General features: G+C 34.7%; 1 long non-coding RNA gene across 4 annotated transcripts; it reads left to right on the forward strand.

Moving 5' to 3' along the window:
• The first annotated feature begins 12,869 nt into the window (after nt 1-12,869).
• LOC142619698 (uncharacterized) lies at nt 12,870-51,905 on the forward strand. Of its 4 annotated transcripts, none has more exons than XR_012841539.1 (4): nt 12,870-13,064; nt 14,773-14,836; nt 16,330-20,070; nt 51,592-51,905. It is a non-coding gene; the product is annotated as an uncharacterized LOC142619698 (long non-coding RNA). The 4 variants fall into 4 exon arrangements; XR_012841536.1 differs by lacking the exon at nt 51,592-51,905 and adding an exon at nt 43,602-43,930; XR_012841537.1 differs by lacking the exon at nt 51,592-51,905 and adding an exon at nt 43,168-43,353.
• The last annotated feature ends 20,184 nt before the right edge of the window (nt 51,906-72,089 follow it).

Here is a 72,089-nt window from a genome sequence, read left to right on the forward strand (position 1 = left end):
TTTTCCCTTTAAAAACAAAAGGTTTTCCACGTTAATATTTATGTTCTTGTGTGTAATTGCTATTTTGAATTGCTAATATTGTTGATAATATTATTTGAGACCTAACATCCTGAAGTTTGGAAACTAAAATAAAAGTAAAGAATTTTGGCTTTTTACAATACCTGAACTCTCTAAAAATTGTATAACTACACTTAAAAAATTCCTTGTGAAAAAAAAAAAAAATAATTACAATCAAAACTCTCTTTACTCCATCTTACACTTATTCTCTCTCTTTGGGGCTTCTTTACCCCTCTAGTTTTTTGGGTTGATTTGCAAGCACCCTGAAAATAGTCACAACAAAATTTTGTTTCGGTCAAATAGGAATAACAACCTAATAAAAAATAGAATTGAAAAACATTATGGTTATTTATTTACTTCATACCTTTAAAAACAAAGTTAGGCATAACAAAAGAAAAAAAAAAAGAAAGGCAACACAAACATTACATGAGTGAAAAAAACAACAGCATTACAATCAATCATAACTTAAGACTGTTAAGTCTGGAAATGCCAATACATTCTAACCAAAATTAGTTGACTATCATCTAAATGATACTATTTCGAATTCTTACATCATGTGAAATTTCAATTTTCATAATATAACTGACTAACATATTGAAGATACAACTATGGTTGAAATTATAATGTATCATCACAAATGGTTATTGTACATAGAGGGGTTGCTTTAGATAGAACTATATATGCCCATTACTCTCATTTATCATTGTAATTGGAAGTTCATTAAACCAACTAATCGAACATAAACTCTCAATATGGTTGGTTGCTCAATAATTGGAAGAGAAGGAAACCAAAAAAAAAACACTTATTTGCTCTCTTGTTCTGTAGTTAACAGCGTTTAGACGTTTGTACACCAAAACATTAAACATAAACTGTCAGAATGGTTGCTCAGTAATTGGAAGAGAAGAAAATGAAATAGCAAAAGTACCAAAGATGACAATAACCCAATATGACTCATTTCTTTGAAATTTGGAAGACTCCTCTGTGTGGGGTTCATAAGGGACTTGAAAAGGTAGTTTCAAAGAAAAGACCTTATATGATTTTTAATTTTTTTTTCCCCTACAAAAGAATGCATAAGCAATAGATTGATACCTCAACTTTTTAGTATATACTTTCTAGAAAATTTTGTCCTTAAAACATGCATGTATTCTTTTTAAAAAAAAAAAAAAAAAGCATGTATAGATAGGCAGAGATTGAAGAAAACCAAACTCAAATAAAGCACATAAGACGCATAGATTAATATTGAAAATTTAGAATATCAATTATTCAACACTTTGTTGAATATAGTTAGTCATCATTTCTTCATAACATAATCATACAAATGTTTTATGTATGTGTATATGTATATACACACATGATTTAGAGTAAATTACAAAACCACCTGGAGGTTTTGGGGCTGATCTGAGCATCATATCACTTCGACAGTTTGACATGTATGCAATGATTGGGGACAAAACTTAAATTTTTTTTAAAATAATTTAAAAAAGGACCCATTTAAGGATGAAATAAAAGTTGCTACCCCTAGACCCATATCAAAGTCCTTGGCATCATCATTGCATGGACAACTCAAATTTCATATGGTGCTTCTGTTCACAATTGCACAAGAATATCAAGCTGATGTGAGAAAAAACTTACTTTGTTCTTCAGAAACTCGTGATTTCTAGACAAACCAAATCATTTCAATCCTGTTGGAATGTATTGACAAAAGTATGAAAAAAAAACTACAAAATCAATTACCAACATGAAAATGTACATACTATCAAAAAAAAAAATGTACATAAAAAAGGACTTCTGCATATAGAGATAACATAACGAGCACAATTAAAAAAAAAAAAAACAAAAACAAAAACAAACAAACAAACTTCAGCATTTAATGGTAACATGTGCACAAGTATATGATAAAATACCTTGACCAAAGTCTTGAACAATCAAAATTTGTAAGAATGATTTATGTGCATTCATGTTAAATGAGTCAAGTTCTTCAACACCATCAATGCAGTGATGGTACTCTGTACATATACAAACACTTCCACCATATGCAGCATCTACAAGAATCCACATCCAAAATATAGCTCTATCTTAAGAGAAGATCGATGCATTTCAAACATTGTAAGATTGTCCAAATCTTCAAATGCGTTAATTACATAACATAAAATAAAAATATCTCACGAGGCAGTCTTGACTCTTGAGGCTCTTTTAACACTGATAACAATAAAACACAAACTCCTCCATAACAAGTAAAACATTGGAAAGAGTCTATTTGGTTTTTCTCAAAAGAGAACATAAAGATTTTTTTTTTTTTTGGTATAAGAGACATACATATAACGTAAATGAATTGCCTTCTAACAAACCATTTCTGTCTCTTCTAATTTTTCTTCTTTTTTGAAAACTTGGTAAATTCTAATACATAATATCTAATCCACATTGAATTTTCAAAAAGGAGAAGCATCTTGCTAACTTTTTCAATCCCATAAAAGGTTAGGAATTGAAATACACATTCACAATGCATGTTTTCCCCTGCCCCACCAAGTGGATAGGTTGGGGACGGTGGTTGATTTTATAATCAAGCCAAGTTCAAGTCATGGACACAAAGGGTGAGTTAGGCATCAGCTTTAAGCTAAGTTTTAGCTTTTAAGTTTTATGTATAGTTTTTTAAAACATCATTTTTTTCCCCTTTTTTTTCTCATTTTTTCAAATTTTTTCAAGGTACAAGTATACTTCAGCACACTTTCATCAAGAAGCTAGATAAATTGTTTTCAAACAAATACTAAAGGCCTTTTTTGATCATTTGCATAAACCATATCTTTTCAAGGCTTTTTTTGCCAAGCCTCCTTAAATTATTGTCAAGAGCATCCAATAGAAAAACTAAAACAGCTTCACTTGTCATGCCCTGTATCATTCCACCACCTTGTCCTACACCAAGATTTGCAACATCATTTTGTATGCTTCATAAACTGAAAAACAATCCGATTCCAAAATATCAAAACTACCCTTGTATGCCTAAGTTTGAGGCTTAAATTTAATTTCCAAAAGCAGTCCATATTCAATCTAAAAAAAGAGTTCAAGACCTCAATCCAACTCATTACAATATCTGTACACCATATCATCAGCAGGTAAAAATCCTATTTTGACTTCTAACCACTCCATTAAAAAAATCATATATCCTGCCAATTTAAAGATCCTTTAATTTAGCTCATACACCTAAGGTCAGTGTATATTCCTAATTCTGATATTTGTTCAGAGATATGATATTATTTCAGCAATCTCCATAACCCAAGATTTAATAAACTACCTTCTATTTCATTCCATTCCAATACTCCCAAATATTCAGCATATAAAGCTATAAAAAAAATAAAAAATAAAAACTGTTTATTAGTTCAGTACTGGGAGACACAAAACTTTGACTTGAGAAATAAAGAAGAAGAAGCTATGCCTTTGCACTGTATTAACCCTTACCTGCTGAAAGGAAATCATCAGGTAATTATCCAGGACAATCATTTTACGCTCTGTGCTGCAGGAGAAGTTATCCAACTGAAACATACAATGTAAAGACCAGCACTAAGCATTTCTCCTAAGAATCTAGTGATGCTGCTATTAGAGGGATAATATGCAAAAAATATAGTTCATGCTCTGACGATGTGTTACTCCAGGTAATATCTTTGCCTGAACATCTAGAAGCACACAAAATTTGTACATGACACATGTTTTTACCAAAGCACTCCTGCCCTGCGCCGGGGGGGGGGGGGGGGGATGGTTGAAGAAAAAATTGAATTTTAGAATAGAAAATTTAGCAAGACTCAATTGCATTTGACGAAAAAAAAAAAGATTAAAAAGAAACTTACATAATCATGCTAGAAATTACATTTATATTAGTCATGCAGTAATAGAAAAACAACAAACTAGTCAACGTCACCGTTAAATTTATTTTCCAATGATTCTGAATCCTTAAGCACAGAACTGGTAACATTTTTCAAAGATAACCAGGCTGCATAGAAAGACCCCATTCTTAATACCAAGGGAAGAAGTTCTATGAATTAAAAAGTAAATTAGGTTGCAATATATAAAAGACAGCAGAAATCAAAGAAACCAAACATTTACATCTTTTTCTTTCTTTTTTTAAAATTTTTTTTAATCTGGTTCAAAACTGAGCAAAAAAAAAAGTGGGCCTTAACCTCCACCCCCCAGTTCTTAAGGAGAGAGGAGGTTCCATTTGAAAAACAGGTCATTGTCACCTATTTCCAATACTCACGCTGAGAAACAGAAATCCATATGCCTTTCAAAAATGTTGGTCTTTCTACATAGAAATCACTAGTATAAATTCATAGACATAAGCAAGAGAGAGAGAGAGAGAGAGAGAGAGAGAGTATTATCCCCAATCATAATACTTTCGCTTGGCAAACATAAAAATCCCCAATCATATGTTCGATATTACACAAAATTTCCCATGTTATTAATCAGTTAGCAACTAGACATCAACCGCAGCATTAATGCATTATTATCACTACTATTACACATCCTAACATTCAAGGCAATATTTCTTCCACTCAAGAAGTTTTCTTTTCAAAGGAAATCAAAAAAGATTCTAAGTATGATGAGTTCCAATGAGTAAATCCTGTATCTTCAGCAAATAACATGAATAACAATTCTGATCTTGAATATGAGTGGTGATTTCTTTCTTTCCCAGCCTCCGATCAACAGATTCAACACACATAGATGTTTTGAGTACCATGTCAAACTCATTGAAGTTGATAGCACACAATGTCACCAACTCAATCAGCAATTGTGACAAAATCATAACTTACCTTAAATATATAAACCTCTAAAACATTGTCTAAGCTTGTGCAAAATTTAAAATTGGTACCCAACAAATTATTGCAAGAAAATTTTAAGTCACATATATGGCCACAAGTAATCATGCATATCAATTGGCAGCTCAGATTTCAACAATCATAAATAAAAAATAAATAAAAAAAGAAAAAGAAAAAGAAAAAAAGGAAACAGTCAATTATTAATAGAGTTATAATTTGGATCATGTTAAAGCTGCCAAAAGGAGGAGACAGGGATCAAAAGATATTATGATGATGATAAAAACAGAAGGAAACAAGCTAACATCAAAACTCTTCTGTTTCTTAAAGTAGCAGATAAGAAATTAAACTGATGGCAACTTCATGTGCAATCTTTTCACAAAGAACATCAGGCGAAAGGACATATACTTAGTTTATAATTCCGTATTTAGCCACCTGCAATTTTTCCAGCTGGATTCCTCTTATCCGTCATTAAACAATAAGCATTTAATCATAACACAATGTATTAACAGTACTTAAAATACATAAATTTGCATATAGTCAGATTGATCATTCACATCCAAAAATTTTATTCACTTGAAAAAATATTTACTAGATATCTAACTGAAACAAAAACAAAGAGATACATAACAATCATATGCAATCTACTTCTTCAAACTATCTCTCATATTTCCCGTAGAGATACAGTAATTTATGTAAGTTACAGACCCTTGTTCCTTCTTAAACTCTTCTAGCTTTTGGCGAAGGCGGTGAAGAATTTCAGGTAACACACGTCTTGGGTTTTCCCGTAACTCATCACCTTTGACATTACAGTGTGTCTCAATGCATTCAATATGCTTTGTACCAAAGTAGTAGTCTTCTACTATGATAGGCTCCTCCAATGACTTACCCTGTATCTCATTCATTAACCACTCTGCACACTCTATTGTAGATCTTATAGGTGTTAGGAACCTATCCTCATCATATTTCAGGTCCTCAAAATCCTCCCAAACTTTCTGCTCCTTGCTTTTTTTGATTCTTTTTATAGAGTAATCCAAATTGGCACACACCAAATTGCCATTCGAAATCCAGTAACTAGGTGTAGCTTTTGTACACTTAGAGAGGTCAGGCTCATGGCCTTCATCATCCTTAGTTATAAGCTTTTGCCTCTGTTGGCCTTTACGAGTTGATTTCACTTCATCACCAATACCACAATCAGTAGACAAATGAGAGCCTTTACGCTTTTTTTGGCCCGAGCCCAATGAACTCTCACATAATACACCAGCGGCAGGAGCAGGAAACCCACCCAAATTCTCACAATATTTGATAAAATTATGCAATTCATCCACGAAACCCAGAGGACAGCTTCCAAGAACACTATCAAGCCCTATATGTCCAGAAGTGTAGCAGTGAATACGCTCCAAAAAGTAGTTGTAATGATAATCCGACCCATGTAAAGAGCTTTGAATCTTCTTGAACAGAGAATTTCCTTGCTGGGACAAGGCTTGCAAGTCAAAAGAACATGACTTATTGGTAGTGGTTTCATTAGGAACCGAATTTGAAACAAAGCTGAAGAATTCATGGAACAGATCAGAATGGTCCTTGAAAAGATCGTGGATATTTTTACAAAGCCGACTCATATCCTGTTGCCCTTTACCCTTACCCTTATGGAATGATGTGAGCAAAACCAAGAACGATTCATAAATGCTATCGTCGTCTACAAACCGATTTCGAACCTTGTTAATCAACGAAATTGCTTTCTGAAGCCAGAAATCCACTTCGTTTTTCATGTTTGATTAGTAAAAATATCACCAACAGGACAGTTATAATCGCAAAAGAGAAAAAAAAAATTGGAAGTCTTAGAGCACGAGGAAAGAGAGAGGGTTTCAGAAAGTGAAAGAAAAATTGCAAATGATAGGATATGAGAATTAGGGTTAGAGGTAAGGGTGAAATATATAGAAGAAATTTGGAAGTCTTGGAGCACAAGGAAAGAGAGTGAGAGTCGGAGTCGGAGTCGGAGTTAGAAGGAAGGAGAAAACTAGGGTTGCTTAAGATAAGACAGTATTTAACGTTAACCGCCTGAACTTAAGCACGCGCATGAATTTGACAAGTTTAAATAAGACGCAATAAACTGTGATGATGAATTTGACTAATTTAATTTAAAGTTATTTTTTATATAAACAAAATTTTAAGGATTTTAGTTACTATAATATTTATATATTAAGAAATTTTAGATATTAGTTATGATTTCAAAAAATATTAAAAATATTCTTAATTTAATTAAATAATTTTTATTTTTAAAAATATAAAAAAGTGGTTAAAATTGTAATTTAACAAAATTTAAAAACTAAAAAAACTAAAAGAGAATTGTTTTAAAAGAAATAAGTACACTCTCTATTTAAATATATTTCACACATATTTGATACATTTTTTCCTAAAAACTAATAAACACTAAATCAGTAGTTAACTCCATTTCAAATCTTAAATTTTAATTTCTTAAAAATTCATTCTTCAGTAACGTCACTAACAATAGATAAATTAAAATTAAAATTTTGCATTAAACTCAAAATAGAAAATAGAAAATTGTTGTTTGAGATAGTGTACCAAACACATTTTTCCTACAATAATTTTGAAATTCAAGGCCATGTTTGGATTGAACAACTTATATATATATATATAAACACACTTTCATTTCCATAAACTTAACCCGTAATTATATTATTCCTTATTTATTTTTCTCTTAATTTAATTATAGAAAATGTTGGATCATGATTATTATTTATAACCACTTCTTATGCTTCTTATTATAGGGAAGTCTTAGGGAAGTCTTCATGCTGTTTATTGTATAATTTCAAATTATAAATAGCTTGGTTTTACAAGCCCCTACTAACAAGATACCTATTAGCCCTTTTATTTAGGTGCCATGATTATATTTTTTTTACCTGACCTTCTTATAGGGTCTTTTAAATGGAAGCCTCTTTTTATTATTATTATTTATTTAAAGAATATTTCCATAGTAGTTCTAATTCAAATATTCTATTCTCATTTCTCTTCCGATTATGGTCTTGACTTACAACAGATCAGCTGCCTGTGGAGTCTTCCTCTTTTGAGACTATTATTTGTATCTGTAGATCAGTTGAATTTCCCACTGACCGGTTGTTTGAGGAAATCTTAAGAGTGTTGAAGCTTGGTGAGACAATCCTAATTCATAAGAATCCTCAGTCTACTATGGGGGAAATAGATAAGGTAATGAGTTTGAAGTTTTGTGATTATATGAAATTAGTTTGACTTGTTATATTTTAATAGGATTTTCTTACAGATAAACTCTGCCCTTGAGCACAAGTTACTGTTGGCGGGTTTCTTAGAAGTGGGAGTTCTCAAATCAATGGTTCCATTAGAAGTTCAGTCTTTTGGGGTAATTTTCTGTGTCTAAGCCTGTTTAAAGTGGTATTATTTTGTTCAGTAACCCCTCAATGCAACCCTTTCTAAAAATTGGAGATTTTAAGATGTATATATCATATGGTAAGGAATTTGGCTTTGTTTCCAACACTGATTATAACTGCATAGCTCCAAAGGCCATCTACTTTATTATTCTTTGAGCCGAGAAGGTGAACCTAGAATATGCAAATCTTATAGTGCTTTGATGCTTGAACTTCAAATGTCTTCCAACGTAATAAATAGATAGTGAAATCAATTAATCAAAGCCTAATAAAGTTTTTCTATAATTGCTATGATCTAAATTTATTCGTTTATATTTTATCATTTTCCCATATGAACAAGCAGTCCATAGGAGGAGTAAGCTGTCAGCCTTTAGCAATAAAAATGACAAATGCCACCTAAAAATCTGCCAAGCAAAATGTTTACCTTTTTCCTCTATGAGATTGGCGGTCCTGCACATTTCATCTCTAATAAGTTTATCTTTTTCCTTGCTCCCAATTTTGAGTTCCTCCAGTTCTTTTCCATCTATAAGCAAGATTCAATCACAATAGAGAATGTCAGATTAACATGGTGCTAACACACAAATCTGCAAATAAATCTATATTTAAGTTCTATCTTAGTCATATAACCCAAATGATCCTCATTTAGAAACTGAACAGACTTTTACAAGAAATTATTTTGGATGGTAACATTCATGAATTCTAATAGTTTCTTATGCCAACTCTTTAACTTTAGGGACAGACACTGCATTTATTGATTTAAACCATTAAGAGTGAATAAACTTCCAGATATTTTATCTTCAAAAAACTCCTTATCTTTCTCACCTTTGACAAAGGCAGACAACTATACAACTATAATCATTAAACATAACGTTAAAGGTTCAAGAGCTTGAAGGTAAACCAGCCATCCTAAGCCTAACCAACGAAGTGCTGTACAGTCTCAGTGAGTTGATCACACAAGGTCTTAAAATTAGATCCGCAACCAGAAGAAGAAAAAAGAAGTTTAAGTGGATATGGATAGGATGAGTGAAGAATAAATACCGTATTTATTGATTTTTATAATATATTTGTAATTAAGACAAATAAGATGAAGAAGCCCATTTAGTATTTTTGTGTACAGTTTGTGTAACCCCTTTTCTTTTTGCCACTTGAATGGGAGTTTAATTTATGAAGTTTCTAGACCTTGACACCCTGTTTAGTTTCAGATTGAATTTGGGGTGGATGGTTTTGATTATTTTAGAGGTATGTAGGTGGGTTCCTCTGAATTACTAATGAAAAAGAAAAGGGTAGAGAGAAAAAATCTGCTTCCTAATTAGATCTTTGTGTATAATGTATGACTATTGAATAATTAGCTCTTGTTAGTTTTTTTCTTGGCTAGAAAAAAGCTAGACGCGATAGCCTTTAGATGTTGGAAATGAAACACGCCTTAAGAAACCAAACCATTTTAGTGAATCGAAGTAACTTGCCCAGTTTTGAACTTGACAACATGTAGCAAAGTTCATGAAGTAATGTTACGAAGCAATGCTACACAATGAACTGGTAAGTAAAGTTCCAACTCTCAGTTTTGTTTTGGATATTTCTCAACAGAGAATATAGACCTACTATTTGGAGGGGGGGGGGGGTGTTTGAGACAATCATTTATATAACAATGTTGCACAACGCAACAATGTAGTTAAAATCTTTTATATATTTCCTCAAAATATTTGGCAAACTTTTAATAATCGGTCAACTAAACCATTTCATATCTTTTGGAAATCGGACATGAACAATATTAGTTCAATTGTTTTCCATTGCATTACACGATAAAGTAAAGCAAGTTAAAAAAAAAAACACACACGCACCCACACACTAGAAGAGTGGTTTTCACTGAGTTTTTATTTATATTTATTTTATATAAGATAGAAATTCTATTCTAGTATAATGTAAGTGTATGCCTGCGAGTCTCCCTCTTAGAAATTTGAATCTTGACTTTTATCTCCACACCTCACAAGTACTTATACTTATAGAGTGACCATCGCGTCAATAATGTGCAGTGATTTACTGCCATTTAAGTGCAGGCCAAATCTATATGTATCGTCACGCTATCCTACATGTTAATCAAAATAAGTATGTATTAAGTTGTTCACTTAGATTCTCAAAAAAATAAAAATAAAAATAAAAAGTTTTTCACTCAGTTTATAAAACATTTAGAAAAATTCTTTCTTTGTGGCTAAAAGGATTTTATTTATTTATTACTTGGACTAGTTTATTACTTGAAATCCAAGACAAGAAATTTTACTAGTTGAACTAACTGAAATTTTACTTTGATCAGTTTATTACTTGCACTAGTTTTTTAGAGCATCACCAACAGGTTCATTAAATTTTTGGAGTATTTGGAGAATGAAAAATACATTATACCTTTTACCTAAGCATCAACATTGATTATTTCAATTTTATCCTATTTTACCATCCTAAAAAGCTATTTTATCAATTATACAATACCATTTTCCATTACACTTAACATCCTAACTTTTATTGCTCTATTCTACTCATTAAAATAATATATCTTTACAATAAAATATATTTTTTCATTTTTTTTCAATTTTCTCCTCCACAAGTACCTTCCAGGAAGAATCCTCCATTACTTTACTTTTCACCTTCTTCCAGACTCCTTCATTTCTTTTTTTTTTTCTTTTTTTCTTTATACTTCTCATTGGTTTTTCTAGACTCCTCCATTTCATCTAACGTTTTCTTTCTTTACTTTTCATCTTCATTTCTTTCTTGTTTCGTCTAACATTTCCTCCATCGTTGATCAACCCAAATCAGCCCATCATCCATACCAACCCAGATCGGTGAGAATCACAACCATCGGAGCTACTGACGACGCCCCACACACAGCTCCGATCCAAACCCAAAAACCCACCGATCTCCACCGAGATACCCACCAATCTCCACCAATCCAAACCCACCAATCTCCACGATCCAAACCCACCAATTGCAGCTAGTGGCGGAGCTAGAATTTCAAGTTAGGGGGGGGGGGGAGATTAAAATTCAAGATTGAAGGTAGAATTAATCTAAGATAAATTAATCGATACTAAATACACACAATTTAAACATGTAATTTGGATCTTTAAAATAAATTGGAAAAATAAAGCAATGTAAAAATATTAAGAATATAGCAATATGCTTATGAAGTTTTATTCGGTTATACGCAACTCAATGCCATGAATGCTTCTAAAATTTCATATAGACATTTTTATTTTTTTATGTTGTTAAACTCAACGTTTATAGCAAAAACTCAAGTTTGATACTGAAAAGGTTGATAACTAGAGAAAAAATTGTAAGCTGGAAACCAACTGGTGAGGGGCTAAAGTAGGCACATTAAACATAGATTTTTTCTTTCAAAGTCCAATTCAGTATATATATATATATATATATATATATATATATATATATTTTTTTTTTTTTTTCAGATGTAGTTGGCAATGTAGAGTGCAAAAAAAAGTATTATTAGATGGGACCCATTTTGTAAAAAAAGTGTTGCCATGTGAATGTAAAATTGTCTGATAATTGTTGACAAGCTAATAAATATAAATAAAAATAAAAAGTTGATTGTCTTTTGTGTCAACCGTCAAGTGGGGATTTTTACTGCATTTTACATCACTACTGATTGAGAAATTTTGAGATGGCTAGGGGGGCAAGTGCCCCCCTTCAACCCCCCCTCCCTCGACCCTTGGTCGCAGCCATACCCACCTCTTCCTTTAGGCATCGGTCACAAAAAAAAAAAAAAAAAAAAAAAACACAGAACCCAGAACTCCAAAACCCAGAACACAAAACATGAGAGAGGAGAAGGATGGTGTCCCTGATGTGGTTTTGTTTAGGTTTGATCATTGATGTGTGAATTTGGATTTGAGAGGAGGATGGTGTTTGGATCTGAAAAGAGGAGAGAGCAGATGAGAAAGATAGTAGGAAGAGAGAGAAGAGAAGAGAAGAGAAATAATGAGGGAGAGGAGAGAGAAATTTCGGGAATTAAAAAGTAGAACAAAATATCAATATTTTTTTTTACAATATTGATATAGTACAATTCTACATGTAAAATTGCACTGTAGCATAATTGCAAAAAAATTTGCAATAGTTGAGTTTTACAATTACTAATGAAGCATGGTTTTTGTGTGAAAATGATAAAATTGCTCTACATATGGCATTTAGAGTGGCCAGTGTGAATGCTCTTTCTTTTTCAAATACACTTTCTAATAGACTCTCTATTATTTCTCTATTCCTTTTAAATATTATTTTTTCATTATTTCTTTAATATTTTTTTTATTCCCCTTTCAATTTTCTTTTATTCATTTCTAAAAACTGTCTTCATAATATTGTTACAACATTTTTACAAAAAATCATTTATAATAAGTTAATACTGATTTTAATTTGAATGTACTATTAAAATTATTTTTTTATTTTTCTAAAAAAAATATTTTTTTCTCATCAATATTAGCTAATTATAACTTACCACTTAAAATTTATTGTGAAAATATTACAGTATAATTTCTCAATTTTAATTATTTATTCTTTATTTTATTTCCCTTTTATCTCCATCCTTTTTTTTTTTTCATCCATACTTTTATTCTTTTCTTTTTCCCTTTTTTTCCTCCTCCACACACGTGTACCTCCAGACATACCTCTTTCTCTCTTTCACTCTTTCTTTCTGTCTCTCTCACTCGCACACACACACACAGATCGCCCGCAAGAGAGAGTTTAAATCGGCGTTCACGCATGCCGCTCGTCCGCCTCACCACAACGGCTCAGATGGGTCAGATTTGCTTTGTTGATGTTGTTTTTTACTTTGTTCTGATTTGATTAGTTTTAAGATTGTGATTTGAGTTTGTATTTTGATTAGTTTTAAGATAGAGATGTTTGAGAGAGAAAATTCTGGAATGGTTGAGATGTTTGCAGTTAGCCGTTGTGAACTTGAGTAAAATTGATGATTTTATCCCGTGGTTTGAATTTTTTATTACAGTTAATTGTTTTGCTCATGAACAGTAGGTCATCAAACCAAGAGAGTGACTGTTCATTAGCAACCAATTTTTTGCTAATGAACAGGGAATTAGAGAGTCTGCTGGAGCACATTTTTGTGGGTTTGCTCTCCAAAATTTTGGGTTTAGAGAGCTTGTTGGAGATGCTCTTAAAACCCTAGAATTTATTGGGGTTGGCGTAACAAAATTCAAACATGGACAAGTGGCATCAATTACTATATTGTATTGACGCAGGAATGGACATTTAGATTAGAAGCCATGAAAGCTAGTGAAATTTTAGGTAGAGTTGAACATCGAAAAATAAAGTAAGATGATTTTTATCATCTAATCTTGTAAGACTGCCTCATTAAAAAAAGGGATCCAGCTTGTTGATGTTCTTTTGAGGACAGGACACAAATCAAACTCCAAAATGGCTTGCTCACTTTCATGATAATGTACACTGATTTGTTTTTTGAGTTGGGAGAACTTGGAACTAGTGTTTTATCGACATCTCCTAAGCAATTAGGGGTGTAAGAATTACCGACCAACCGATTGTACTGACGGAAACCAATCGAAATTTTCGAGTTTTGGTCGGTCTTCTGTTACTTCGATTCAGTTTCGGTTTGAGATATTTAATTTTTTTGGTTTTCGGTTCAGTGGTGGTGTTGGATTTTTTCACCGATATATAGATATATATGTAATATTAAAACATGTATGAGTCTGTAGCTTGGTGGTATAATGTGAGACCGAATGAAACCGAAACCCTTGATAAAATATGACAAAATTTTCAGCCCTTGAAAAAGCCCACAAAAAAAAAAGAAAAAAGATAGCCAACAAAGCAAAAAATTCTACTTTAGTTCACTCTCTCACAGAAACTGAGAAAGCACAAATCCAAATTCATAGCTCAACTCGACGATCATGGAAATTGCACAGCTCCGATTAGGCACGAATTGTATGTGTGTATTATGTTGAATTGCTTTGGCTTTCTGCTTTGAATATAAAAGTTGTCCCAATGATGCATGTTGACCAAATAGAAGTTGGCAAAAGGAGTGCATTATAACAGTAGGTACACAGGAATCCCTGTAATCAAGAAGTTTTCTAAGAATACTTGATCCATGCTTTGTTTACATGGACGTTATAAATGAGAGAATACAGAATTCTAACAAAAGAATTGTAGTTTGAGTGATTGATGAAGTTATTGACAAGGGAATTACCATTTTATGACTAGATATGCAGCATTGTACCATATTTCATCTTAGGTGTAGATGAAGTTAAATGTTTTTTCTAATGAAGATCCATGCCCATGTTCTAAATCTGGCTTGGAAATTTTTGGAACTCAAACTAGTCCATTTACAATACAGGATAACATGATTATTATAGCCTTCACAGCATCACTAGTTTTTCTGCAAGTCATGCTCATCACTTGCATATTAAATGCCTCAAAACTTTGGCTAGTTTTACATGTTATCTTATGTGACATACTCGTCCTTTTTATTTTGGTTGCAGAGTCTGCAGTAGCTCTGCTTTGGCATCGAAATTACTGAGAAGTATAATCTTCAAAGTGATCATAGTAAGATATTACTTCAATGCTGTTATTAAAATTAAAGCCAGTATTCTAAACCCTAGTTTTAAGCTTCTTCTCATTGTGCATACAATATCTAATACAGCCTTGATATTAAACATTACTTTTCTTCTATTTAATTTCTTTTCCTTTAATGTAGAAAAATCTGCTGATGTTCCTATTATAGATGCAGAAACTATTCTTCTGTTTTCAATTTGTGTACTTTAACTTTAGTATGATGAGGTTATAACTGTATGTGTATCATCTATCTATTGTATTATATAATGTCTCAAACTCTATTGTCTGATTGAATTCTTTCTATGCAATAGCTGGTTGTTTCTATGATAAGAATGTTGATTCCTCATTCTTAGGCCTTAACGCAAATTTATGCAGAAACTGTGTATACATCATATCCATGCTCCAATTTTGGTTTTTGAAAATTCCCTTTGCCAATTAGGAACATACAAATTAGCAGTAATTCTGTGGATAATTTACTGAACTTAAAAAAGGCTTTAGGGAGGCCACTTAATTTTCCATGTTTTTGCTTTAGTAAATTAAAATTTGCCATGAGGTACAATTCAATAGTTTCTATATATACATCTGTATAGCTGATCAAGTGCATGTACTTTGTTGCGATGATGGGGAGGGTGGGGGGAGTGATCTTTCTTATGCTTCTAGATGCCACCCCTGGCTTCTCTTATCTTATTGTTTGAGGAACCCTTAATTTTATTGGAGCAAAATCACTAGCAATAGAATAATAATGCTTCCAAAAATGCAAGGTGGAAAACCCATGCTCATTAGATACATATAATGACAACCCCAAGGCAACCTGTGGAACACAACCTGATAGCTATCCTATAGTCTTTTTGTGGTCTATGATTATGTTTTGCTTATATAACTGCCGTTGTTTACTGATGTATCAATGACATTGTTTAAAATCAGCACTAAGGTGATGGGCATTATGTTTTGAAATGAATGAACCAAGTGCCTCACTATGTCAAATGGAATAGGGAATTGGGAATCAAAGTCAGTTGTCTTACATTGTACTGTTTATGTGTAGCCACACCTATTTGTGTGTGCACATTTGGAAAAAGAATGGCAGCAGATTCATTTTAATTGATTACTATAACTTGTAAATGAGATCCAGTGACTTTGAATATGCCTTTTAATTAGCCACTACTGATGTTTAATATTTTGTGTAGCATTAGTAGTTTCAATATATCTAGAAATAAGAGTTGATGCTGTTAATGAAAGAGTGTTTTTAAATTCACGATTATTTCTGCTTCATACCATTTTCTGTTTTAATAGGCAAATATCATTAATCTTTTAGGATGACAAAAAGCCCTCATTATGAACTAAATTTTAATTGCCTTGATAAAGGCATGTAATGTGATTTTCTGTAGCACTTTTGTGTTGGATGCATACCTTTTGTTTCTTTCTTCTGATTTGGCTCTAACAAGTTTTTTAGATCGCTTATGCTTTTTTGTTTGTGGTTGTTGCAGACATCATCTTTCTTTCTTCACATTTTGAAGGTTCAGTTTACAGAGAAAAGAATACAAATTGGAGGGAAGCAACCTTCTAGTTTATTTCTTTCTTCTATATCTCTTCTTCTCAGTGAGCAGGTGCCTTTTGCAGAGGACTTGGTAGTGTAAGTACTCTTCGACTTTAACTTAGTAAAATTGAACTTTTATTACAGTTATAGCTTTTAATCTCAATAAAATGGAGAGATATCCTGAGACTTTACAAAATTCAATCGTCATAAAAAAAAAAAAATCCATGTAGTAATTAGGTAATCAGAAATAAAGTCTTTGTGAAATGGAGAGGTATTAAATGAGCATTGATGGTATAAAATGGGTTTTGTTGGGTTTTATTGCTGTGTGTGGAAACCCAGGAAAGATAATGCCAAGATACTGGGATTTTCCCTGTTCCCTTATTTATTTTCTTCTCTTCATTACTGGAAGAAACATAGTGCTCTGTTATATTCTATTGAAAATCAGTGAGTTTTCTCCTATTGTTTTGAGCATTAACTAGGGGATTTGCTTTCATTTCTTATCTGATTTTAGAGAAAAAAAAAAAAAAAAATACAAACCCAGTTTCTGGATATTTCTTTTTGGTTCCTGAGAGTTTGATTTTGCTATATAGTCCTAGTGTTTTTTTTTCCCCGCATTCAAATTCCCTTTCCAAGTAATAGTGGAAATTAGGTTCTGTAATTCTGGACAGCTATATAAAGTTAGTGCAACAATGAGAGATGGGAATTCCAAGAAAAGCAAGGTTTATGAAATGCCATCACTTCTCTTTAAACCTTTGTTCTGATCTTCGTTCTCACTCCTATAGGATTATTTTTGTGCTAGTTAATTTTTCTTAAAACCTTATTTCCCTCAATAAATTAAATTAACATGTTTTAATTGTTGGAAAAAAAACCATGTCTTTGAGCCATGATTACGATGGTGGTTGGATAGTTGGTTACTATAGGTTGTGACGGGGTCATTGTGGTTGAGTGTCGTGGTTGCTGGTTGTGCTGTGGTGGTTGGGTCGTTTGATTTTGGTTAAAAGGCTTTGATCCATTTGGTTGAGGAAGAGAGACTGACATGTGGGAAAGAGAGAAGGGTATTTGAGTTTTTATTTAATATTTATTTTAATTGGTTGATTGTTAAATTGGTTGAAATTATTTATATTATTTTAATAGTTTGTATATTAAAATAAGAAATGAGATATTAGGTGTATTATTAAAAGAAGTTTTAAAATAGATAAAATAGTTTTTTTTTTAAGGTTATAAATGATAATTTTTCAGCACCCCATATATAAATGCTCTTAGAATTCAAATTCAACTATCCACTAGAAGAAAATAAATAGTTTAAATAAAAAAACCAGAGCAATGGTTAGCTCAATATAAAAATAATAACCCAAAAACCTCTGATCAGATCGTCCATTAAGCTCTCCTGTGAGAGAGAGAAAGTGTGAGAAAACAGAGCCCGTGTACACTTCATCACAACAAATATCTTGGATAATTGTCAATATATAAACTTTTTCGTTGTTGTTACATTGCACAACTATAGATACTGTGCACTAAGAGTTAAAAATTTGAGAAATACTTAACGTGTATATATATATGTGTATATATATAAAAATAAAATTTAGGTATTTACCTTAGCAACAGTGCACTCTTTTTTTTTTTTTTTTGGTTTGTGTAAGAAAAGGGAGAAAGGAGAAGGAGATGAGAGCTCTCAGTTGCGTAGAGAAGAAAACTACTTCTCTTAGCTCTACGACTAAAAGTTTTCTTCTCTACGCACCTTTCCTTTTAAACTGACAGATTATCTTCTAAAGTTATTTTAAGCAATCTTTTTTTGGCTTTACTTGATCCTTTTTCCACGACAGATAATGTGATAAGTACTAATATATGTGAAACAGAAGTTTTCTTCAAGTTCATACCCAATCCCCAAAGACATATACTTAATAAAAGAAATTTCCATTTTTAAAGAAGGAAGCACTGACAGAGTTGAGCCAGTAACAGATGATATAAGTGATACCATTGATCTTGCCCAAAACCACTAATGGATGTATTTATTACTTAGGGTTATTTTGTCAAGTTTTTTTGCTTGTGTATCAGATGCTTCGCATAAATTTGTGTATCAGATGCTTCATATAAATTTGGGCAATTGGTGGTAGATGTAAAATTTAAGAGCTTGAAGACGAAGTTGGGGCATTAATGAGGAAGAAGAAGGGAGATCTTGCAAGATACAGTTGAAGAGAAAGCAATTTTTCAAAAAATGGCCATTGCTAACATACCGTTTTTGTCAAAAATAAGCTACTCTTTCAGCTATGGGGCAGCAATGGGCCCCATCTACTGTGAAAATGGACCAACAAAATAATCAAAACGCTGAAATTCAGCAAACTTTAAGAGGGCATTTGGATGTAGCTTATTTCTGTGTCCAAGTTTTGATTTTTTTTTTTTTTTTTTTTGGCAGAGGGGACATATGCGCAGTGCGCGTACTGTGTGCGTACTGTGTGCACACTGTTTATGTACTTTTTAATTAATTTTTATTAAAAATAGGTCCCGCATCACTATTCACACATTTAAAAATTATTTTGCTACAGTGTTTTCAGTTTTTAATTTTCAGCAATAAGTTCTATCTAAACGGATCCTTAATACCTTTTCGCTTTCTTCCTTTCAAAAGATGTTTTGCTACTTTATTTTATTCCTCTTTAAAAACTGTTCCCTGAAGAATTTTAAGCCCATCGTAAGATAAGGCAATACAGATGAAATAGAAACCCAGATACTAATAAAAAAAAAAGATGAAATAGAAACCCAGATGGACAATCTCATTGTTGAAATCCTGATAGAAAAAGAAATGGTAGCATTCATGCTACACCATTTCAACTCTGTTAGACAATAGCATGAAGGCCTTAAAGGCGTACTTGCACTTTGTTACTCTTAATGCTAAGGTTAACGATCAATGTCCTGGCATTCTAAGGCTAAAATCCCAGACCAAACAGATTCTTGAGGAAAAGAATTATTGCCAATCAACAACCAGAAAAGCTTCAGCGAAGATTTCAGAAAAAGCATGAAGGCGTCTCGTCAGAGACACTATCCCTTCAGAATATGCTGGTAGAGGCAATGTATTCATGTGGAAAATAATGACAGACCCAAAAACAGACAGATTGACAGATGTACGACTAAAGATTGCTGACAGACTCAACGAGAAAACTGCAGACAAAGCGGCTACTGTTCACCATTATTAAACAGTTTACTGTTCATCAGCACGTGAATAGTACTAGACAGATCACGACAGGTTACCGTTCACAAGCACGCGTGACAGATTCTCTGACAAATTACTGTTTATAATTGGTAAAACCTTTTGCTGTTCATGGATAGTAATTTCTACTGATTGTGATTCAACAAGCTTACACCAACTAACTCCAGTTAACTTTACCTACTTGAGTTACTTTCCCAGACAGGGGTTATTTTCTCTATAAAAAGACAGATTCAGAACACAGGACCAAGTTTTAGATCCAATTACAGACCCTTTTCTCCCTCTCTTAACCAAGACAGACTCTTGTAATCCTCCCCTCTCATAGCTCACCGACATAGCCTTGTATTCTTTTATATTTTCAAAAACAGATTCTAATCTTTCAGGCAGACTTTTATTTGTAATCCTATATTTCAAAGACAGAAGTTTAATTCAAGTTTTGTATCAAAGACAGATCATTCAATTTTAATGGAAGACACAAGGTTTTCAGTTCAAGTAAGATTTTACTAGTGTTTTGATATTCTTTGCTCTGTTTTAATCTTATTTTGAATATATTTATTTTGATGTATCTTCTCTATTTGCTATTTTATCTTTGTTTTATGCTTTCATATCACTGCGGTACTTTCTCTACTTAGATTTAGATTTATACACATATTTTGAATATATTTATTTTGATGTATCTTCTCTATTTGCTATTTTATCTTTGTTTTATGCTTTCATATCACTGCGGTACTTTCTCTACTTAGATTTAGATTTATACACAAAAATATGTGTATATATTTATATAGGGAAATGTTAACAAACACTGGTATATGTTAACATTTTTCTTTTTAGGTCTCATTTAAAAAACAGAAAAAAAGTTGTTAAAAAAATTACTTAAAAAAAAAAAAATTACCAAAAAGTTGTCAAAAGTTACTCTACAACTTGAAAAGTTGACACAATATGTGATGTTAACGGGCACCTTATGGTGTCCGTTAATACAACTTATTTATGTGTGTATATGTTCATAAATATATGTGTTTATATCAAGGAAGTCAATATCGTACCGGAGGCTGTACCGGTTTGGCCACCGGTACGGTATATTTCGGATACCGGTCAATACCGGTGTACCGTTTCGGGTTTACCGCTATTTTATATATTTAATATATATATATATACACACACACACACACATACATACAAAATCTCTATTTACCATAAAACATTATCTCAAAAATCCATGTTTACGATAAAACATTACTTCAATTGTTCATTGCATACAAACTTACAAAGAAAAAAAAAACATAATATAAAAAAAAAAAACTTAATTGTTCATTGCTTACAAAGAAAATAAATAATACAAATAATTAAGTTAACACAAATTTAATACAAATTACATAAGATCATCTACTCCCATCCATCAAAAGGATCTACATCAGGACTATAATATACATGAGTATTAGCATTTGTCAACACAACATCATCATCACCATCATCCTCATCAAGAACAACAACATCATCATCATCATTATCATTATCTTCCAAATTCATTGTTGCTAATGGCTCTTCAATGCTAGCCCAATTCACATCTTCCTCAGTTAGTAACAAAAATTCAGAATCTTCAGCTACCCAATAATCCATCAAATCAATATTATCAAGGCTTATTGGATCTAAGTAATCCTTTGTTCTTCTAATGTTCCTACCAAAATCAATATCATACATTAATGACATTTTCTAATCATTCAAAATAAAATTTAAATATATTTAAAAACATACCTTTCTCGTAACAATAAATTATAACGAACAAATACTAAGTCATTCAAACGTTTATGCTCAAGCCTATTTCTCCTCTTGGAATGGATAAACTCAAATGTGCTCCAAGCTCTTTCACAACCAGTTGCACTACAACATTGACTTAGCACTCAAATTGCAAACTTTTGTAATTCTGGAGTGTCATTTCCAAATTGCTCCCACCAAGCAACTTCCAAAAATAAAAGAAAGTATTAATTTAGTACAAAGCAAATTCCAAACTTTCAAATGAAATATATATATATATATATATATATATATATATATATATATATATATATATATATATATAATATACCTAGATTTAGTTTTTCACGTTGATGGATTGCCATAGGCATTCCAAAGTCACCTAAAGCTTTTTTGTATGCTTCAATTTGAGAACTAAGAGTATCTTGCTCATCAGGATCAGGAACCAATCTTGTAATGGTACTAAGTAGGCCTTTTGTAATTTCCTTTTGCTTCTTAAATGAAGGCCTAAAGAAAATTCCAGGGTTAAGATAACAACCTGCTGCATGTAATGGACTATGGAGTTGTTTATCCCACCTAGCATCAATGACACTAGTAAATGGTATATATGCAGAAATTTTATTCTTCAACCTTGCTTTTATATTCTCCTTTGCTTTATCCATTGCCTCATACAAGTATCCCATTGATGGTTTTTCATCCCCATCTACAAGACGAAGTACTCTAACCAAAGGCTCACTAATCTTCACTATTTGTTGACATTGTAACCAAAACTCTTTATCTTCCAAAACAAGTGCAGCCACCTCCTTTCCCATGACATCTCTAGCATATCGAGATTCAACCCATTGATCACAAGTAAACATTTGCCTAAGTTCTTTCTTGAACTTACTCAAGCATTGAAGACTTAAAAACTCAGTTGCAAACCTTGTGATGGCTGGACGAACCAAATCCCTACCATTAGTGAAGTCACTTCTCATCAAAGATAAAACCTTGCCATGGTTGTATATGAATTTGGTAATCTTTTTAGCCTTTTGAATAGTTTCTTGAATGATAGGAAAGTATCTCCTATCTGAAAAATTCTCCAACATTAAATCAATGCAATGGGCTGCACAAGGAGACCAATAGAATGACCCATATTTCTGCATTAGCTTCTTTCCTGCAGACTTGTAAGCAGAATCATTATCTGTAACGAACTGCACAATGTTCTCAACCCCAACTTCTTGAACAACTTTATCACACAACTTAAACAATGTATATGCATCCCTTGTTAGGCCTGACACATCAAGGGATTTAAGAAACATAGTACCTCTTGGACAATACACTAAAAAATTAATGATTGGAGTGTTCCTTTGATTTGTCCACCCATCTGACATTATTGAACATCCATAAACTTTCCAATCATTTTTCACATCTAAGAGATAATCATTCATTTCACCCACATGTTTTTGTAATAAAGGACCCCTCAAGTCATGATAAGAAGGTCCCTTAAAACCAGGCCCAATAGCTACTATACTATCTATAGCTTCTTGATAATACACAGAGCGGGCTGCATGGAAAGGTATATTAGCATGGTACCACCACCTTGCAAAATTCATTCTTGCCTTCTCAACCATTTGCTTTGAGGCCAAAGAAGACTTTATGGATGGTTGAGAACCAGGAATTGTTCTTGGAGCAAAAAAGGATTTAATGTTGGACCTTTCTCCAACTTTTTCTTTCCCTTTGGTGTTATAGTTACTAACTGATGAATGACTCTTTGAACCCCCTCTCTTATTATCATTATTACCTTCATCATGATCATGATCATCATCCTCCTCCTCCTCTAAATCATAAGGATTTGCAATTTGTTTACTAATTCTTCTTTTTTTCTTTTTACTTTTCTTTAAATCTTCAAGCAACTGTTTCATTTGCCATTTTACATCTTCAGATACTTTTTTACATGCTTCAACATCACCCTTAATCCCAGCTAAATGATGCTTGAGCCTAGTAATTCCTCCCCCCCTTATCATTTTAGAACAAAAAATACATTGAGTGTTATTCCTCGCATCCGGCACAGCACGGCCATAAGCCCATGCTGGATCCTCGGATCTTACAACCGGGCCAGACGCTACACTTGATTGATTTTCAGTCATAATTCACACTGCATATATACTATCAATTATTTGTTAATAATTCTAAGCTATCTTTTTATTAATAATAATACTAAGTTGTAAATTATTATTACTATCCCAATATCTCAAGCTAACCAAAATCAAGAATGAAATAACAATTCATGAACACAGTAACCCAATTCATGAACACAATAAACAATTTGTTATTTATCACAGTAACCCAATTCATGAACACAATTCATGATCACAGTAAACAATTTGCTATTTATCACAGTGTTATTTATCACAGTAACCCAAATTCATGAACACAATTCATGAACATAGTAAACAATTTGTTATTTATCACAGTAACCAATTCATGAACACAGTAAATAACAAACATTATCAGAATCTCTATTCCACATGAAATATAATTCCACTAAAAAAATTAAAGTTTATACCTGAGGCTGAGAGTGAGAAACAGAGCCAACAGACTGGCCGAGAGACCTAGAGACCCAGAGCAGCTGAGAAAAAAAAAATCAAACAGATTATGAAAAAAAAAAAAAAAAAATAGATTTTTATACATTATGTCATTCACATGCATTAAAAACCAAAAAAAAAAAAAAAACTCTTAATTAGTAACAAAGCAAAAAAATCGAACCATAGCAAAGAAAGCCAAAAAAAAAAAAAAAAATGACAGGATCAAATCATATTAAAGTTTAATATAATTTGGTTCTGTCATGTGAGTATGTGACTCATGTTCAATTCGAAAATACAAATTCTGAAATCGAAATCATATAAAAAAAAAAAAACACGCACATACCAGTTTTGACGGCAGTCACGGCACTCTTCCAACTTCCGACCAAGGACCTCGATGCAGAGAGTGAGAGAAGTGAGTAATGTAAAAGAAATTTTGTTGAGGCTTGAGAGTGAGACGCGGAGAGGGAGAGAAGTGAGAACGAGAGAGTGAGGGAGAAGAGAAACCGGAGCAGAGAGTGAGAGAAGTGAGAACTTTAAAAGAAATTTTGTTGACTCAAGTTAGTGAGACGCAGAGAGGGAGAGAAGTGAGAACGAGAGAGTGAGGGAGAAGACAAACCGGAGAAGAGAAAGAGAGAGGGAGGCTGCGGCGCAAAACACAAAATAGGAATTGGGTGATTTTGGGTTAAGCCAAAATTACTATCCTGCCCTTAAAAAAAATCCCCAATTACAAAAAAAAAAAAAAAAAACATAAGCCAGAACACATTTCGGATATATATATATATATATATATATATATATATATATATATATATATATATATTTATACAGGTCATCCCCAGATATACAGGTCAGCTCCCTCCAAAGGAAGTTAGCTCCCTCCAAATACTTTAAAAAGTCTAGGGAACGATTGACATCCGCAAGTGGCGAAAAAATGCAGATTGAATTCAAACTTCCTAAAGCCCATGTTTGCCAAGATAACATGTGTTTCAAAACCACATTTGTTCTTGTCAAAAATATGACAGACACAGTCATCTTAGGAAATCCCTTCCTTTGCATCCTTTACCCTTTCATAGTGGATAGTAAAGGAATCACTACCCAACCCTTTGGCCAAACCATCAAGTTTAAGTTTATTAGTGAGCCAGTGCCCAGAAACATTAGCACCATTCAAGCTGACACAATCTCCAAAACCTTAAACCTGATTAGTGCCAAGACCATACATCTTAAGTATCTTCAGGAGGAAATTAGATACAAAAGAGTTGAGGACCAACTAGCTTGTAAAACCCTCCAAGAAGAGATCAGAAAGTTTGAGGAAGAACTTAAGCAGGAAGTCTGCTCTGATCTACCCACAGCCTTTTGGCATAGAAAGAGACACGAGGTAGCTCTCCCATATGTCAAAGATTTCAATGAAAAGGATATCCCTACCAAAGCTCGGCCTATCCAAATGAACCAGGAGCTTATGAATACTTGCAGAGCAGAGATAGAGGACCTCCTTAAGAAAGGAATCATTAGGAAATCCAGATCACCATGGTCTTGTCCAGCCTTTTATGTCCAGAAAAATGCTGAGATTGAGAGAGGTGTCCCTAGATTAGTCATCAACTACAAGCCCCTTAACAAAGTCTTAGAATGGGTAAGGTACCCAATTCCCAACAAAAAGGACTTAGTCAACAGGCTTAGCAAAGCAGTTGTTTTCAGCAAGTTTGATATGAAGAGTGGGTTTTGGCAAATACAAATCAAAGAGCCTGATAGGTATAAAACAGCCTTCACCACACCCTTTGGCCATTACGAATGGAATGTGATGCCCTTCGGTCTCAAAAATGCACCTTCTGAATTCCAAAATATCATGAATGAGATTTTTAATTCATTCTCTAGTCATGCCATTGTGTACATCGATGATGTACTCATTTTTTCAGAATCTTTGGAACAACATCAGAAGCACTTAAGAGCATTCCTCCATACCATCAAGCTTAATGGTCTTGTTGTTTCAGCCCCCAAGATCAAACTTTTCCAAACTAGAGTTCGCTTCTTAGGATTTGATATTCACCATGGTGTAATCAAACCCATAGATAGAGCTATCCAGTTTGCAGATAAGTTTTCAGATGAAATCCTAGATAAAACCCAGCTCTAGAGATTTCTAGGTTCTCTCAACTACATCTCAGATTTTTATCAAAATCTCAGACAGCAATGCAAGCTCCTTTTTGATAGACTTCGAACCAATCCATCCCCCTGGACTCCAGCCCATACTACAGTGGTCCAGCATATCAAACAATATGTTAAAACCCTTCCTTGTTTAGGAATTCCTGCTGACAATGCCTCTAGTCAAGTTACCCACTACTAGACATACCAGCCTTAGTTATCCTAAGGATAAGACAGTTTTAGAAATAGTTGCCCAGAAGCTAGAAGAACTAGTAAAAAAGGAACCAGCCACCCCTTTATTTGGAGGTACTGGTACTAGAGGAATCTGGGGATGACCTGTATATCTGCCTAAGCTCACTGTCACTAGCACTGCTGAATGACTCGCTATCTGAGTGGTCAAGTTCTAGTAACTTGAAGATCTCATTTTTGCTGGGTTGGTCACTAATGAGGGTATTGATAAGGGATTTGGCCTTAGCTCTACACTCGCTCTGGAAATGACCTTTCTTTCCACAGTTGTAGCATTTTCCTGATGCTTGTGGAATGGGTTCCTTGGATTTTCCTTTCTTATAGAAATCATCAGTCTTGTACTTCTATTTTCTATAATACTTGGTTGCTTTCTTCCTATAGGATTTCTCAAAGGATTCCTTTCCTTTGTGCTTGGATTTCCTCTTGGAAGGTTTGATTAAGGGTAAGCCATACTGTGTACAGAAATGTCCTATTTCGTACTTGGCTTTGTTTTTGTTGATGTGGCTTTGGATTTTGAGATCCCTGCACATCTTCATTCCTTCACTTCGAATGGTGCTAAAGATGTCTCCATAAGTTAGGTTATCATAGTCTATGACACCTGAGGGGCTGCAAAGGGTTTCCTTGACATTCTGGCTGAAGAGGGTTGGTAGACCATTAATGAATTTCTCCTTCCAAAATGGAGAATTACAATCTCTTCTGTGCATGACCCTAGTGGTAAAGACATCTTCATACCACTTGTAGTCTCCTAGAGTTTTACACCTAAGGTTACTCAGCTGCTCATAAATCCTAGTTGTGATATTGCTGGGTTTTCCTATGAAGTGTTTCATGATTGTATAAATCAAGGTATTGACTCCATCAGGAATTCCTTGTTCAATTTCATTGATGATGGGGTTTCCTTCCTCATCTTTTTGGATGGCGTACTTGATGTCTTCTTTAGACACTTCAGTAAGGCAATTGTTCCACCATTGCTGGAGTTTACCTGTAAATCCTAATGCTATCATCTCAATGACTTCTCTATGGGGACGGCCTTCGTCTAGGTAGTTGTTGGCTACCATAGTCATATGCTGAATTTTGTTTAGGATTTCCTGTTCTGATAAACCATCTATGTTCCATTCATAGAGTCTACCAGAAGATACTGAGAATTGGTTACTAACATTCCTTTCCTCATACCGAAGGTCAGGGGGTGAAGGTCTAGGGTACCAATTCTTGGTTGAGCTGGTTGGATCAGGATGGTAAAGCCGTTTTACCTCTAAATCCTGAAACTGGTTTTCTAATTGTTCAACCTCCTGGTCAGAGGCTTGGCTAGAACTGCTAGAGGTTGTTTGGATGTCTAGAACATTCATAGATAAAGGGGTGGCTGGTTCCTTTTTTACTAGTTCTTCTAGCTTCTGGGCAACTATTTCTAAGACTGTCTTATCCTTAGGATAACTAAGGCTGGTATGTCTAGTAGTGGGTAACTTGACTAGAGGCTTTTCTAAAGCTTGGGTCGGTTTACTAGAGTTTCCTGGCTGGAGGATAACTTTGTTTTCGATCCTATCTTCTATCCTGTCAAGCTGTTTTCCTATGACATTTTAGACACTGGTTGGTATAGTTGTTCTGCTCGATAACCTTGTCAACTGGTTGATGTCTATCAGTGGTGGCTTTAAAGGGAGAGGCTATAATCTCTGTCTTGCGATGGTTGAAGGTTATGGCTTCTAGGGGTGGATGGCTAGACCTTACAACATCTTTGGTTGCATTAGGTCCTTTTATGGTCTAAGTTCTGGTGAGGACACAAAACTGCTTGTGTTGGCCAAAATACTTCTCGAAGTATATGAAAAAGGGGACATTACAGGATATTTCCCTCATGAATGCCGTCCATGCTTCAAATACTTTTTCTTTTTGATCTCTGGTATAATTGGCTTTGTAGGCTTCTCTTTTAGTCCTGTTTTCCTCAGAACTAAACTCCTTACCTAATTCTTCTAGGTCAGGAACAAATTCTCTGTTTAACACCAAGATATTCAGAGATTCCTCTTGCGGATCTGGAGGCTGTTCCATATTAGTTTCAGATGGGGATGGGGGGGATTACTCACGATCGTCTTCCTCATTGACAATCGAATTCTGTTTGGCTGTGTAGCAAGGTGTGGTAAGTTGGGAATTGGTTCTAACTCCCTGAAGTTGTACACCTAAGTCTCTTCTAGACCTTGGGAATGGTGATCCTAGAGGTCTGGTTGAGCTACACTGGGATGCAGATCTATCTCTAAGGTAGATAGGTGACTGCCTATGGGGCTGATGTAGATCAGTTGGAGATCTAAACTGGGATATGTCCAGAGGTTGCCTACACTCATAATCTAGAGGAGTGCTAAGCCTAGATCTGTCAAAACTTAACCTAACCGTGCCATCGGCTAGTTGTTGGACAAATTCTAGATCTGAATTCTGGGCTGGGTTTTGGATCTGTAGAGTATGGTTCTCATTCTCTAAAGTCCAGTTGGTTGGGAAAGTGATTTCAGACCATTTGAGGGTTCTCGAAACCTTTATCTTGGCACTAGGGTCAGTGGTTTGGATGAGGGTTGTCTCACCTTTCTGTCTCCTATCAAGTGTTCCAACATTCATGTTCGTTCTTATGCACTTGTAGTATACTTTGTATATCAAGGCAATCTGACTGGTTCCTTGTGTCATGAAGGTTCCATAGGTCTTGATATTGAGTGTGAGGGCTTTGATAACTGTGCTGTCATGGAGATAGATGCTAAAATCAGGGAAACAGTTAAAATGGATGGGTCCGTTACTAAGACTGGTTTCTATGGTTCCTAGGAGGCTGTCGTCGAATCTGATGTGACGAGCATCTCTAAGGGCCATGAGGATTGAGCTGTTCAAACCTCTTCTGGTGAGTGGTTTCACTCCAACTTGGACTAATCCTATGTGTAGGAAGTTATGTCCTTTGTCTTTATGCTTTTGGATGGCTGAAGGGGATAATAAGTAGCACGTTTCGTACTCCTTGTTTATTCCATAGACTTGTTCTATGGTCTTAACATGGTAGTCTGTTTTGAACGCTCTGCTCAAAGACCATGAAGACTTATAGAATTGGCTGGTGGCTACTTTTGGGATATTCCAATCTCCTATGTCTAGATCTAGATCGGATAGCTCATAAGACTCCGAATTAAGTACTCCTACGTCTGCTGGGATATCTGGAATGGATGTAGGTTGGGAACATCTACTGCTGGTAGAAGAGTAACTTCTAAACAACCTATTCATGATTCTGGGGTTACAAGTTTAAATCAACTATCACAACCTAGTCACTTTTATCCTCAAACTTCTGGATCTAACCTTTAGATCTGAAGCAAAAGTATACAACTATGGGATAGACACCTGATCTGTGAACTCCTTTCCGTCGGACTCTCCTCCAATAATGGGGACCACCCTAACACGCCTTCTCTCGGCTTCAACGGGCTGACCAAACCAAACCTAGGAAGATTTTCGGCCTCTTTATAGAACAGAGAACACCACAGACTTTGGTAACAAATCTCACAGGTATATAAATCTGCAACAAACTTTAGGGCTAAACACAAAAATAGGAAGAATTGAGATAACAGGGAAGCAAAGGTTAATCTGAACAAATAATCACAGAATAACGAATAGAATGGTTAGAAGGAGGCTCAGCCTACCATCGGAAGATATTAACAAAATCACTAAACCAGTATACAATGATGGAAAAGAAGTAGCAGACGAAGAAATAAATAAATGGGAATGGAAGAGTTATCATGAAATAGATGTAAAACAAAATATGGGGTATGAGAGATATATCCATAAAATAATTCAAAATAATTATAATGCCAAAATAAACTGGATAACTATGGCGGTAGTGCCGACCAACTTGATTGAATGGTAAACAGTAACTTACAATCCGACCAGGCCAAACTTGGCTCTGATACCAAAAGGGGGGGTAAGTTACAGATAAAGGCCGATTGTGGCCATGTGCGGAAAATACAGATAAAGGCCGGCTGAGGCCATGATATTAGTACTATCACCATCCTTCCATCATCCCATAATCAAGCCCAGCATCTTGATTCAGCCAAAAAAATTGATGATTCTTTTGACTCCAATCAATTGTCATCATGCATTCATCATGAAAATATTTGTATCTCTGCATCCATCAGTTTTAAAAGAAAAAGGTTTTTTAACAATTATTTGAAAATCTCAAATGATCCAAACTTCTCTTCGCAGGATAAAGAGAAAGCAATATTTAATACCACTAGTAAGTGGACAATGACTTCTTCAGCAGAGAAGAAGGGCAAGGGGAAAGTACCCACAATGGACTATCCTCAAGACAAAAGACTACCAGCGGGACAGTCTTTTGTAAAGCATGAAGGCGCATCCTCTACCAGCCATGGAGGATCAACATCCCTTCAGGAACTTGTCACTCCAACAGTGACATATTCCAATGGTGATATGGCTATTGTTTTACAGGAAGTTTTATCCAGGGCTTTGCAGTTCAATAGTGGAACATACACAGACTTACCCTACTCCATTAAATGTCTCCTTGATAACCTTCACTTTGCCTACACCAGAAAAAACCAAGACCTTTTTCAAAAAACCTTCAGAGCATTAGAAATTCACCTAGTTAACCTTGAGGCTATAAATGAAGTCTTAACTAGTCAACTCTCTGGCAAAGAGGATATCCATTCAATGGATAAAATGACTATCATGGGCACTGACTATACCAAGTTCAGTCTTAAGACTCGAACTACCCTGAGAAGTGCTACCGCCAACTTGCCTTCAGATTTACAAACTCGTATTCTGAGAAGCAAGGCTATGAACGAAAGTATGAATCTTTGGTACGAGCATTTCAAAATGCTAGTCACAACCACTATTCCTAATCCAGATGATTCAGATGATATGGATAACATCCTAGTGCAAGCCGCATGGGAAGAGTACTTTGGAAGCAGCTCTAGAGTATATGAAAACAGACATCCCTTTTCGGGATTTTTGGTCAATTATGAAGATGGAACAGATGAAGATGAAAGAGATCCTGCTTGGCTCTCACAAATGTTTGAATAAGGTTTCATCAGACTTATCAAGCTAACAAGTCATGACCAAATCAGCCAACTACCCCAGATCATCCAAAATGCTGTTAAGCAGATCAACAACCCTTTTGTTTCTATCAGATGTTGGAGTACTTTACCAAATTGGGATAGAGAAAATTGGATGGAAGTTCATCCCTCAAAGCATCTCGTCCTCATCAATGGTTTTACTTATCAGGGCCCATGGTATGAAGGAGACACATACATTTCATACAAATACCCTAAGGCTCTAGCAGAACGCTGGAGGAATTACTTCAACAACCAAATTATTGATATCAGCCAGGAGCTATGGAAAGATTACCATCTTATAGGCTCTACAGACAGGATCTATGTTTTTGGAAGAAGACCATATGACTTTGCTATTAGGAATCTTAAAAAGCTTGGTCCTGATAGTCCAAGAGAGTTTCTTACAGGAAAAAAGCCTGTCCATGAACCACTTTTCTACTGTGGACTCTGCAACACCTATGCCAGATATCACGAGCACGATTGCGATAACGATTCCCCATGGGATCCTTATGATGGATATCCATCAGATGCTTCTGATACTGACTAAAGCATCCTGTCCCAGCAATTCAGGATAAGATAGCAATCCGGTTACTATTCAAAATCAGTACCAGCTACTGATATGAATAGTACCCGCATCATAAACAGCATCCGCACCCAGCAGATTCCCCGACAGGTTACTATTTCAACAGTAACCAAATCTGGAAAAGCAAGGGGACAAAGCACTATTCATGAATAGTGAAAGTTTTACTGTTCACAGACTCAATCATCCAGAGTTCCTATTGCTTTCGGTGGAAACAGCTTTCACCTCAGTAAAAGCAATTTACTCTCCGTAATTTCAGCAATCTCCAACCAGCATCCAAGGCTCCCTCCAGCCTGTATAAGGAAGCCATTTCTCCATTCTGATGCAGGTCCAATTTTAGGAGCAACTTCAGCAACTCCAAAATTCCCTCCTCTTCCAGCCAAGAGTTTATCTTTCTCAGCTTTGCCTCCTCTTTACAACCCTTAGCATTGTAATCAGATGGCACTATCATATTTTTTTATTTGTAATATCATGGCCTCAGCCGGCCTTTATCTGTATTTTCCACACATGGCCACAACCGGCCTTTATCTGTAACTTACCCCCCTTTTGGTATCAAGATAACCCTACCTCTCCATCAAGAAAAATTGTAGCACCAAAACCTCTCTCCTAAAAATAGGTGACCCCTTTGTCAAGCCTCAAGAGCCTAGCCAACAGCCTTCGGTACAGGAACCAAGTAAACCTGAACCCAGTAACCATCAACCCAAGATAGATTTGGACCAATCCCACAATAGGTTTGTCCTGTCCAAGAAGGAAGTTAAGATCAATGACCTTCAAAGAGAAACCAAGGAAACTGGGTGTGAAATTAGGACCTTAAAGCAAAGTCTTAAAGCCCTCCAGGAAACTCAACCCTTGGAAAACACTTCTTATCAAAGCAACAAGAAAGATCCCTCAGATAATGAAGTTAGCCAAACTGTTGACCCTATAGCTGATCTCATCTATGAACCTAGCAAAGAATTGTTTTTAGATGCTATCACCAGGATTAACTTCCATAAATGGCATTCCAAAGTCAGGATTGTCATTAGCAAAGATTTTGAATTCAAGGTCATAGCCTTAATTGATTCAGGTGCTGATCTCAACTGCATTCAAGAAGGAATCATTCCCTCCAAATACTTTAAAAAGTCTAGGGAATGATTGACATCTGCAAGTGGTGGAAAAATGCAGATTGAATTCAAACTTCCTAAAGCCCATGTTTGCCAAGATAACACGTGTTTCAAAACCACATTTGTTCTTGTCAAAAATATGACAAACAAAGTCATCTCAGGAAATCCCTTCCTTTGCATCCTTTGCCCTTTCATAGTGGATAGTAAAGGAATCACTACCCAACCCTTTGGCCAAACCATCAAGTTTAAGTTTATTAGTTGAATTCCAAAATATCATGAATGAGATTTTTAATCCATTCTCTAGTCATGCCATTGTGTACATCGATGATGTACTCATTTTTTCAGAATCTTTGGAACAACATCAGAAGCACTTAAGAGCATTCCTCCATACCATCAAGCTCAATGGTCTTGTTGTTTCAGCCCGCAAGATCAAAATTTTCCAAACTAGAGTTCGCTTCTTAGGATTTGATATTCACCATGGTGTAATCAAACCCATAGATAGAGCTATCCAGTTTGCAGATAAGTTTCCAGATGAAATCCTAGATAAAACCCAGCTCTAGAGATTTCTAGGTTCTCTCAACTACATCTCAGATTTCTATCAAAATCCCAGACAGCAATGCAAGCTCCTTTTTGATAGACTTCGAACCAATCCATCCCCCTGGACTCCAACCCATACTACAGTGGTCCAGCATATCAAACAATATGTTAAAACCCTTCCTTGTTTAGGAATTCCTGCTGACAATTCTTTCATGATTGTCCAGACCGATGCATCAAACATAGGTTATGGTGGCATCCTCCTCCAACGTGCTAGTCCAAATTCTCCTGAATAGATAGTCTGTTTCCATTCGGGAATATGGACTCCCACTCAGATTAATTATAGTACTATTAAGAAAGAAATACTATCTATAGTACTATGCATTTCAAAGTTTCAAAGTGATCTTTTAAATCAAAAGTTTTTAATCAGGATTGATTGTAAATCCGCAAAACATGTTTTAGAAAAAGATGTTCAAAACATCGCATCAAAACAGATTTTTGCACGATGGCAAGCCATCCTTTCAGTTTTTGACTTTGATTTAGAATTCATTGAAGGAAGCCAGAACAGCATCCCTGATTTCCTAACCCGTGAATTTTTGCAGAGTCATAGCCAAGATGTCCGGGAAGAAACCCGTAAACAACCATAGCCCCCAAAATTGACTAAACAGCAAAACCTTGTAAGTTCTAGCCAAGCACAGAACACAAGCAAGCCCGTACCAATCACTCCTAGCCAAATTATCCCATTACCCCAAGCAAAAAGCCCTAGACAGGATAACCCTGCCTCTCCATCAAGTATTGCTTTTGAGCTTTGTGGAAAGGGTAAGCTTTCTATGGTTCTTTGCTAGATTTTCCGGTGATCTGAACAGAATCTAGGCTAGATTGAGACCTTGTTCTGTGAGCGATAGGCTGCTGGATTGGCTGAGGATAGTCTCTATAGACTTGGTTGATGATTTGTTCAATCCTTAGTCCGTCCCACCATTTTACTAAAAATTCCCTATCTAAGAGATTGGTATTGATCTTGTACTCCCATTTGCTGATCCAGTGGATTCTGTATCTTTGGGAGAAAAGCAGGATTACTGGAAATTGGGAACGGTGATTCGAAGTCTTATACCTTGAATCAAAGTACCTCAAAGCGTCCTGTAAAGGATCTGGAAAAATCTGAGGGACTGAACCGAACATCTCCCACCACCTTAGGAACCAAGATGGGAGCTTTCCCACGAATTCTCTGCTAAACATCATGAACCATGAGTGGTTGAAATTTTGGTTCTGGATGAAGAGAACTTTCTCAAAGGCATCCATATAATCATAGTAGCTGTAATAAAGTGCTGAGCCGGAGGGGGATCTGTAATTTTTGAGGATCCTTAATTCAGAAGGATGTTGTCCCCAATCATGGCAACTGACAAATCCTGTGATGATGAACTTGTGATAGAGATGTCTGTTTTCATATACTCTGGAGCTGCTTCTAAAGTACTCTTCCCACGCGGCTTGCACTAGGATGTTATCCATATCATCCGAATCATCTGGATTAGGAATAGTGGTTGTGACTAGCATTTGGCTGGTTGTGGCCATGTGCGGAAAATACAGATAAAGGCCGGCTGAGGCCATGATATTGCAATTAAAAAAATATGATAGTGCCATCTGATTACAATGCTAAGGGTTGTAAAGAGGAGGCAAAGCTGAGAAAGATAAACTCTTGGCTGGAAGAGGAGGGAATTTTGGAGTTGCTAAAGTTGCTCCTAAAATTGGACCTGCCTCAGAATGGAGAAATGGCTTCCTTATATAGGCTGGAGGGAGCCTTGGATGCTGGCTGGAGATTGCTGAAATTACAGAGAGTAAATTGCTTTTACTGAGGTGAAAGCTATTTCCACCGAAAGCAATAGGAACTCTAGATGATTGAGTTTGTGAACAGTAAAACTTTCACTATTCATGAATAGTGCTTTGTCCCCTTGCTTTTCCGGATTTGGTTACTGTTGAAATAGTAACCTGTTGGGGAATCTGCTGGGTGCGGATGCTGTTCATGATGCAGGTACTGTTCATATCAGTAGCTGGTGCTGATTTTGAATAGTAACCGGATTGCTATCTTATCCTGAGTTGCTAGGACAGGATGCTTTAGTCAGTATCAGGAGCATCTGATGGATATCCATCATAAGGATCCCATGGGGAATCGTTATCGCAATCGTGCTCGTGATATCTGGTATAGGTGTTGCAGAGTCCACAGTAGAGAAGTGGTTCATGGACAGGCTTTTTTCCTGTAAGAAACTCTCTTGGACTATCAGGACCAAGCATTTTAAGATTCCTAATAGCAGAGTCATATGATCTTCTTCCAAAAACATAGATCCTGTCTGTAGAGCCTAAAAAATGGTAATCTTTCCATAGCTCCTGGCTGATATCAATAATTTGGTTGTTGAAGTAATTCCTCCAGCGTTCTGCTAGAGCCTTAGGGTATTTGTATGAAATATATGTGTCTCCTTCATACCATGGGCCCTGATAAGTAAAACCATTGGTGAGGACGAGATGCTTTGAGGGATGAACTTCCATCCAATTTTCTCTATCCCAATTTGGTAAAGTACTCCAACATCTGATAGAAACAAAAAGGCTGTTGATCTGCTTAACAGCATTTTGGATGATCTGGGGTAGTTGGCTGATTTGGTCATGACTTGTTAGCTTGATAAGTCTGATGAAACCTTATTCAAACATTTGTGAGAGCCAAGCAGGATCTCTTTCATCTTCATCTGTTCCATCTTCATAATTGACCAAAAGTCCCGAAAAGGAATGTCTGTTTTCATATACTCTAGAGCTGCTTCCAAAGTACTCTTCCCATGCGGCTTGCACTAGGATGTTATCCATATCATCCGAATCATCTGGATTAGGAATAGTGGTTGTGACTAGCATTTTGAAATGCTCGTACCAAAGATTCATACTTTCGTTCATAGCCTTGCTTCTCAGAATACGAGTTTGTAAATCTGAAGGCAAGTTGGCGGTAGCACTTCTCAGGGTAGTTCGAGTCTTAAGACTGAACTTGGTATAGTGGGTGTCCATGATAGTCATTTTATCCATTGAATGGATATCCTCTTTGCCAGAGAGTTGACTAGTTAAGACTTCATTTATAGCCTCAAGGTTAACTAGGTGAATTTCTAATGCTCTGAGGGTTTTTTGAAAAAGGTCTTGGTTTTTTCTGGTGTAGGCAAAGTGAAGGTTATCAAAGAGACATTTAATGGAGTAGGGTAAGTCTGTGTATGTTCCACTATTGAACTGCAAAGCCCTGGATAAAACTTCCTGTAAAACAATAGCCATATCACCATTGGAATATGTCACTGTTGGAGTGACAAGTTCCTGTAGGGATGTTGATCCTCCATGGCTGGTAGAGGATGCGCCTTCATGCTTTACAAAAGACTGTCCCGCTGGTAGTCTTTTGTCTTGAGGATAGTCCCTTGTGGGTACTTTCCCCTTGCCCTTCTTCTCTGCTGAAGAAGTCATTGTCTACTTACTAGTGGTATTAAATATTGCTTTCTCTTTATCCTACGAAGAGAAGTTTGGATCATTTGAGATTTTCAAATAATTGTTAAAAAACCTTTTTCTTTTAAAACTGATGGATGCAGAGATACAAATATTTTCATGATGAATGCATGATGACAATTGATTGGAGTCAAAAGAATCATCAATTGTTTTGGCTGAATCAAGATGCTGGGCTTGATTATGGGATGATGGAAGGATGGTGATAGTACTGAGAGTTTTTGATATAGAAGCTTTCTGGAGGGAGCTGACTTCATAAGGTTCGGGGCTTCTCATGAACTCAAATTTGACTGACTGACCAAAGGGATGGGCTGTGATACCTTCATTATCTGTGATGAAGGGATATAACAAACACAAGAAAGGGTTCCCTAGGATGACTCTATTTGTCATGTTTTTGACAAGGACAAATTTTGTCATAAAGGATATGCCGCCTTGGCAAACCTCAGCTTGTGGGATATTAAAATCAATTTGCATTCTTCCGCCACTTGCGGATGTCAATCTCTCCTTGGACTTCTTAAAATACTTGGAGGGAATGATTCCTTCTTGAATGCAGTTAAGATCAGCACCTGAATCTATTAAGGCTATGACCTTAAATTCAAAATCTTTGCTGATGACAATCTTGACTTTGGAATGCCATTTATGGAAGTTAATCCTACTGATGGTGTCTAGGAACAAATCTTTGCTGGGTTCCTGGATAAGGTCAGCTGTAGGGTTAACTGTTTGATCAACTTCATCATCTGAGGGTCCTTCCTCATTGCTTTGATGAGAAGTGTTTTTCAAAAGTTGGATTCTTCGATTGAGAAGATCATAATCAACCCTGAGAATGGTTAATTCTTGTTTTAGGGTTCTAACTTCTGATTTGGTTTCCTTAATTTCTCTCTGAAGGTCGTTGACTGTAACTTCCTTCTTGGACTGGGTAAACATATTATAGATTTGCTCTAAATCTACCTTGGGCTGCTGGATCTTAAGGGCAGGCTTGCTGGTTTCCTTTACTAAGGTCTGATGGAAAAGGGTAAGCTTTTGAGCTTTGATGACAGGATCTTCTATAGCCTCTATGAGGTCTAAAAGAAGTTCTTCTTGCCTGTTTAATACATTGATGGTTTTGTTCCTACAACAACCATCTTTGCATGGTGTGGGTTCATCCGGGCCACTAGAGGTACTGGTACTAGAGGAATCTGGGGATGACCTGTATATCTGCCTAAGCTCACTGTCACTAGCACTGCTGAATGACTCGCTATCTGAGCGGTCAAGTTCTAGTAACTTGAAGATCTCATTTTTGCTGGGTTGGTCACTAATGAGGGTATTGATAAGGGATTTGGCCTTAGCTCTACACTCGCTCTTGAAATGACCTTTCTTTCCACAGTTGTAGCATTTGCCTGATGCTTGTGGAATGGGTTCCTTGGATTTTCCTTTCTTATAGAAATCATCAGTCTTGTACTTCTGTTTTCTATAATACTTGGTTGCTTTCTTCCTATAGGATTTCTCAAAGGATTCCTTTCCTTTGTGCTTGGATTTCCTCTTGGAAGGTTTAATTGAGGGTAAGCCATACTGTGTACACTCAGCCGGCCTACACTCAGCCGGCCTCCTAGGATATATATATATATATATATATATATATATATATATTCAAATATGAATTAAATAATGCTCATATTTGCCATGATAATGTTTGCTTCAAAATTCCCTCTATACTTGTTAAAAACATGACTGATAAAGTAATTCTTGGTTTACCTTTTATTGATTCTTTGTATCATTTTCTTACTGAAGATGATGGGATTACTACTGATCCTTTTGGTAAAAAAGTAAAATTCAAATTTTGTGCAAAGTGTGAAACTCATAATATTAATAAACATCTTAGCTTTATTAAACAACTTTCTACTCATTTGTTGCCAACAATTATTGCTGATTGTCACAGTGTCCTGATGAATGATAGATACCCTGATAATATGGATATCTCTCTTGTTGACTACTTGCATGATGACAAAATCCCTAGTGAAAGGTATATCTTCACCAAAGGATTTCCTATGATTCCTACGGATGCTAAAACTCAAAAAAGTCTTCTTTGCATTAGCCTTTTGACCAAGTCTTTGCTTTGGTCCAAAATTCTTCGTAGCATGTTATCTTCCTACAATAATATTCTCCAACACTCTTACCACAATATTCTCCAACACAATCATTGTCATCCTAACACTCATTGTCCGGTACAACTAATATATATTACTATTGATCTTTTCAAAAGAATTTTAATAATACTATTTACTCATACTTTTGAAACGAATTGTAGTTACTCTTACTTTTCCAAAAAATATTCTATCACACTATTAACTATGGCCAACTGACTTAACATCCTCTCTCTTACTTGGCAGGACAAAGTAAGATTTAATACTACCACTACTAAGTGGAATATTATGACTTCTTCGGCAGAGAAGAGGAACAAGGGGAAAGCACCTGCACAGGACTTTCCTCAAGACGAAAGGTTCCCAGCGGGATACCCTTTTGTAATGCATGAAGGCGCATCTTCTGGAGTAAAATCCAGTAATGCAACATCCCTTCAAGAATTTGTCCCGGCAGAGGTGACATATTCCAGTGGTGATATCATATTAACTTTACAGGAAGTATTGAACACAGACTTGCAATTCCATAATGGAATCTATAGTGAATTACTAGATTCCATTAAATTCATTCTACACAATCTTCAAGCTGCCCATTCTTCAGACCACCACAAACTATTCAACAAAACCATGAGAGCACTTGAAATTCACCTTGTTAACCTTGCTACCCAAATTGTTGACCCTACTATTGAAAATGCAGCCTTTGCCGACTAGCTTTTTAATTGCCTTGTTTACGCTCAAAACCATCATGATGAATTAAACCTGATTAGTCAACTCTTTGGCAAAGAGGAAATCCATTCAATGGATAGAAAGACTATAATGGGTACTGATTTTGCTAGATTGAGTTTAAAAAGGGGGAAGGATAACAGCGCAGAAGGCGGAAGCACAACAGATAGTAGATATATGGAATAATTCAAAGTAAATGATAATTGAAAATAAGGTGGTAGAACCAGCCAAATAGTTGTTATATCAAAATAAGTCAAAGTATTGAAAACAACAGTTGTTTATTGAATATACATCAAAATACTTATAGTAGTAGTAGTAACAAGATTACAGTGATCAACAGGTTGGGTAAATAGTACAAAGCTTGAAAGCTAGTCCTGGTTCCTAGTTACAAGCTTTGTGTAATCAGTGAGATATCTTGATCTAAAGAGGTCCTAGAGAGAGTTCTAAGGGAAATCCTAGAAAAAGATTCTGAGTTTTACAATAAGGGATAACCCCCTTATATAAGTGAATAAAGAAGTAAATAGTACAAAGTAAATAGTGACATTTTACTATTCACATCAAGACCCGTGAGAGTAATAGGAGCGCAATATCTGGAAAGAATCAGATAAGCTTTTGAGACCGAAAGTAGTTTGGCATGTTGCGCCTAAAATATCATCAAAATAGCTTTATCTTTTCGAAAAGCCTATATCTTGAAATAGTTAACAATGGAAGGGTGATGGAGCCAATATAGTCAACAAGGGATCATTGTTGTCAGGAAAGCATTTCCAACAATAAATATCCAATAAGAAAATCTTGTGTTGGGATCACTATGCTTTTTAGGTAGAAGTTGCATCAGACGGGTAACCAGCATAAGGGTCATCTGGAGAGGGATCCCATGGGGGATCATCATTGCATTCATGTTCATGATAAGTTGAATATTGGTTACAGAAACCACAATACATTAATGGTTCATGAACAGGATCTCTTGTGAGAAGTATTCTTGGGTCATCATGTTCTTCCCATTGTAAATCCTGGACCGCAGAAGCATACGATTTGTTAACAAAAACAGAAATTCTATCTGTACAACTAAAGAAATGGTAGTCTTTCCATAATCTTCAGAGACATCAAGAATTCGATTATTAAAATAACTTCTCCAACATTCAGCAAGAGCATAGGGATGTTTATGGGAAACATAAGCATTTCCTTCATACCATTGGCCTTGGTGAGTATATCCATTAATAAGAACAAGATGCTTGGAAGGTTGAACATTCATCCAATTTTTTATTCCCATTTGGGTAAAGTACTCCAACATCTGATTGAAACATAAGGGGTTGCTGCAACATCTGCAACTGCCTTTTGGATAATATTAGGGAACTGGTTAATTTGATCATGACTCGTTAATTTGATGAGTCTGACAAAACCAAATTCAAACATTTGAGAAAGCCAAAAAAGATCATCATCAGAACCATCTTCATAATTAATCAAAAGTCCAGGGAAATGATGGGTTTTTTCATGAACTCTAAGACTGCTCCCAAAGTATTTTCCCCATTTCTTTTTCAAGTAGCTTCTGTTGGGGCCACCAGGTTCAACAATGGTAGGGGCAATTGGGACAAGGGTTTTGAAATATTTTAACCAAAGATCAAGATATTTAGTCATAGCCTTGATTTCAAAAATACAAGTTTGTACTTCTGGAGGCAAGTTGGCAACAGCACTTTTAAGCAAAGATTGGGTTTTTAAATTCAATCTAGCAAAATCAGTACCCATTATAGTCTTTCTATCCATTGAATGGATTTCCTCTTTGCCAAAGAGTTGACTAATCAGTTTTGATTCATCATGATGGTTTTGAGCGTAAACAAGGCAATTAAAAAGCTGGTTGGCAAAGGCTGCATTTTCAATAGTAGGGTCAACAATTTGGGTAGCAAGGTTAACAAGGTGAATTTCAAGTGCTCTCATGGTTTTGTTGAATAGTTTGTGGTGGTCTGAAGAATGGGCAGCTTGAAGATTGTCTAGAATGAATTTAATGGAATCTGGTAATTCACTATAGATTCCATTATGGAATTGCAAGTCTGTGTTCAATACTTCCTGTAAAGTTAATATGATATCACCACTGGAATATGTCACCTCTGCCGGGACAAATTCTTGAAGGGATGTTACATTACTGGATTTTATTCCAGAAGATGCGCCTTCATGCATTACAAAAGGGTATCCCGCTGGGAACCTTTCGTCTTAAGGAAAGTCCTGTGCAGGTGCTTTCCCCTTATCCCTCTTCTCTGCCGAAGAAGTCATAATATTCCACTGAGTAGTGGTAGTATTAAATCTTACTTTGTCCTGCCAAGTAAGGGAGAGGATGTTAAGCCAGTTGGCCATAGTTAATAGTGTGATAGAATATTTTTTGGAAAAGTAAGAGTAAATAAAATTCGTTTGAAAAGTATGAGTAAATAGTATTATTAAAATTCTTTTGAAAAGATCAATAGTAATATATATTAGTTGTGCCAGACAATGAGTGTTAGGATGACAATGATTGTGTTAGAGAATATTGTGGTAAGAGTGTTGGAGGATATTATTGTAGGAAGATAACATGCTACGGAGAATTTTGGACCAAAGCAAAGACTTGGTCAAAAGGCTAATGCAAAGAAGGCTTTTTTGAGTTTTAGCATCCGTAGGAATCCTAGGAAATCCTTTGGTGAAAATATACCTTTCACTAGGGATTTTTTCATCATGCAAGTAGTCAACAAGAGAGATATCCATATTATCAGGGTATCTATCATTCATCAGGACATTGTGACAATCGGCAATAATTGTTGGCAACAAATGAGTAGAGAGTTGTTTAATAAAGCTAAGATGTTTATTAATATTATGAGTTTCACACTTTGCACAAAATTTGAATTTTACTTTTTTACCAAAAGGATCAGTAGTAATCCCATCATCTTCAGTAAGAAAAGGATACAAAGAATCAATAAAAGGTAAACCAAGAATTACTTTATCAGTCATGTTTTTAACAAGTATAGAGGAAATTTTGAAGCAAATATTATCATGGCAAATATGAGAATTATTTAATTCATATTTGATTTTCATTTTAGTTCCATTAGCAGAAACTAATCTTTCAGTAGATTTTTCAAAATATTTAGAAGGAATCAGTCATTCTTGAATACAATTAACATCAGCACCGGAATCAATCATAGCAACAACATCAAAAGCATAATCATGAGCAACAACAATTTTGACTTTAGTGTACCATTTGGGCAGCATATGTTTAACAAGAGACAATTGATTATCAATCAAATTAATCAGGGTACGATCAGAAACATTACCAGAAGGAGAAGCTGGTTGATCAGATTCATCTCCGTCCTTTTGCTCATCATCATCAGATTGGTGCTTATCCATAGTTTTATCAATTTTTAGAATTAACAATTCTTGTTTAAGATGATCATTATCATGTTTAATAGTTTTAACATCATTTTTTAATTGAATTATTTCTTATTTAACAATTTTTATTTCATGTTGAAGATCATTGACAGTTATCTCTTTTGATTTATTTTTATTAAATCTTTTCAGAGTTTCTTCAAAACTTATCGTAGAATTAGGTCTTTTAACCTTATCTTCTTTTGTTAAGTTTTTCAAAAACTTGTCAAGATAATCTTTCTGTAAATTAGGGTCTTCAATTTTACTTATCATTGTTAATAGTAAATCATCATTTTCTTTACTTTTGGTTAACATTTTAACAGATTTAATCACATTACAACAAGAATCTCTACAACCAAGTTTAATATTAGGAGATTTAGAAACATCACTACGGGAGTGATAATCTGAATCAAATGAGGAGGAAAAATTCTCTTCAAAGGAATCGGTTGAAGCAGTAGATTCAAGAATCTGAAATAATTCATTTTGATCATTATTATTAATGTTCAATATGTTCAGCTTGTTTTTCAACTTACCAGGATTTTGGTTACAGTCTTTACTGAAATGGCCAAATTTGCCACAGTTAAAACACTTACCTTTACCTGATCTCTGTTTATCATGTTTTCGAAAAGCAGTTTTGTTTTTAGCATAAAATTCATTAGGCTTAACAAAGTGGGTTTTGTATCTTTTATGCTTTTTATGGGAATAATTTTTGTAAACCTTATTATGTTTACTTTTTCCTTTTTGCCTGGAAGGGATAATAGGAGGTAAACCATATTGTTCACAAAAATTACCTATCTCATATTTAGCTTTCTTTTTATCTTTTAACTGTTGTTTTAACCATTTTTCATCATTGCACAAATTAATTCTAATTTTCTTAATAGTGCTGAAAATATCACCATAGGTTAAATTATCAAAGTCAATAGAATCATTTTTACCAATTAATTCATTTTTTACCTTATGAGCAAAAATAGGAGGTAGACTATTAGGGTCCGTGAGGAACATCAGAAGCGCCAAAAACATTAGGAGTGTGAAATTTGGAAGCTTTATTAGGTGCCGAAAGTAGTTTGGCATGACATGCCAAAAACAGTATCAATGGAGACAGCATTAGTGAAAGCAGCAGATAAAACAATAGTAAATACTTTAACCTTGGGTGAATATTGTAGCAGATTTGGCTGTTGTGTAGGCTAGACAAATAGTGAAATCAGCAGGATTGTAGATCAGTAGTGGACTACCATCATTTAGATGGATCCAGTAGAAGCAGCATTAGATGGATAACCTTCATAAGGATCCCATGAGGGGCAATAGTTTAGGGAGGATCATCATTACACTCATGTTCGTGGTAGGTGGCATACTGATTACAGAACTCATAGTATAGCAATGGTTCATAAACAGGATCTCTTGTGAGAAATATCCTTGGATCATCATGATTTGTCCTTTGAAGATGGCTGACAACAGAAGCATAAGGTTTATTTATAAAAACATAGATTCTATCTGTACATCCTTCAAAGTGGTAATCTTTCCACAGATCTTGGATGACATCTAAAATCTGATTATTGAAGTAACTTCTCCAGCATTCAGCAAGGGCATAGGGTCTTTTGAAGGAAACATAAGTATTACCTTCATACCATTGTCCCTGGTGGGTGTATCCATTAATGAGAACAAGATGTTTTGAGGGTTGGATATTCATCTAATTATTTCTTTTCCATTTTGGTAGAGTACTCCAGCATCTAATAGATACAAAAGGATTTTCGGTTTTTGAACAGCCTTTTGTATAATACTAGGAAATTGGCTGATTTGATCATGACTCGATAATTTTATGAGTCTGATGAAGCCAAATTCAAACATCTAGGAGAGCCCGAAGGGATCATTTTCTAAACCATCTTCATTATTGACCAGAAGGCCAGGAAAAGGATGATTCATTTCATGTACTCTGAGACTACTCCCAAAGTATTTTTCCCATCTTGTTTTCATGTAGGAACCATTAGGATCATCTGGATCAGGGTTAGGAGTGACAATAACAAGAGTTTTGAAGTATTGGACCTAGAGATCAAAATCTTTGGTCATAGCCTTGCTTTCAAAAATACAAGTTTGTATTTCTGTAGGCAAGTTGGCAACAACACTTCTTAATAAAGTTTGGGCTCATAATACCAAGTTCCCTAATCTCTTGCATTTTGTTAAAAAGTTCAGAATCCCTTGGATTTTAAAATGGCGGTATAGCAAGAAAGGTGATGTTCTTGCTCGATACTGGTATGTTAAATGGTGGGATAACTTTGGCCATGTTCAACAGATAATTGACAATATTACCAAAGAAAAGACCCCCAAGCTTCTGCCCAGGCAACTTTCTCCTGCTCATTTGGTCTACAATGCCACTACGCCATCTACTTCATACACCAAGGTTACCAAGAAGAACCCTTGCCCCTCATGAGATCCTTATGAAGGTTATCCATCTGATGCTGCTTCTACTGGATCCATCTGAGTGATGGTAGTCCACTGCTGATCCACAATCTTGCTGATTTCACTATTTGTTTAGCCTGCACAATGGCCAAATCTGCTACAATATTCACCCAAGGTTAAAGTATTTACCATTGCTTTACCTGCTGCTTTCACTAATGCTGTCTCCACTGATACTGCTTTTGACATGTCATGCCAAACTACTTTCGGCACCTAATAAAGCTTCCAGATTTCGCGCTCCTAATGTTTTTGGAGCTCTTGATGTCCCTCACGGACCCTGATATGAATAGTGAAAAAGTCACTATTCACTGTTAATATTCACTGCTTTATTTACCTATATAAGGGAGGTTGTCCCTTATGGAAACTCTGAATGTAATCTACCTACTTCTCACTATTAAGAATTCTCTAGGGCTTCCCTTTAGAACCTTTCTACTCCAGAATTCTTTGCTTTTCAAACCTTGTAACTCATGGCAGTTCTCAAGCCTTGCTGCTTATCCTGTTGATTATTGTAATCCTATAACTTCTGCTATTACTACTGTAAGTGTTTTGAATTACTTTCAATAACACTTCTGTTTTCAATATGTTTTAACTATTTTGACATAACTACTTGGCTGGTTCTATGCCTTACTTTTAAATATATTTACTTTGAATTATTCTATTATTGTGCTTCTCCCTTCTGTGCTGTCGTCCTTCCCTCTTTATGGTATCAGAGCTATTCTTTCCTTGGCCGCTAGTAGAGTTGTTGTGCTTTTTGTGTTCTGTCTATGTCTACCCGAACTTGTGATACTTTGTTGTCGTGTACCCTTCTTACCGTCGTTGGTGCCAACGTAGTCGTAAAGTGAAGTCCTAGATTTGAACAGTAAGGCTCGTGAAGCTAGGAGAGCGTGAGGGCATGAGAGGAATAGGGTTGGTTACGGTATGTGTTACGAAATGCAACAGTTGTGAGAAAAACATGATAATTGAGTATTATAACTAGGATAATTATGGATAGGATGTGGAAATCCAACTCCTCTGTTAGTTCCAGGACTGGTTGTCCTCCTGATATTGTAAATGAAGAAGATCACACTGTAGAAGAAAGTGAGTACCCTGAATTCTGAAAATGAAATATCCCTAAGGTCTCTACTAAATCTGTTTATGAACTTAGTTAGTTTGAAAATAATGTTTTCTTTGAGTATAGAGTTAGAGTTGTTGAACAAACTTTTTCTATCTCTAGATCTTATAAAAATGTTGTTTGTTTTCCAGAAAAAATATTAATGATTTCATGACTAAGAAACTTAAATATTTACATATTGGAATTGTTCAAGTTACTGTTAAACCTTTAACTAGAAAAGGTATTAACGCTTCTATTCTTATGTGTTTACGTGATGCTAGATTTAAGAGATTTAATGATAACATTCTTGGTATGATTATTGCTTCTCTGTATGATGGTCTTGTTTCCTTTGATTGTTATCCTAATTTTGCTCTTACTTTAGATGATCCTAATATTATTAAAGCCTTAACTTTGAATCTATTGACATTTGGTTATGATATGGATGAAGGCAGTAAGCCTGTTACTCTTATTTACCGCATTTACTACCGATTGCTTGATTCTCAGTTAACTCCTCGTGCTAGAGGAAGAGATCCTGCTGGTAAAACCATGTTAATTCAATGTTCCACCCCTAATGCTAAGATTCAAGTCCCTAAGATGATTCAATGGCAAGATATAAATCTTCCCAAAGAATGGACTTTGGAATGGGAATCTCCACTTGTTAAACCTATTTTTGATGAACTTGATCTTACTAATATTCAACAATATGTTGATGGTATTGTAAAAATTTGTTTTGGTGAAAATAAACCTTTGAGGATCAACGAAGGAAGACATTCCTTTGCTGGAACTGAAAGTTTTATTAAAAGAGATCATGATATTGATGAGTTCTTGAAAAAGAATTTTGGAAAACCTGATTTAAGGCTAAAAGGAGTTGAGAGCAACAATTCTCAAGTTAGCACTACTTTTTAAAAGTAAGGCGGTAGAACCATGTTAGGATTTATGCCCTTAAATCCTATTGTATGATGCTATGTATGATATTATGTATGACATGATGTATGACTTAATATTGTGTTTGATAAAGTTATTTTATTATTATCTAAAATAATGGTAACATGAATATGAGACATTATCATATAGTCCATGAGATGCATTGTATGTGATTTATGTGAAAAGTCACAGAAGATGTAAATCACAAGTTCTTTGTAAACTCAGAATTTATAGTTCGTAGTCGGTGATGAAATTGGGCATTTCATCTGCGAAGACTATAACGTGTCAACTAAGATGATTTGTCTTGATCATGAAAGTGGAAACTTCTAGTTAATATGTTGATATGTTTTAAGAGTTAAAATATATTGAACAGGACCGCTGTGAGATTTATTATTCTCCTAACGACTGTCAAATGAATAATAAATCTCGCGACTTCTATTTGCATGAACTCTTAATCCTGAGAGAATAATGGACCTGATCATGAGGTGTAGGTTGCTTTGATATATCAGGAGTGAGACCTGAAGTGACGGTCAAAACCTCAATATGTTGGGCAGTCACATTTAGTGTTGATGGAACATATATTCTTAAGATGGAATTCATAGTCTCTTGATGGAGATATAAAATATTCCCTTGAGATAAGTTTAATGGTTTCAGTTATTCAGAGAGTTAGGCCTAACCACTTTAGGAAGAAATTACTAAAGTATATATTTATGAAATTGGATTTCATAAATATATAATGAATAACTTTAAAGAATTAAACCGGGTACTCAAGGATAAGATGTAGTAATTTACAAAGTGGCAGTCTACGTTTATGACTTTGTGTTACTATGAATATTTTATGAAGGGGTTACGTGTTTAATAAAGTCTTGGGATATAATTTATTAATAAGGCCTAGAGTGCAATTATATTTATATAGTGGTATTAAATATAATTAATGGTAACTTTGGACTTGTTAAGAGTTGACGGAAAAGCCCAAGGCCCATTGGAGCTAGTGTCTTATTGGTCCCTTTTGGTCCCACTCCAAGCCACACACTAAAGCCCAATTGGAAAGGCCCAATAGGCCAACCCAATTAGATAATCAGTTAGTTATAAAGGGAGAAACATACAGAATTTTTATTAGATGAGATTAGAAAAGAAAAAGAAACGGTATGTGAGAGAGTGTGAGACACATTTTCATTTTCCCTTTGAAAAACTGATTGAGAGACCACACATCTTGGGCGTAAAGTGGAATTGGAGTGAAGATTAAAAGTGTTCCCAAGTGTTTCTAATCTTTGTTTTGAATTTCTCCACACCAAGGTACGTTATCTTGTTCTTAAATTCTGAAATTTACATTGTGCACGTTATCAATCATGAATGAAATAGATCCTAGTTCGTTGCTTCCGCTATGTGTTTTGCATGAGATGCAAAATCAGAATTTTTCCTTCAAACCAGTCAAGCAGTCATATCAAAATAGTCAAAAGATATTGAAAATAGAAGTGTTATTGAAAGTAATTCAAAACACTTACAGCAGTAGTAGCAGTCGTTATGAGATTACAATAATCAACAGGATAAGCAACAAGGCTTGAGAACTGTCATGAGTTACAACCTTTGAAAAACAAAGAATTCTGGAGTAGAAGGGTTCTAAAGGGAAGCCCTAGAGAATTCTTAATAGTGAGAAGTAGGTAGATTATATTCTGAGTTGCCATAAGAGACAACCCCCCTTATATAGGTAAATAAAGCAGTGAATAGTAATAGTGAATAGTGACTTTTTTCATTAACCAATCAAAAAGTGGTTTACATTGTTTCCTCAGATCTTTGTAAAAATCAACAACATAGTTTAAAGACCCAAGAAATCTTTGGAGTTGGGTTTTGTCAGTAATCTCATTAGGAAATTTATCAGCAAATTGGATAGCTCTATCAATAGGATGAATTTGTCCTTCACCAATGTCATAACCAAGGAACCTAATCTTAGTTTGGAATAGTTTAATTTTCTTGGTAGAGACAACAAGTCCATTTTTTTTTATGGTTTCCAGAAACGAGTACAAATGTTTCCAGTGTTCATCAATAGATTTGGAGTAGATCAGGACATCATCAATGTAATAATGGTGAAATGACTGAAGGGATTGAAGATATCATTCATAATATTTTGGAATTCACTAGGGGCATTTTTGAGACCAAAGGGCATAACATTCCACTCATAATGACCAAAAGGAGTGGTTAAAGCAGTTTTGTACCTATCTTTTTCACTAATTTGGATTTGTCAAAACCTAGATTTCATATCAAACTTAGAAAAGACTACCGCATCACACTTTTTATGAACTAAATCATTCTCCTATGTTGCTGATGTGAATTGTATTCAAGAAGGTCTGATCCCTTCTAAATATTTTGAAAAATTAACTGAAAGATTGGTTTTTGCTAATGGTACTCAAATGAAGATCAAATATAAATTGGGTAATGCTCATGTTTGCCATGATAATGTTTGCTTTAAGATACCTTCTGTGCTTGTGAAAATATGACTGATAAGGTGATACTTGGACTTCCTTTTATTGCTACTTTGTATCATTTCTTTGTTGAACATGATGGAATTACTACTAATCTTTTTGGTCAAAGAGTAAAGTTCAAATTTACTTCAAAGTTTGAAATTGATAATGATAATGCTTTGAGTTTGATACATGCTAAAGTTAAACATCTCAACTTCCTTAAACAAGAAGTTAAATATAAGAAAATTGTTGAACAATTGTTTGATAAATTATTGCAATCCAAGATTGATAATTTTCAGAAAATCTTGATGAATGATGTTTGTTCAGATGCTCCTAATGCTTTTTGGCATAGGAAGAAACATATTGTTGACTTGCCTTATGTTAAAGATTTCAATGAAAAGAATATTCCTACCAAAGCTCGCCCTATTCAAATGAATGCAGAAACTATTGAATTTTGCAAAAATGAAATCAATGATTTAATTGAGAAAAAATTGATTACCTTAGTTTACACTATTCTCAAACATTTTGTTGGTACTCCATCTAACATTTCATCTCAAATTTCTGATTACTTGAATAATTTGAGATGTCCTACTATGTCTGATTATAGATGGTATTAAGATGTGTTTATTTCCAGAGTAATGCTCCGGAAAGACTCCACGAAGCCTTATTGGAAAGAGGTTTATTGATGGTTTGCCTTCTATCTTTTCTCATAAGGTAAAACAAGAATTAATTGGAAAAAATGATTCTATTGACTATGATAATTTAACTTATGGTGATATATAATAGCTCTGATACCATAAAGGGGGAAGGACAATAGCGCAGAAGGGGGAAGCACAACAATAGAATAATTCAAAGTAACTGTATTTAAAAGTAAGGCGGTAGAACTAGCCAAACAGTTATATCAAAATAGTTAAAAGATATTGAAAACAAAAGTGTTATTGAAAGTAATTCAAAACACTTACAGCAGTAGTAGCAGTAGTTATGGGATTACAATAATCAACAGGATAAGCAGCAAGGCTTGAGAATTGTCATGAGTTACAACCTTTGAAAAACAAAGAATTCTGGAGTAGAAGGGTTCTAAAGGGAAGCCCTAGAGAATTCTTAATAGTGAGAAGTAGGTAGATTACATTTTGAGTTGCCATAAGGGAAATTTTATATATAGTACTATGCATTTCAAAATTTCAAAGTGATTTGTTAAACCAAAAGTTTTTATTAAGAATTGGTTGCAAAAGTGCTAAATATGTTATTGAAAAAGATGTCAAAAACATTGCTTCAAAACATATTTTTGCCAGATGGCAAGCTATTTTAAGTGTTCTTGATTTTACTATTGAATATATTAAAGGTTCACAAAACACCATTCCTGATTTCCTTACTCGTGAATTTCTGCAGTCCCTCAATGGCAAGTAGGAGATCCAAGGACAAACACCCTGCTGAAACACCTAAACATAAAGGGGGAAGGGCAACGACGACAGCGCAGAAGGGGGAACTTAGCTGGTCTGAAAACAAACACCGTTCCTGATTTCCTTAAGGAGAAATGAGAAGGAAATGAGAGCTCTCAGTTTCGTAGAGAAGAGCGAAGGCGATTGGTGTTTAGTAGGGAAGAGAGCAATAGGTGATAGGTGCACGCACTTGTAACCTATCACTCTCTTCCTTACGCACCTAAGAGCAAAGTTTTCTTCTCTACAACTAAAAGTTTTCTTCTTTATGCACCTGAGGTATATATATAAATATAATACACATATAAATAAATATATATATATGTGTGTGTGTGTGTGTGTGTATTTATATTTATATCTATAAATATACATATATATATATAAATATATGTGTACATAAATATACATATACATATATATATTTATAGATATACCCTAGAAAGAATGAAAGCTTTAGATTCAGAGTTAGAAAAGGAAAGAATTTGAACCTCATCATAGATCATCTTTAGCAAAAACCATGATAGATAATTGGCATAATAGACAAAAGAATAACTTAGTAAGTACAGACATATCTATAAACATGACATATATAAAAAATAGTAAAAAAGATAGCCTAATAGAGACAATGGATGAAAGAAATGATGTAAATACACTAAAAACAACTTTAACAAATAGTAAAGAAGATAGTCACATAATACAAAAGAAGTAGAGAAAGAAAGTAGTCCTATAGAAATAATGCAAGAAGAAGATGACATAGATAGACAAAAGAGTAATAATAAGAAAGATGATCTAATAATGGAAAGAACAACATGTATAGAAGACAAAGGAAAGAATCCTAGTGCTATAGAAACAACACAAAAGAAGAACCTAGACATAATTGATAAAGACAAAGAAAAAGGAATGATAAGAAAAGGCATAGTAAAAGAGATGATAGAGAAAATTGAAAGACAAAACAACACCATTGTAAAGATAGAAGCTATACGTAAGGAATTAGATATAAAAGGAGATATAGAAAGAGAAAGACAAATGAGTACTCTAGTAGAACTAGTCGACAAAGGAGTATTCTAGTAGAACTAGTCAACAAAGGATGGACAAATAATGCTCTTAAGAAAAATGATAGTTTAAAGGAAAAAATTGACGAAAGACTAAAATCAATTGAAAGATCTATGATAGATACCCAAAATAATAGTTTAGTAGAATTAACTAAAAAGATATAAATTTTAAATTCATCTTTAGATATAGACTGAAAAAGAGACATAACATTTTTAAATACTACTGAGTCATTAGATAATGTGAAAAATAACAGACACACTGGAAATATTATTTGTCATAAATGTAAACAATATGAAAATACTAAGAAACAATGTGATAGACATAATAAAATTGTTAAACATATCAGTAAATTAGAATTTGAGAAAGATATAATAAATGAATTAATGGAAATGTTTGACGTTAAGCAAAAAGAGATTAACCAAGTAACGAAAAGGGAAGAATTAAAATCAACCAACCTACTCAAAGTCAATTAAAAAAAAAAAAAAAAGACATAATAATGAAATTGATAAACAATCTACCTAATCACTTAAAAGATAAAGAAATATTTAATAAAATTGAAAGATTCTATAGACATACTTATTGCCTGTATTAAGTGTAGGAAATATGGACACCATGAGATAGGATTACAAGAGAGGAAGGAAGTGAAATTCTGCAATATTTTGTTCATCTATGTCTATGGAATTATCTTCTTTTATTTCTTGTTTTACTATTTTTGCTTCTGTCATTAAGTCTTGTAGAGTTACTGGTTTTATGTTTGTTCCATCTTGTTTCATTTTTGTCTTTACCTTCTTATCTTTTTCTCCTTTTCTACATTGCATAACGTGGTGTCCATATTTCCTACACTTAATATAAGCAATAGGTATGTCTATAGAATCTTTTAATTTTAGTAAATAGTCTTTTTTATCTTTTAGGTGATTGGGTAGATTATCTATCAATTTCATTATTATGGCTTTTTATTTCCTTTTTCTTTTATTGACTTTGAGTGGGTTGGTTGATTTTAGTTCTTTCGGTACTTGGTCTATCTCTTTCTGTTTAACGTCAAACATTTCCATTAATTCATTTATTACATCTTTCTCAAACTCTAATTTACTGATTTGTTTAACAATTTTTCATTATGTCTATCACATTATTTCTTAGTATGTCCATATTGTTTACATTTCTTGGCGGGACCACAATTTGATTCCTTATAACCACTCTAAAAACAGGCCCACGTGGTGTGATATCGAATGCCATAAAAGATTTGTGTGTCTTCTTCATCACCAATTGGTTTTGAGGTGGAATGACGCAGCTCACGGTCCTACAAATGGTATCAGGGCCAAGATCATGGGTTCGAGTTACAGGAGTGTCATTGTGAGGGAGAGATTGTTGGGGGGACCACAATTTGACTCCCTACAACCACTCTAAAAGTAGGCCCACATGGTGTGATGTCGAATGCCATAAAATATTTGAGTGTCTTCCTCATCTCCAATTGGTTTTGAGGTGGAATGACAGAGCTCAAGGTCCAACAACATTTATGATAAATAGTATTTCCAGTGTGTTTGTTATTTTTCTTATTATCTGATGACTCAGTAGTATTTAAACTGTTATGTCTCTTTTTTTGTTTATATCTCAAGGTGAATTTAAAATTTTTATCTTTTTAGTTAATTCTGCTAAACTATTATTTTGGGTATATATCATAGATCTATCAATTGATTTTAGTCTTTCGTCAATTTTTTCCTTTAAACTATCATTTTTCTTAGGGCTATTATTATTTGTCCATCCTTTGTTGACTAGTTCTACTAGAGTACTCCTACTCCTTTGTCTTTCTCCTTCTATATCTTCTTTTATATCTAATCTCTTACGTATAGCTTCTATCTTTACAATATTATTTTGTCTTTCAATTTTTCTAACATCTCTTTTACTATGCATTTTCTTATCATTCATTTTTCTTTGTCTTCATCAATTATGTCTAGAATCTTCTTTTGTATTGTTTCTATAGCACTAGGATTCTTTCCTTTGTCTTCTATATGTGTTGTTCTTTCCATTATTAGGCCATCTTTCTTATTATTACTCTTTTGTCTTTCTATGTCATTTTCTTCTTGCATTATTTTTATAGGACTACTTTCTTTCTCTACTTCTATCATTCCTGACTTCTTTTGCATTATGTGACTATCTTCTTTACTATCTGTCAGAGTTTTTTTTGGTGTCTTTACTTCATTTCTTTCACCAATTGTCTCGATTAGTCCACCTTTTTTACTATTTTTTATATCTGTCATGTTTATAGATATGTTAGAACTTACTAAGTTATTCTTTTGTCTATTATGCCAATTATCTACCATGGTTTTTGCTATGATGAGGTTCAAATTCTCTTTCTTTTCATGAATTTAAAGCTTTCATTTTTTCTAGGAGGTCCAAAAAACTATCATGTTTCCTTTCTACTTTAGTGTTTATTATGGATTTTCCACAGTTTCTAAAGATTCTAATTTTTTATTAATCTTGTCTAACAAACTATTATTGGGTCTATCAATCAGTCAGTTGATTTTATCTCTTGTTATTGTACTCCAATTATTTGTGCTATTATTATAGTTATAATAATTTATATCACTATCAAAATCAGAATCTGTATCATCATAATTCAAATTACTATTTAACCATTTATTGTCTATATGTCTTATGCTATAACCTTCGTCATAATCTATGTCATTATAGTCCATGTTTTTAATTAGTGTGTGCCTAGTCTAAGTGTGTACAAGCAAATAGATGATAAGCTGATAAACGTATATATTCTATTTCCAACCAATTAATAATTATTAGCAGAACTATTACTAACCACTGGTATCCTTGCTATTGGGACCACCTCCTCTGGAAACTCCATTGCGGGACCACTCAAACGCCTGTCCGTCGGCTAACAAAACGGGCTGACTAACGCGAAACTATGGTTTGCCAATGAGAGTGAGGTTGACCAACGCTATCAAGGAGCATGTAGTGGCTATAGTAGTAATATCTGTTCCCAGTAACTTCTTAATTGCAAAGAAATAAAACTCATACATCTACCATCTATGGCTCTGATACCATAACTACCTAGGAGAGAGCACAACAGTAATATGGAAGCATATACAATGATAAAATAGATAATAAAGAAGACAATGATAAAATAGATAATAAAGAAAAGAATAGCAAAATAGATATATTCAAAATAAGTTAAAACTGAATATAGAATATGAAAACAAAAACTAGTAAAATCTTACTTGAATAAAAACAATCTTACTTGAAAAAAAACTTCTGTCTTTGATTAAAACTGAAAGCGTCTGTCTTTGATACAAGCTTGAAAATAAAACTCTGTTTGAAAAGTTACAAGATTACAAAGTAAAATCTATCTTTGAAACTGAAGGGTTACAACATTCTGTCTGAAGGGAAGGGTTACAGGATTACAAGAGAGGAAGGATTACAAGAGTCTTTCTAAGAGAGGGAGAGGGCTATCTTCTTTCTAGGACTAGAACTTAAACTTCTAAAATTTGAACCTCTAAAATTTTGGACCTATCTTCTATCTTCGAAGTTAGTTCATATAAAAGTAGAAGCCTTTTAAGAAGGTGTTGACACGTTAGGAAAGTAAGACACTTTAAAAACTGACACGTATGTAACTTTTAGGTTAAAAGACCTGCACAGTGCAACGTTTCAGTAAACTTAAAATAGCAAAGTTATTGCGTTTCGCTTTTACACACCGTTTAACTTAACAATTCAATAAAACCGGTTAACTAAATATAAAAACCCAAAAGGATTGAGAGAGATATAGAGAGTTTGAGGGTTTGTAAGGCGTAGGGAGAGAAGGAGAGACATCTCATGGTGCTGCCGCCACCACCGTTCGTCTGCAGGATATTGTGAAACTTGTAGGATATTGTCGAAAGTACTATTGATGAACATTAGTATTTAATAAAGTGACTTTTGATGAATCTTTTTAGGAATCTGTCACGTGCTAGGGAATAGTTGTGACTTATGAACATCTGTCTGGACTGTCTTGGATCAGTCTTGAAGCTATTCACGCGTGCTGGTGAATAATGATTTGTCGTAGGTGAATAGTGATCTGTCATAGTTCTCTGTCCGGGAAAGCATTATGTCTTGCTTGGCATGTCTGTCTGTCTATCAATTTGTATCTGCGTAGTTATCATAATCTAGCGGATTAGAGTTATCTTCATACTGCTCATGCTCATAGAGTACTTCATAATTACCACATAGAACATAGTATGAAAAAGGAAGAAAGGTTGGAGCACGATTCTTTGTCATTATTCTGGGATCTCTAGTAATCTTTCTTTTCCCAATGAGTCTCCTTGGTGAAGGTCTCTGTCCATATATAGCTATCTTGTTGGTATAGCCATATAAGTGAAAGTCATGATCTAACTCTTTTTGGACTTCATAAATCTTATTACTCATGAAATTAGACCATTCTTGTGCTAGAGCATATGGATCATCAAGTGACAGATAAGTCTCCCTTGTATAACAATAGTAGTCAGGACTATAGTTGAAATCACTTATGAGGACCAAAATGTGTGCTGTCTGGGCTTCCATATAGTAACTAGTGTCCTAAGCTGGGAGAGTACTCCAAATAGTAAATTTCATATAATTAAGTCCTCCAATCTATGTGGTTACTTCTTGGATGACTTTAGGAAATAAATTAATCTGAGCCCCAAAAGTTAGGATTAACTTGCTGATAAACCCTACTTCCAGCATTTTAGATAACCATGAAGGATCACAAATCACTGAATCCTTTATCTCAGTATTGATCAGCAGTCCTGGATAGGGATGTTGTCCAGCATAAACTCTTTCTGTTTCTCCAAAGTTTTCATACCATGTGACTTTCTGAGATAGCCATATGTCATCCGTCATGTCTTCTGTTTTGATAAATGTTGTAGAAACTAAAACTTTAAAATAAGACATCCATCTGTCATAAGAACTAGTTATGGCTTTATAAGTTAGTATATTCTGTTGGATTTCAGGGGGTAAAGTTCTAATGGCAAGTCTCGTTTTTTGTTGAATCTTAGGGTGGAGCTTTGAAAAGCTTGCTCCCATAAGATAGCTTTTTAGAGACTATGGTTTTGTCTTTATGGAGCTTGAATCTCCATCCACATTGCCAGGGAGTTGACTACCAAGTGCTTCAATAAATGCACTAGTGCTAACAAGATGTAATTCCAAAGCCTTAAGGGACTTCTGGAATAGGGGTTTCTGTCTAAGGGTGAAGGCTGCTCGGAGATTATCAAGTAGTAATTTAATATGAAAAAGAAGGTCTGTAAATTCTCCGTCTTGAAAAATGAGATCAGTGCGGAGCACTTCTTACAGAATTTCACTTTTTCCACCACATGAATACATTACCTCTGCTAGCAACGTATCTTGAAGGGATATTGTCTCTATCATGATGCCTTCATGCTTATATGAAATCTTCGCTAAAGTCTTTTGCCCTTTCCTTTCATGTCTGCCTTGGAGGGCCTTTTATTCATATTAGTCTACAATTGGCTTTTAGTAAAAGGATTAGTTACTATGTCATTTTGTCTTGAAATAATATTTTGAAAATAAATATTTCCTTTCAAAGCTTCTTTCAAATTCATTTTTAAAGCTCTTTTGCCAATGTCTTTCTGTAAAATTCCTTTAAAATATTTTATAAGAAAATCATCTCTAAAATTTAAAACATATATAATAGAACAAAAGTCATTTTTAAAATTTAAAGCATATATAATAGAACAAACTTCTTTCTCTACACCTTTGTGCTCTCGCTTATAAGAGTAGTCATAGTAAAGTCTGTCAATGTCGAAGTGACTAGTATTCAGAAAATTCACAAAATCTGCCATGATTCTATCCCTTTTGTATGTATTACTATATATCTCATTTTGCGAGAATAAAGCTTCTCCATAAAGTCTTTACCACTATAATAGGAAAATCTGTCAGGGACTTATAAATAACTCTTCCTGTTAGGAAATTAAATCTATCTTTGTTCAAGAAATTACCATAATTAATGTTTTCTTTAATGATTTTCAAGACTTCTTTTATTAAAACATATGTTATATGAGTATTTGAGGTTACTATAAAGGGTGTAAGTATGTTATTTATTATAATTTTGTTTGGTAAATCTGTCAAACTATCAGTCTATTCATATTGACTGAAAGAAATTTTAAGCATAGTTCTGTCTTTTGTATGTTTTCCATTAGAGTCTTTCTCAAAAGATGATAGTACTCTATGTCGGTGCCTATGCCAAAAAGCAGTAGGGAGATTAGAATAAATCTCTTTCTCTATATTCTATTTAAGCTTCTTTATGTCATTGTCTGTCATTCGGTTAACAAGTAATATTTCTGTCTTTAAAGATGACAAATGTCTTTCTATTCTACATATTCTTTCTTTATCAATATTATTTAGTGAATAAATTTTTGTTAAGATAGAGGGTGTAATGAATCAAAGAGTATGTCTTGTCTTAAATCATTAGTTTTAACTCCTTCACCTGTCATTAAAAGGGGGTAAAGTAAAGCCATAAAGGATTTCCTAAAAAAGCTTTGGAAGAAAGGTCTTTAATTAAGACAAAAATAGTTTCAAAACATATTCCATTGTTACATATATGAACATTAGGTATTTTGTAATTAATTAACTTTTCTCCATTGGCCTGAATTAATCTTTCAGATGATTTTTCATAATATTTTAAAGGTATTAATCCTTCGTGTATACCATTTATACCATAACTACTTAGGAGAGCCCAGCAGTAATATGGAAGCATAAACAAAGATAAAATAGATAATAAAGAAGAGAAAAGCAAAATAGATATATTCAATATAAGTTAAAATAGAATATAGAATATGAAAATAGAAACTAGTAAATTCTTACTTGAATAAAAACAATCTTACTTCAATTAAAAATTCTGTCTTTGATTAAAACTGAAAACGCATGTCTTTGATAGAAGCTTGAAAATAACATGGTTTTCAAAACCAGACCGTTCAGTGAACCATTAAAGGGAGAGGTTTAAGGTTTTGAAGGTTGGACCGAGGTCGAACTGTGATGACGTCATAATTAATTTAATAATTATTTAAAATATAAATAAATATATTAAATTAATACAAATAGAAAAATAAAATAATCAAATAAAATATATTTTTCATAAAAATTCCATAATTTATTTAACATGTCATTTTATTATCAAAAACAAAACAATAGATGTAGTGATGCACTTAGATATTTTCAACAAAAATTGAAGTATAATAATAATAATAATAATAATAATAATAATAATAATAATATAAAAAGCTCTTTGTTCCATTCCATATTGACAGAGTCTTGGTTATAGTACAAAATTTTGAATTAAAGTAGCATTGTCCAATCAAAGCACGTGGGTGGGTGGGTGGCTCAGCAGGCCAGCTATAGGCACTAGCACACTGCCTATATTTTTTAAATGAAAAATGTTACTTATACAACATTTTTAGCAATACTTTCACAACAAAATTTATATGAAAAGTTGTTACTAGTTCTAATTTGAACCGACCATTGAAATTATTTTTTTACTCACCAATATTGACTAATAAACAATCTGTTACTTAAATTTTATTGTGAAATATTGTGGTAACAGTTGATTTTTATTTTTTATTCTTTTTATTATTTTTCCTTTCTTTCCTTGCATCCATACAAACCATACGTTTCTTTTTCTTTTTCTTTTTTCCTCTTGTTTTTTCTCCTCCACACACATATCCCCATCCCCACTCTTCTCATCTTGTTTTTATTTTTCTAGAACTCTTCCTCCACACAACGTGTCCTCTCTGCTTTTATTTTTCTTTCTTCATCTCTAGCTCTCTCTTTCTCATTCTCTTTCTCTCATACTCTAACCCTGCCACACACATATTGCCAGCGGAGAACAAAGCCAAAATTTAAAGCTATGATGTTGGAGATGGCAGTAGCAGAATTTAAAGCTTGCTTCGCCCAAGAGAAGATTTTCTAAAGAGAGGGAGCTGTGTGATGTACTCTGAAGGGAGCCGCGTGATGTACTATGAAGGGAGCATAATTTAAAGCTTGTTTTTCTATGTGTTTTCTTATTTAAGGGTCGGATTCAAAGGGAAGTAAGGAACCGTGAGAAGCGGTCTGATCATGGTTCTCAAAACTGTGCAGTTAGATCGCGGTTCAAATGATTCCCTGCTTTTTTGGCATAGACCGGTTCTTAAGATTAAAAGAATCGTGTTTGTGAGAGGTTCATGATTAACCCGGTTAGACCGTACGGTTAGGTACGGGTTTAAAAACCATGGAAAATAAAACTTAGTCTGAAAAGTTACAAGATTACAAAGTAAAATTTGTCTTTGAAACTGAAGGGTTACAAGATTTTGTCTGAAGGGAAGGGTTACAGGATTACAAGAGAGGAAAGATTACAAGAGTCTTTCTAAGAGAGGGAGAGGGCTATCTTCTTTCTGGGACTAGAACTTAAACTTATAAAATTTGAACAACTAAATTTTTGGACCTGTCTTTTGTCTTCGGAGTCTGTCTTTTCATAGATGGAATAAACCATGATAAGTTTCCAAAATTAACCTGAGTTAGTAAAGTTAACTCAAGTTAATCTGTCGGTGGATACTTGTAAAATACTATTGATGAATAGTAGTCTTTCATAAAGTGACTTCTACTGAATCAGTCTAGGAATCAGTCAGGGTACTATTCACACGCACAAATAAATAGTATTCTGTCAAAAATATCTTTCTGATTTTTTTGGACTGGATGGTTTGTTTGGAAACTATTCACGCATGTTGGAGAATAGTGATCTGTCATAATTGTCTTTGAAGGGTCTGCCTGAGAGGGCTATCGTTCTGTTGTTTTGTCTGTCATATGTCATAGGGATCTTGAGAGTCTTGGAATGCTTCTGGGTGAGTCTTGTAATTTGGAGAGGAAGATTCTATCATTGTGTCATATTCATCGTCCAAAATTTGTGATGCACCTTCAAGTAATTGCTTCTTAAGCTGTCTTCTGTCTAAGACTGAGGCAAGTTGGCACTGGACTTGGCTCTTCTCTAGAAGGAAATTAGAACTTTTTGTCTGGGAAGGAGAGGGTTTTTTCTGTAGTTCCTGGAAAATTTGATCAAAATTAAACTTATTCCACCATTTTAATTTAAACTTTCTATTGAGCATGGGAAAAGGATTCTGGGGATGTCTTTCTATCTTGTATTCCCATCTAATAATCCATGGAAGGTCTAGAAACCTGTAATAGAACTGTAAAAGATGTGGAAAATTCTTAAGATGCGGTATGTCTGGTTCTTTCTTGAAAGTATCATAGGCTTTTAGGAGATTAGGAGGGAGAATCATAGCTTCAGGACCATAGGAATTCCACCAGTCAATGAACCATTTTGGTATCATTATGTCTTTCTTTCTATACATATCAAAATGGAAAATCCAAGTATGTCTGTAAATATTATTTTGAAGTAGAAGGAACCTATCCAAGGCTTCTATATAGTTATAATAATTATAAAACTGAGGGTCAAAGAATTGGGAAAAGTTCTTGGTGATCCAGGGTTGTGCTTTCCATTTGAAGGGGGTGAGAATCTATTTTATGACTACTTTGGAGTAGCCAATTCTGTTTGGGTCTTGGGAGCAGGGCATATGTGTTACTAGGATTGAGTCTGTGTCAACTAAAATAAACTCATAGATTTTTTGAGTTTTTAATGTTTCTATCTTAGGGTGTTCCCATCCTTCGGGTATGACATGTTTGACTAGAGAGAGGGTATCTGTTATGTGCTGGTATTCTTGTTCAATCTATAGAATAAAATTCTAGGATTCTTTCAGGAGTTCAATATTGTGCTCTTCTTTTGGGGCTTGGGTTTCTTGAGAGGTAGAAGATTTTACTTTGGTTGGTTGGAGGGAGAGGCTAAAGGGGGAAAAGAGGTGGCAGCTATGTTAAATGGTTTTTTTAAGGTAGGAGTTGAGGGCAAAGCATGTCTGTTTGGTTGTTTGAGTGGGGCTTAGGGAGAGTGGGTCAAAGGGGTTTGGACTACATGTCAATGGGGATCTATCTTGGGGTCTGTTTGAAGAGAGGGTGGGTGAGATTAAAGAAGGGCAAGGGAGGAATCTGCTGGAGGGAATAGGAGTAGCAACATAAGACTGTCTGGTTTTGGGTTTTAGGGAGTTGCTCTTATTTGAGGGGGAACTCATCTTCCCTATAGGAATTTACAGTTTGGAAATCAGGAATTGAATTAGTTTCTCCTTTAATATATTCAATATCAAAGTCAAAAAAACTTAAAATAGCTTGCCATCTTGCAAAACTCTGTTTCGAGATAAGATTTTGAACATCTTTCTGTAAAACTTCTTTAGCACTTTTACAATAAACTCTAATTAAAAGCTTTTGATTGAGAAGATCAAATTGAAATTTTGAAATACATAATATAATAGATAAATTTCTTTCTTAATAGTGCTGTAATTTTGCTGGGTAATTGTCCAAGAGCCAGAATGGAATCTAACAATCTGTTCTTTGGCATCATTTTTTGCTACCTATTTTAGAATTCCACCATAACCTATGTCAGAAACATCTGTCTCAACAATTTTAAAAGTATTGGGGGAAGGAATAACAATACATGGGAGTTGCTTAACATATTTTTTCATCTGTCTGGTTATCATAGTATGTCTGTCTGTCCATGGAGGAGGATTCTTTTCTAGCCTTTTATACAGGGCTCTGCATATCTTTCTTAATCCTTGAAAGTAATCTAAAACATAATTTAGGCTGCCAAGAAATCTCTGTAACTAATTTTTATATTTTATTTCATCTAGGGATTTATTTGCAAATTGAATGGCTCTATCAATGGGGCTTAAGGTTCGCTTATAAATATTATGACCTAAAAATTGGATCTTATCTTGGAACAAATTTATCTTAGGGGCTGAGACAACTAATCCATTATGTTTAATTACTTTAACAAATATATCTAAATGTCTCCAATGGTCATCAATTGATTTAGAAAAAATTAAGACATCATCTATATAAACAATTGAAAAGTTTGTAAAAGGTGTAAATATGTCATTCATTATGTTTTGAAATTCACTAGGTGCATTTTTTTGAACCAAAAGGCATGACATTGAACTCATAATGACCAAAGGGAACTGTAAAAGCAGTTTTATATCTGTCTTTCTCATTTATTTGTATTTGCCAAAATCCACTTTTCATATCAAATTTGGAAAATATGGTTGCTTCATGAAGTCTGTCAAGTAATCTTTCTTATTGGGAATGAGATATCTTATCCATTGTAATGCTTTATTTAAAAGTTTATAATTTATAACTAATCTTGGAATTCCCCGTTCCAATTTTGCCTATTTATTAACATAAAAGCAGCATAGCTCCAAGGAGACTTGCTTTTCTAATTAAACCTTTAATTAAAAGATCTTCGATTTCTTTTTTACAGTATTCTAATAATTCATTGTTCATTTGTATTGGTCTAGCTTTAAGAAATCTGTCTTTCTTTAAAGTCTTTTTCATAAGGTAATTGTACTATATGTCGGTGCCTATGCCAAAAAGCAGTAGGGAGATTAGAAAAAATTTCTGTCTCAATTTGTTGTTTGAATACTTTGATTTTATGATTCAATATGGGATCTATCAATTGATCAAAAATTCTTTCATATATTATTTTTGACTTTAAAGATAACAAATGTCTGCTTTTCCTATAAATTCTTTCATATATGGAAGTATTATTGAGTGAATAAATTTCTTTCGGGATTGGTGGTAAAATGAATTTAAAAAGTATGTCTTTTCCTAACACATTAGTTTTAATTCCTTCATCTGTTGTTAAGAAGGGATAAAGTAAGGCCATAAAGGGATTTCCTAAAATAATTTTAGAAGAAAGGTCTTTAATTAAAACAAAGAAAAATTCAAAACAATTCCATCATTACATATGTGAACATTAGGTATTTTGTAATTAATTATGAGCTTTTCTCCGTTAGCCTGAGTCAATCTTTCTGATGATTTTTCAAAATACTTTTAAGGTATTAGTCCTTCTTGTATACAATTCATATCAGCATCTGAGTCTATTAAAGCAATTTCTGTCAAGGAAAACTCTATATTAATTACTAAAGTGATTTCTGTATGCCATTTTTGAAAATTTTTCTGTCAATTAAACTCTAGAAATTCTGTCTATTATGAGCATCTTTTTCTAAAGAAGGGGGTCTATCATGGGTTAGAAAATTCTTTCAAATTTATTATTTCTGCAATATTTTATTCATCTATGTTTGTGGAATTATCTTCTTTAATTTCTAGTTTTACTATGTTTGTTCCATCTTGTTTCATTTTTGTCTTTTCTTTCTTATCTTTTTCTTTCTTAGCTTTTTCTCCTTTTCCACATTCCGTAACATGGTGTCCATATTTCCTACACTTAATACAAGCAATAGGTATGTCGATAGAAGGACTCTTGTTATCCGACTAGAAAGGAATAATCATAACTACCCAGGAGAGCACAACAATAATATGGAAGCATATACAATGATAAAATAGATAATAAAGAAGAGAATAGAAAAATAGATATATTCAAAATAAGTTAAAACAGAATATAGAATATGAAAACAGAAACTAGTAAAATCTTACTTGAAGAAAAACAATCTTACGTGAATAAAAACTTCTATCTTTGATTAAAATTGAAAAAATCTGTCTTTGATACAAGCTTGAAAATAAATCTATGTCTAAAAAGTTACAAGATTACAAAGTAAAATCTGTCTTTGAAACTAAAGGGTTACAAGATTCTGTTTGAAGGGACGGGTTACAGGATAACAAGAGAGGAAGGATTATAAGGGTCTTTCTAAGAGAGGGAGAGGGCTATCTTCTTTTTGGGACTAGAGCTTAAACATCTAAAATTTGAACCTCTAAATTTTTGGACCTAAAACTTGGACCTATCTTCTATCTTTGGAGTCTGTGATTTTATAGATGAAATAAACTATGGTAAGTCTTCAAAAGTAACCTGAGTTAGTAAAGTTAACTCAAGTTAATCTGTTGGTGGAAACTTGTAGAAGATTGTGGAGATTACTATTGATGAGTAGTAGCTTGTCTGGGAATATCTAGGAATCTATCAGGTTTCTTTTCATGCATGCTAGTGAACAGTAGTGACTTATGAACATCTGTCTGTATCTGTCTGGAAACTATTCACTCATGCTGGTGAATAGTGATCTATCATAGGTGAATAGGGATCTGTAGTTGTTGTCTGTCCGAGAGAGCATTCTATCTTGCTTGGCATGTCTGTCTGTCTATCAATCTGTATCTGCATAATTATCATAATCTAGCAGATCAGAGTTATCTTCATATAGATCATGCTTATGGAGTACTCCATAATTACCACATAGAACGCAATATGAAATAGGAAGAAAGGTAGGAGCATGATCCTTTGTCATTATTTTGGGGTCTCTAGTAATCTTTCTTTTCCCAATGAGCCTCCTTGCTGAAGGTCTCGGTCCATATACAGCTATCCTGTTGGTGTAGCCATATAAGTGGAAGTCATGATATAACTCTTTATGTACTTCATAAATCTTATTGCTCATGAAATTAGACCATTCTTGTGCCAGAGCATATGGGTTATCAAGTGATAAATAAGTCTCTCTCATGTACTAGTAATAGTCAGGGCTACAACTAAAGTCACTTATGAGGACCAGAATGTATGCTGGCTAGGCTTCCATATGGTAACTAGTGTCCCAAGCTGGGAAAGTGCTCCAAATAGTAAGCTTTATATAATTAAGTCCTCCAATTTTTGCGGTTGCTTCTTGGATGACTTTAGGAAATAAACTAATCTAAGTTCCAGAAGTTAGGATTAACTTGTTGATAAACCCTGCTTCCAGCATTTCAGATAACCATGAAGGATCACTAGATCCTCTATTTCAGTGTTGATAAGCAATCCCAGATAGGGATGCTGTCCATCATAAACTCTTTCTGTTTCTCTAAAGCTTTCATACCATGTGGCTTTATGAGATAGCCATATGTCATCTGTCATGTCAATCTTGATAAATGTTGTAGAGACTAAAACTTTAAAAGATACATCCATCTGTCTTAGGAACTTGTTATGGCTTTATGAGTTAGTATATTCCGTTGGATTTTAGGGGGTAAAGTTCTAATGGCAAGTCTCATTTTTTGCTAAATCTTAGGGTGGAGCTTTGAAAAGCTTGTTCCCATAAGATAGCTTTTTAGAGACAGTGATTCTGTCTTTGTGGAGCTTGAATCTCCATTCTCTTTGCCAAGGAGTTGACAACCAAGTGCTTCAATAAATGCATTGGTGCTAACAAGATGTAATTCCAAAGCCTTGAGTGTCTTTTAGAGTAAGGGTTTCTGTCTGAGGGTAAAAGTTGCTTGAAGATTATCAAGAAGTAATTTAATATCAAAAAGGAAGGTCTGTAAATTCTCCATCTTGAAAAGTGAGATCAGTGTAAAGCACTTCTTGCAAAATTTCACTTTTTTCACCACATGAATACGTTGCCTCTGCCAGCAACGTATCTTGAAGGGATATTGTCTCTATTGAGATGCCTTCATGCTTATACGAAATCTTTACTGATGCCTTTCAGATTTCTTTGGGTTGCACCGCTAGTGCCTTGCCCTTTCCTTTTATGTCTGCCTTAGAGGGTCTTTTATTCATATTGGTTTGCAATTAGCTTTAGATAAAAGGATTAGTTGGTATATCATTATGTCCTGAAACAATATCTTGAAAGTAGCCAATATTTTGAAAATAAACATTTCTTTGCAAATCTTCTTTAAAATTCATTTTAAAAACTTCTCTGTCAATGTTTTTTTGTAAAATTCCTTTGAAATGTTTTAAAAGAAAATTATTTTTAAAATTTAAAACATATATAATAGAACAAACTTCTTTCTCTACACCTTTGTGCTCTCGCTGAGTAGTGGCATACGAGTAGTCATAGTAAAGTCTGTTGATGTTGGAGTGACTGGAATTCAAAAAATTCACAAAATCTATCATGATTCTATCTGTTTTGTATGTATTACTATATATCTCATTCTACGAGAATATGTGAAATAAAGCTTCTCCATGAAGTGTTTCATTAACCACTATAATAGGAAAATCTGTCAGGGACTTATAATTAATTCTTCCTATTAGTAAAATAAATCTATCTTTGTCCAAGAAATTACCACAATTAATGTTTTCTTTAATGATTACTAAAAGTGAATCTGTCAAGACTTTTTTTATTAAAACATCTGTTATATGAGTATTTGAGGATACTATAAAGGGTGTAAGTATGTCATTAATTATAATTTTGTTTGGTACATCTGTCAAACTGTCTGTCCATTCGTATTGACTAAAAGAAATTGTAATCATAGTTCTATCTTTTGTATGTTTTCCATTAGAATCTTTCTCACAAGATGATTGTACTATATGTCGGTGTCTATGCCAAAAGGTAGTAGGGAGATTAAAACAAATCTCTATCTCTATATCCTATTTATACTTCTTTATGTCATTATCTATCAATTAAGTGTAGGAAATATGGACACCATGAGATAGGATTACAAGAGAGGAAGGAAGTGAAATTCTGCAATATTTTGTTCATCTATGTCTATGGAATTATCTTCTTTTATTTCTTGTTTTACTATTTTTACTTCTGTCATTAAGTCTTGTAGAGTTACTGGTTTTATGTTTGTTTCATCTTGTTTCATATTTGTCTTTTATTTCTTATCTTTTTCTTTCTTAGCTTTTTCTCCTCTTCCACATTCCATAACATGGTGTCCATATTTCCTACACTTAATACAAGCAATAGGTATGTCTATAGAATCTTTCAATTTTAGTAAACAACCCTTTTTATCTTTTAGGTGATTAGGTAAATTATCTATCAATTTCATTATTATGTCTTTTAGTTTCCTTTTTCTTTTATTGACTTTGAGTGGGTTGGTTGATTTTAGTTCTTCCTTTTTCGATACTTGGTCTATCTCTTTCTGTTTAACGTCAAACATTTCCATTTATTCTTTTATTACTTCTTTCTCAAACTTTTAATTTATTGATTTGTTTAACAATTTTATTATGTCTATCACATTGTTTCTTAGTATATCCATATTGTTTAGATTTATGACAAATAGTATTTTCAGTGTGTCTGTTATTTTTCTCATTATTTGATGACTCAATAATATTTAAAATTGTTATGTCTCTTTTTTTTTGTCTATATCTAAAGATTAATTTAAAATTTCTATCTTTTTAGTTAATTCTGCTAAAATATTATTTTGGGTATCTATCATAGATCTTTCAATTGATTTTAGTCTTTCATCAATTTTTTCCTTTAAACTATCATTTTTCTTAGGACCATTATTTGTCCATCCTTTGTTGACTGGTTCTACTAGAGTACTACTTTCTCTTTCTCTTTCTATATCTCCTTTTATATCTAACTAGTCGCCAACTCGTGCAATGCACAGGATTCATTAAAAAAAGACAATAATGCAATTATCTATTGGCTCAAAATCATTAACACATACTTCAACAATCTTACATTATAAGTATACCTAACACGACCACTGATAAGGATAATTTTATAATTAGCTCCTGACGAAATGAAAGGTGACGGGTACAACGAGCTCATCAGCTTTGCTCGTCAAAACCACCTTCTAGTAACGTCCACGGCTCCATCTCATAGCTGACGACATTAGGTTGAAGGGAGTAAGCTGACGACCCTAATGGGATCGACGCTATAAGCTGATGACCCTAATAAAGGGATGACTCGGTAGGCTGACAGGAACAAAGCTGAAGAGGGTAACCTCCATCCTTAGCCTTACTTGGTCTCCACGCGTACGTGTATAAGGAGAGTTCTTGCGCCACACGCTTAACCCTAATTAAGAAGACTCCTATAAGGAAAAGAACTCTAAGAGATATGCGAAATCCAAGAGGTTCTCTCCTAGATGGAAAGAGCTTCCTGGCCAAGGCATGAATGTCAACCCTACATTACTATAAATACCCCCAAAACCCTCATAAATCAAGGTACTCATAATTCACCCTAGCTCTGACACTCTAGAGTTGTGAACAAGAGATTTCTCTAACTTGACCGTTGGAGGGTATTTGGCCGATACCACACCGGTACTTCTCTTAAGACCTTCAGCTTTTGCATTGTGCAGGTTCTCTTCATAGTGCGTGAGAGCCGTGTGGCTTACTGACGATTTCGACATCATCAGTTGACACCGTCTATGGGAATCTTAGCAACTTGTAAAGCCGCATCATCACTTCCTGGACAAAGAGTTGCATGGTACTCACTCGCTTGATGGTGACCACCAACAACATTCAAGGAGACGAGCCACACACGATGGCACTCGAGAGACAAGTCCAAACTCTAGCCGTTCCTGTGGAACGCCTCACCAAACAGAACCAGGATTTGGAAGAACAATTGCGCCAAAGGAATGTGGGTGCTAACACCCAGGAGGAAGATCAAGAAGGAACTAGTGTAGAAAGAAGGAACCAGGAAGGGTCGGAAGGTAGCAACGCCCCGAGCAGGCCGGAACGACAAGACACAAACCGGCCATCTGTCACTGACACTGTCCCACCTCACATAGTCACTGAGATGCAGATGATGAAGGAGCAAATGACTGCATGATGAACGCCTTCAGAGGGTGGGTGTCCAGCGACCTTGATGACCTGGTCCAGCGAACTGACTCACCATTCACAGCATTTGTTAGTTCATTCCCCCTTCCACAAAAGTTTCGTATGCCACAAATGGAAAGCTATTACGGGTCCAAGGATCCCTTAGATCACTTGGAGTCTTTCAAGACCTTGATGCACCTTTAAGGGGTGCCGGACACGATCATGTGTAGAGCCTTCCCCACCACACTGAAGGGATTTGCAAGGATCTGGTTCAGTAGGCTGACACCCAACTCTATTGGTACCTTCCAAGAGTTAAACGCCCAATTTGCCTTGCACTTCATCGGGGGCACAGGTATAAAAACTCCACTGCATGCTTGATGAAAATTAAACTGCGGGAAAATGAGAGGCTGAGGTCTTACATAACTCGCTTTAACAAGAAGGCCCTCTCGATCGATGAAGCTGACGACAAGACTTGTAGCAGCGTTCACCAATGGGTTATGCAAGGGTAAGTTCCTATTTTCCCTATATAAGAACGATCCAAAGACCATGTCAGATGTGCTTTACAGGACGACTAAGTACATGAACGGGGAAGATGCACTACTGGCCCGAGAAGAGAAGCCCAAAAAAAGGGAAAGATAGGAAGACGCATGATCGGACAAGGGGTGAAAGATGGCTCGAACTAGAGAATGACGGGAAGATCAAAGCTTCAAACCACCCGCGGAAAGGTTCACGAGCTTCACCCCACTGATTTCCCCAATTGACCAAGTGTTGATGCAAATTAAGGATGAAGGAGCCCTAACTTTTCCCGGCAAGCTGAAGGGAGATCCTAACAAAAGGTCAAGGGACAAATACTACCGTTTTCATCGGGACCACGACCACGACACAGCTGACTGCTATGACTTGAAGTAACAAATAAAAGCTCTTATTAGACAAGGAAGGCTGCAGAGGTTCGTCAGTAAGGAAAGAACGAACCTCCCTAGGAACAGGTTCCTTGGCAGGAAAACGTGCAACCCAGGCTTCACATAGGAGATATAAGAATGATCGTAGGAGGCACCATGACTGTTGGGTTGTTAAAAAAGGCTCGGAAGACTTACCTCAAGATGGTTTAAAACATCCAGCTGACAGGTTTCGTACCTAAGATGTCGCAGATCAACAACCCCTCATCGGATTCTTGGAAGGAGATGCACGACGTCTTCACCACCCACATGATGACGTGCTTGTCGTTACCATAATGGTAGGAGACTATAACATACACCAGGTTCTGGTTGACAACGGCAGCTCGGCTGACATCCTCTACTACCCCGCATTCCAACAAATAGGGCTTGGCAGGGAGCGGTTGGTTCCAACCAATGCTTCGTTCGTTAGCTTTGGAGGAATAAGGGTATTCCCCCTTGGTGTTGTCACTTTAGCCATGACTGTAGGCGACTATCCTCAGCAGATCACTAAAGATGTAACATTCCTCGTGGTCGATTGCTCGTCGGCTTACAACGCCATCATAAGACGGCCCACCCTTTACTCGTGGAAGGCTATAACCTCAACCTACCATTTGATGATAAAATTCCCTACTGACTATGGAGTAATGGAATTAGGAGGAGACTAGGTGGCCGCACGCGAAAATTACGTAGCAATGATGGAAATGGATGACCACCTCTAGGCCATGAGCATAGAAGAACATCAGACAGTGACGGAGCCCGTTGAAAGACTGGAAGATGTCTTCGCTTGCAGACCCGACGATTCGCCAAGCGATCGCAACTTTCCTCAAAGAGAACCAAAATGTCTTCGCTTAGAGCCATGAAGACATGCCAGGAATCGACCCGTCGGTCATAGTGCACAGATTGAATGTGTCGCATTCCTTTCCACCCATCCGCCAGAAGAAACGGGTGTTCACCCAAGAGAGAGACCGGGTAGTG

This window comes from Castanea sativa, chromosome 12 (genome assembly GCF_040712315.1).
Source record: "Castanea sativa cultivar Marrone di Chiusa Pesio chromosome 12, ASM4071231v1".
Lineage (NCBI taxonomy): Eukaryota > Viridiplantae > Streptophyta > Magnoliopsida > Fagales > Fagaceae > Castanea > Castanea sativa.